Raw genomic sequence first — 69024 nt, forward strand, 5'->3', positions numbered from 1 at the left:
AAGCCCTCTGTGGCGTGCTGGGAATAAGAAACCGCTGAGGGTGGCTGAACAGCTCAGCCAGTTGTTTAAGGGTTAAATATGGAGAATGAATTGGACATTACCCAGGGGCAATGTGTGACTCTACATCAGGTACAACCAGAATGAGAAGTTAGACTCCAGTTATGTATGTGTCAAAATAACTAATTAGCACAAGTACAAAAAAAATTCAATGTGGGGCAGGGGCCTAGCTCAGTGGTAGAGCGCTTGCTTAGCATGCACAAGGCCCTAGGTTCCACCCCCAGGACTACAAAACAAAATGTATGTGCATGCAGTGTCCAGAGAGCAGCTTGTTTGAATGGACAGATGGCTGTAGGGCGGGTGATAGATATATCAGTATCTTGTGTCACAAACATCAAGTTCTCAAGAGGCCAGGAGAATGGCAACACACCCCCACTCTTCTAGGACAGCTGTGATGGAGGATGGCATTACAGTCCCTTAGAGATGTATTCTAGGCTTCCTCTCTCTATGCATGGACATACCACAGGCTTCAGAATCTTAGGATGAACACAGTGCCCCCAACCTAGGGATTATCAAGAACCTCTGTCCTCCAGAGCCTCCTTACTTTTCCCGGAAACTAAAGCAGACCCTAAGAATGTTTAAGGTCTAACACCAGAAATCATCCAATGGCTTTAGTGCTGTGCTAGTTTTGGGGTCCAGCTTAGCTCCAGGTGTCCCCAGGCCAAGCCCTGGCCCCTTCCCTGTCTCCAACCTGCTCCAATACCTCTGGGCTCTCAGAGCCTGAATGTTAGGGTCATGAATGGAGAAGGCAGTCCGACCAAACAGTCAAAAGGCTTAGCTGGCCAAATACTTAAAGAAATTAAAATAGTTTCTTTACTCCAAGATTCTCCAGAGCTTTCAGTATATACTAAGCGTTCTGGCCCCTCCAGGCAGACATGGATGCAGGACAAGTGGAACTTGCTCGGGATCTAGTGAAACAACAATTTGGACAACCTCCAAGGAACACCCCATTACTTGGCTCCCCCTCCAGCACAGTCCTTTTTGTCCATCACCACTGGCTCCCTCACATTCTCCCCATCACTCTAAGCAGGTTTCCAGCTCCAACACTCCATCAGGATGGCCTTCTCCAGGGACCAGGTGGCCACTCCCTTCAGTCACCACACTCCAACAGTGGTCTCCTTCCTGTTCCTCTGAGCCTTTCCAGCCTCAGCCCCTTCCTTCCCTCACCTACAACTCTCCTTCCGGCTTCCTCCCCTGTGGCCTCTTGTGACCTCTGGATCTGAAGCAGCCACTGGACCCTACATTTATCCCCTCCATTCATGCTTCTCTTCTGATCCTTACTGCTCACTGCTGTCTCTTCCAGAAGCAGCTCTACAACTTTCCAACTGCCAGTCAGTAAAATCTCTTCCCACTCAAGCCAATGGGGACAGGTTTTCTATCACCTGCAACTAAACAAATCCTTCCTGAGATGCTCAGCCCCTCACCAGCAGCCTAAGGCTAGCCTTCCCTGGGAACCCCTCCCTTCTAGACTGCGGAAGCCAAGCCCAGGCACGTGCAGACAGGAGACTCAAGGCCAAGGCCTGAAAAATGGCTGTAGAGTTTTTTATTTCTGCTATGCAGTGAAGAGTGCAGAGAAGAAAGAACGACGGGCTTCTTGGTAGCCAGGGCCGTGTACTCCCCCCGCCCCTCGACCTTCCCAGCTGAGGGTGCTTCTGTTTCAGACAGACACAAGGAGGTGGCTATGTTTATTGTTTTCTTTTTTTAATGAAACTAGATCACTGCTTACAAAAACCTGTGCGCTCCCTCAAGCCCATCCCCTTCACAGTGCCCTTGGCTCAGCCTCTCCCTGTCTCACAGGAACTGAGACAGTGGGGAGAACAGCCACCACCTCAAGGGGAGAGGCCCCGGGCTGCAACCCTGAGCCTTTACAGGGTGACAGCTCTTCCTCCTATGTCCATTCCTGTGGGGCTTAGAGGCACATGGATGAGGGTGGTCCATGCTGCCATGGCTCTCAGGCCACCACCCAGACCAGAGTGAAATGATGTGAATGTCCCACCCACAGATGCCCCACTCCCCCCCACCCTCCCACCCCAAATTCTACCCCACTACTGATATGAGGCCCAGCTTCTCAGAGAAGGCGTGGGGGCTACAGGCTGTAGAACTTGAGGCTCCTATCCATGCCAGTCGAAGCGATGAACTTGGCGTGGTGCCCAAAGGCCACCCCTGTGGTCAGGCCACTGTGTTCTGAGGAGAGAGACACAAGGCAGCTATGAAAAGGCTTTTCCTCCTTCAGGCCTCAACACCAGCCCCTAGTGACATTCTCCCAACATAAATTCATCAGGTCCTTATCACCCGGCTGGTACTACTGGTCTGCTTTTGGCAGCTGACGACAATCGGGGGCAGGCAGCTCTCATCTACTCACCACTTACTCCATCCTCAGTACCTAGCACGAAGCAGGCACTGAGGACCTGTTTTTTGTTGGGATGAATGAATAAAGGAAGGCCAGCCGCCTTCTCACCTAAGCTTTCTGGGCAACTCACTGTGTTCAGTTTGCCGGTGTGTGTCTGATTCTAACTCGGGTAACTCATGGCCATCCACCCTAAAACCCAGCAGGAATTCACCTTCATGGTAATGAGTGACTTGTCCCTAGATTTAGGATCATGCCTGGCGTCTACCCACTCTCCACTAAAACACCCGCCCTATGCTTCCAGCCTGCTTTCTTCCTAAGAGCTCCAAATGAAAACATGGGGCCCAGGCCTCAAGCCCTTTGCACAGACACTGAGCAGCTCAGGAGAAGGTGAGGTGTGGGCCAGTATCTTGAATTCTTGACCACTAGCTGCTAATGAGGACAAGAATTTCACCAAAAAGATAGTGGCAGCTACCATTCAATCGGCACTTAAGTGAGCACTAGGCACCCTGTTACCATGCATGCCACCTCCATGTCACCAGCTGGCACACTCTGTAAAGCAATGCCAATATCCCCATTCTTAAAAATGACTAAGTTCTGAAGGAAAGTCTCAGGCCAGGAGGTCGGAACTCCAGTGTGCACTGGCTGTGTACTTGCCACTAATGAGGACTTGTGAAATCACTCTAACCTACCTTCCTAACTGACTGCTCATTCCATTATTGCAAAGACCAGATCTCTCTTACTCACTGTTCAAATCCTACAAGGACTACGACACAACAGTGAACAACAGCAGCAAATCCTCACCATGTCCCAGTTGCTGTTCTAACATGTGTCTATGTATATTCTCATGTAAACCTCAACGATCCCACTTGAGTGTATGATTATCATTCCAATTTTTCCATGGCTCTAGGAAGTAACTTGCCCAAAGTCATGCAGCTGGGGAGTGGGAAAGTGAGTTTTAATGCTTACAGTCAAGTCCTTTCCCTGATAACAATGCTCTCCTGCCTCAGGGAGTGATTCAAAAGCTGCCTGGGCACATTCATGACAAACCCAGAAGTTCCCACCCCAGGGAGGCTTCCAACTTCCCTCTGGGCCTGGGCACCCAAAGGTCTCAGAACCCTAGGGCCAGCCTGTACCTGTAAAGTGAAGAATTTCTGTCCATTGTTTACAGATGTAGATCTGGACATCTGTGCCCCCGAGGGCCAGGTAGGTGCCACTCTGGTCAAAGATCAGAGACTTCACCTGCCAGAACCAGAAAAAATGATTATGCAAAGGGAACGTAAACTATAGAGCAACCAGGGACACACGGAAGCAGCTTAGTTTGATAATTAATCGATAAATGAGGATGAGAAGCAACCAAGAGCACTGTGGAGGGGGTGCACCTCAAAGTTGTTGTCAAGCTGCAACGTCTTGAAGTTCTTTAGTTTGCGCAGGTCCCACAACTTGACAGAGGAGTCATCGGCTGCTGTAGCCAGATAGTACCCATTCTCAGAGAAGGCGATGCTGGTGATGGGGCCCGAGTGGCCAGGGAAGTTGGCCACATTGGTGCGTTCCTACAGTTGGGGGTATATTAAAATATGTCACCCACTGGACACAAGAGGAAGAAAATGAGGCCACTGAACTCTTACCTCTCAAACATCTTCCTCTGTCCTTTAGGGAAGGACAGCCAGCAGGGGTATAGCAGGTGCAGAGGGTCCAGCCCAGGGCTTCCATACCATAGGCATCACACCTTAGCCCAAAGCCAGTTATTTTCCCACCCCTAGGACATTCCCAGGGCCGATGCCATATGCACCCATTCAGCTCCCCAAACCCATACCCCAGATGGAGGCCTGCCATGTCCTACCTTCAAGTCCCAGATCTTGATCTGAGAATCCATGGTTCCTGTTCCAAAAATGAGCCCATCAGGGTGGAACTGCGCACAGGTGAGAGCTATGAAGAAGGGGAGATGGACACATGGTCAGAGCACATGGGGAGAGACCAAGAGCAGCAAGTCAGGCGCCTGTTCTCCACATTTCTAAAGTGCCCAGCATAGTAAAGCCTGGCACTAGGCAGGTGTTAGTGGGAAGTGTTGTCTTTAAAAGAACAAATGAGCGAGTGACTAAATAAACCCTAAGAATAAATGTTAAACAGCAAATAAGAAAGCCTGCTGCCTCTGAGGCAACTTACAGCAGCCAGAGGTCTCATCTGTCACCTTGGTGAGCACACGCCCTGTCTGGATGTCAGAGAAGGCCCAGTACTGAAAAGAGACAGAGAAGCCAATGAGAGATGGGTTCCCCAGGGTTTGGTGGTCCTTCAGGAGGAGAGACCCTGGTGCAGCAAGTACTGGCAAAGCTAGCTCCTCCCAGCTGAGGAAGTATTCTTGGGGCTCTGGGTAACTGGCCGCAGTTAGCAAGATGCCCTCTCCGCCCAGGACATTCAAGCTCAGGGACCAGCATGCCTCTTCAGGGTGCTGGCTGAGACCGCACCTGGTCATCAGAGGAGCTCAGGAGATAGTCACCAGTGGCGTGGAGGCTGAGGCCTGTCACAGCGCTTTCATGGGCCCGGACAACCTGCACACAAGAGGTGTTTGGGACAGACCAAATCCTGATGGTGGCATCCGGGGAAGCAGAAAATACCAGGTCCTGAAATGAAAGCCAAGAGGCAGAATGTCAGAGAGAGAGAGAGAGAGAGAGATCTCATAATAATCGTGCCCGTGGACAAGACTGGCACAGCTACCAACAGTTGCTTCTCCTCTTGGCCCTGCCCTGCCTAAAACCATCTACCCAACAATGATGCTCCAGGGGGCCAACGGTTAACACTATGTAAAAGGCCGAACATCAGCCCTTTGGGAGGCCTCACCACCTAGTGGTAAGAAGGTTAACTGCAACAGAGAGTGATCCCCACTCCACTTTCCGGATCACAGTGTGGCTAGAGCCACTGAGGAACGGAATTTGTTTGATTTGCCCTTTTGCCCTGAGTGACCAATGGCTACTGGATCTGGAAAGGATTGCAAGGCCATGTTCCTGCGTAGCCCTCACTTTTGGATTGCAGGGCCAAGTTAATTCTCCAGCAGAAGGGGAGGATTTACACGATCTCTCTTAACAGATTAATTTGGTTTAGTTTAGGACTTTAGAAGCCATAAGATAAAAACAAGTGCCGGGCTGGGGCTGTAGCTCAGTGGCAGAGCGCTTGCCTAGAATGCGTGAGGCACTGGGTTTGATCCTCAGCACCACCTAAAAATAAACAAATAAAATAAAGGCATTCTGTCCATCTACAACCATTAAAAAAAAAGTGCCATCTTTTAACAACATACTTTCAAAAAAGATACACACCAAGTAAGCAGGAAAACGTGTTTTCAATTTGAATTGTTTAGTTTTATAAACAATTTGCCACTCATCCACTCTCATGAGCAACCTTTATCCTCTAATCCAAAGGTTCTCAACTGTTTGAACTCACACCAATTTTAACAGTCAACATGAAGCAACATGGACACTGATCTGTCTTCCTCTGATACCTCCGAGTCAAGACTGTCTTGAGCTTTATTTTCCATAGTTTGTATTATGAGCATGTCATAAAAGAATTTTTCTTTTCCTAGTATAAAATATTTCAGTGAACGTGCTTTGTAAAACTGCATTTTCTTGCTGCCCATGGCTTGAAGACCACTGCTTCAGCTAGTCCTACGCAGAGAACAATCTCCTACTCCCCAGGCCCTCAATGCCCATTCTAATTCAGAGCCCCTCCTCAGCCCCACTTCACCAAGGAGATAGTGTGGGTGAGGGGGCCCCAAACCACTGAAAATGGCTCAAGAAAGAGGGACCAAGAATGGCCACGAGAACCCCTTACCTGGGAAGGGTGAAACACCACACTGGTGACCTTCTTGGTATGGCCTTTGAGGGTGGCCAGGATTTGCTCTGAACTCTTATCAAAAACAACAACGTTCTTATCCGCCCCACCTGAAAAAGACCCAACGACCAAAATTGAGTAAGGTTTATTCAGATCCCTTGATCTAAGAAGGTATTTCTGTCCCCAGAGCCATGAACAGGACCAGGATCATGTATCTTCTCCTGCCGCTGCTCCCAGTTCCAGCCTGCTGGGCCAGGACCAGACTCACCAGTAAGGATCTTGTTGGTGTCAGAGGGGCAGAGGTCCAGGGCAAGAATCCCAGGAATGCTGGCACTATGCAATCCCTTTACAAAAAAAGCCACATCAAATCCAGTCATAGCCAAATGGAGGCAAGCCACAAAGCCACACAGCTCGCCTATCCCCATCTCCAGTCATCCTCCCCAGCCAGCGGATCAAGAGTGACTCCTATTCCTTATCTGTTCAGCTTGGCCTTCTGCCTAGATGCCGACCTCTTCAACTGTATGACTGGGAAACCCAGATCTGGGCAGGAGAAGCAGCCCTAGCAACTCAGCAGCCAAGCAAGATACAGGGCCAGAGGTCTGAACAGCTTTCTACTCACTGGTCCCCATGTGGGCCCACCCGAGAAACAGCAAATGGGGGGGCCATCTCCAAGTTAGAAAGGCCTCAGCCACTCACCACATGGGAAGCCACTCACCACATGGGAAGCCACCTGCCGGTATTTGCTGAGCTCTTCTGGTTTCACCAGCTCCTCAGGTACGGTTTTTCCTCTCTGAGAAAACGAAAAAGCCCAAGAAAAGCAGCTATAAGAGCAAGATTCAGGCACCCCCTTCCCTAAGGAGTCAAGGGCCTCATGTCAGGCCAACTCTCTCTCCTGGCTCCAGAAAAAGACTCACCTTCTTACGCTCCGTGGTTAGCACAGTGGCCTTGTCTTGCAGCTAGGGAAGACAAAGGGGAAGAGGCTCAATGTGAGATAAGTGACCTTGCCAGGACAAGGACATGCTGGATTTCAATCACAAGCATCACCAAGAAAGTGCCACCTGCCAGTTCTATGGGAAAGGCTAGCATGCTGATCTCTTTCACTTTCACTCCAACCTTATGAGGTGGGTGTCAATGACCTTATTTTACAGATGAGGAAACTGGGTCTCAGAGAAGTGATGTCAGTAGCCAAAGTCACAGAAGTGATAAATCATGGCAGAACAATGACATGTTACCAGGTCTGCACAGCTCCCAGATCAGGTCTGTGCCATGAAGATGAGAACTCAAGATGCATGTTGACAAGCTGACCTACTAGGAAAAACACTATCAAGCCCCACAAACAAGGACTGTGGGTGCAACAGAGCACTAGACTGGAATCAGGAACCCAGCTGTGCATCTTATGAGCTGTGTCTTTAAATCTGAATCTCAGGATCTTCAAGTATAAATAAAGATAACCTTGTTCTGTTTCCCTCACGGGGGGTGGGAGGAAACATGGCACAAAGTGGTTTAATATCTACAAAGAATTGCAATAACAACAAGAGCTAAAATTTACACTTAACAGAAATTAAATCTTTTCTACCATAAGTCCCGAAGTAGGTACTATTATTCTCAGGTGAGAAGCCAGGGAAATGAAACACAGAAAGAGCGGCTAAGTCAGCTAAGGTTATAAAGCTTGTAAGTGGCAGCATCAAAATATAAGCCCAGAGAAGTCAGGCGTGGTGGTGCACACCTGTATAAGTCCAGCAACCTGGGAAGCTGAGGCAAGAAGATCACATGTTCAAGGCTAGCCTCAGTAACTTAGAGAAATCCCATCTCAAAATAAAAATTATAAAGGACCAAGGATGTAGCTCAATGGTCAAGTGTCCCTGGGTTCAATTTCCAGCAAAAAAACCAAAAACAAGCCCAGGCGATCTGGGCTCAGAGTCCCTGCTCTGCACTACCACACACCACTCACACATGTGTGGGGTTTCATTCACACTGCACCCAAGGCAGATGATGAAAGTAAGGGCTCATCAACATTCCCACCAAGAGAAAGCACAACTTACCTTCTGGATAATCTCGGGGGTCATTCCCACCAGCTCGCCCAAATCCATGGGCTCACCTGAACCCTGTAGAGAGGAAAGGTGAAGGTGAGAGAGGCACAGAGCACCAGACACCTGCAGAAGGAGGCTAAGTGGGCTGCCACAACAAACGGGCAGCTGCTGAGGAAAAGGGGACACTCACCACAACACTTGGCTGTGAGCTTGGCACAGTCTGGGGCACAATGAGACCAGCCTGTGGTTTCAGGGTAGCCAGAGCTGGGAGAAAAGATAAAGTTAGAAATGGAATAGTACAAAGCAGGACCAGCCTAGAGTGGGGGGGGTGGCAAGGGAGAGGCTGCACCTTCTCGGGCAGCAGTGACTTCCTTGGTGAGACGGGCAATGACACGGCAGGCAGCATCATGCTGGTACAGAGCATGGGACAACTCCTGGCGGGTTGTCTGCAGCTGCTGGCGCAGAGTGAAGCTGTGCAGCATGACCGCATCCTGGGAGAGGGAAATGCCACTGTGAGGGGTGGGAGGGAACAGGAGCATGCAGCAGTCACCCAAGAAGAGAACCTCCTCCTATCCCACACAGACCAAAACAAGAGACCTAAGCAACATCCGGTGACCCTAAACATGCAGACAAACACAAGCTCCTGCTCCACACCAAACACTGGATAGAAGAAGGAGCCAGCTCTTTCCCATCCCCACCTTCTCTAATTTACCAGCAAATCATAGATGTAATGTTGTCACCTCTCTAAAAGGGATTAATACTGCTGCTGCCACTTTAATCACCATCCTTGTGTGAGACAATAAGCTAGACAGTCCCCCAAAGCTGCACTCATTCACTCGGCCACTCATTCATATTTCACAGCACCTACATACCAGGTGCTGTTCTTAGTGCTCTTAGTGTCGAAAGAAACAAGCCCCTGATGTTATAAGGCTTATACTTTAATAATTTTATTCTACTCCTCACAAAATCTAGGCCCATTACTGTGCTACCATCTTGCTCCTCAAGAAAGAAAGGCTGGGTGTAAAAAATGACAGAGCACCCGTCTAGCATGCCTAAAGCCCTGGGAGAGATACTGCCATTCTTCCAATCCCCAAGTCTCAGTCTAGTGATGCATACTTTCTAAGTTGGGAAGGCATTGATTCTCAACTAGAAACTCACCCACTCATCTTGTAAGGCTTTCAGAATGGCCGGGATGCTGGTGGCTGAGGGTGGCTTGGGACGGATTGGGTGAGCAACTGTCAAGAGAGGCAAAGCAGATATGAAGAACCATAAGTGGGGGACTCTTCCCTTCCTTTACCTCTTCTCCCTTTAGCCATGAACAATTACCATCTTTTCCTCCGCCAGGCTGGCTCCCCCACCCTACTCTCTCCAGCTAAGCTAAAATGGCCCTGCACTAAGATGAGTCAGCAGGCACCTTTGATGTCGATGAGCTGCTCCTCTGAGAGAGGCTGGTTGTTGATTGGATCTGTACCATTTTCTGCAATGTACTTCTCAATGAGCCGCCGCTCGTACACATGATTAGAGACAGGGGACACACATGGGTGTTCTGGCACTTCATTGGAGACTGTAGAGAGAGGCAGGCAGTGAGCTTGGAGTGAAAGGAATGTTGGGCCTATGGGATTCATCATGTGCTATGATTCCTCACATGCTGTTAGCCCCAATAAGACCCCTGCATCCACACCCTCAGCCAATGGGAAGCAATTTGCTAACCGTTCAGTTAGTTCCCTGACAGAGTCAACAAATAATTATTGTACAACTACTAAGAGCCAAGTACCTAGGAAGTAGTCAACAAGCTCTGCCCATCTCATTTTTCAACACAGATGGATAGGCACATGACATGAAGATACACACGAAGTCACTCAGATCTCTGCCACCCACCTCAGTTTAGAACCCTGACAGATTATCAAGGAAATCACAAAGTAATGCAATAAGAACTACAATAAGAGCAAGCATTTTCATGGTGTTTACTATATGCCAATCATGATTTTCAGCCCTTTCCATAGAATAGATTGTGACCCCCCTTAAGGACAGTGATTACAGCTGGTCTCTGGCTTCCAGCACAATGCAGATGCCCAGAAGACACTAAGTAAACATCTAAGCAGATGAGTGAATGAGTGCACAAGTGCTGGGGCTCAGAAAACAAGACCCCAAAGAACGGAGCTTTGGTACACTGGTATTTTAGATTCAAGAAGATTGGAAGGCCTCAGACGCAGGCTCAGAACTAACATTTTGCTGCCCTTCTCTGGCTCTCCAGTCTCCAGCCTTTTCCATTCCCTAGCAAATGCTGGGAGGGTCTTTCTCTGAACTTCCCTTAACCAGGGAAGACTGGATCACATGAGTAGAGGTGAACGAAGGCCTTCTCCATGCTCAATCACCTATTCTTTAGACAGCATTTATTACTTGAGTATTTTTACCTACATAGCAAGATAATCTTTATTCATATAGTTCTCCTTCCCATCCTATAACTTGTGTCACCATCCCAAAGCCCCAAGCTCCTCTTCTTTTCTTGTAGCTCAGGGTGCTATATAAGCTTCACTTCTTGGAGTCTCATATTTTGTGGGACTCCGGTGCATATGTAAATAAGTATGTAATTAAAAATGTTTTTTTTTTAATCCTGTTAATCTGCCTACTGTCCAAATATCTCATAGAGTCAGTCTATGAACCCTCCAGGGTAATGTTCCCTTATTTACAAAAGATGGTGCTGGGGAATATAAAAATGAGATTCCTCAAGACTGAAATAAAACAATGCATGTGAAAATACTTTGCAAACTGTAAATTCTTCAACACATGAGATTCCCTTTTCTGTTTATCATTTCCCTTCCCCTCTTTGGATTAATGGAGATATTCTGAGAATAGAGAAAGGGATGGGAAGCTAGCAAGGGAAAACAGCCGCATGCCACAATAAAACACCAGAGAGAAAAACAGCAAACAGCGTGAAAAAAGGCTTGGATTCACGATCAAAAAACCTACTCCAACACTCAGCTCCGCCACTTACTAGCTATGCATCCTTAGATAAAATCCCCTCTTCCTGTCCTCCTTTGTAAAAACCTGGATCGTTACTTCTCCCTTTGGGAATTCTTGTGAAGATAAAATGAGACCACAGACTTGGAAGTGTGTTGTAAACCAATACGCGTTTTAGAAACGTGCGCTGTTTTTATTAGTCATACTGCGTGAGGCTGGGAGCCAGACACCTGGCTCTGAGCCCTGTCTCTGTCTCTAGCTCGCTGTAGCGATCTTTGCAAACTGCAGAAGCCCGACTACCCGAGCGTGACCTCAGACAACACCCAGTGCAATGCCTTCAATTTTGCAGATGGGGAAACTGAGGTCCAGGGCCTTGATCCAGATCACAAAGCCAACCGTAGCCGGATTCTGGACAAGTCCTCGGGTTTCCTACACCGAGATCTGTTTCCCCTGCGACAGCTCCTTCTGTCCAGACTCTGTAAAACGAGGCGTTGGCCTCAAATAGTCCCTGCGACTACAAACCCGAGGAGCTACGTGAACTGCGCAGCATTGCGCAAATGCAGTCCGCAGTGAGTGGAGGACCACCCCGCTGACCGGCGGCCGCTCGGCCTCCAGGCTCCCATTCCCGCCTCGGCCGCGACAGCTGCGCCGCAGCGGCCTGTTCTCACCAGCTCTCCGGCCTTCGGCGACACACGACCCCGCCACCGCCAATACTCACTAGAGCAGATCAGGGACATGACGCCGCCGCAGCGCTCCCAGTCGCCTCACACTGGGTTCTGGGACTAGTTCCTCAGCTTCCGCGGGCCACTTCCGGTTCCCCGCTGCTTCCGGGACGCTCTGCCGCAAGCAGGGAGCTACCCCACGAAGCGAGGCTCGCGTAGCGCTTCACGTGGGAATGTGGCCGGTGGCGCGCCTCAGCCCTCTGCACCTAACGGAAACTGACCTTTCCCAGAATGCAGCCGGACAGGAAAAAGCCCGCCTCGGAACGCCCGGTTATTTCCGAACTGACTCGGCTCCTTTCGGAAAGCACTCCCAGGGCATGAAGGAGGCGGGAAGGAGAGTGGAAACTACATTTCCCATAATGCAGTGGGAACGTAAAGCCAAAGCGATTCGATAGTGCTTGTTTTAAGAGCCGTGCTGCCCTGGGCCAGAGCTCTTAGTCTTTCTAACTCCTAGTCTTTCAAACACCAGCCAGGAAATAGTTCTGGCCTTGCCTCTACTACCAGTTTGCTCCGCGAGCTCGGGCAAGTCATTGGCTTTACTGCCCGCGATGTTTGAAATATGATTTCTCATACATGCGTACACGCACAAACTCATGTAAGATTTTAAGCCCCAAAGTCCGATGTCAAGAAGGTGAGGCCTGGGCTGGGGATGTGGCTCAAGCGGTAGCGTGCTCGCCTGGCATGCGTGCGGCCGGGTTTGACCCTCAGCACCACATACAAACAAAGATGTTGTGTCCCCCGAAAGACTAAAAAAATAAATATTAAAAAATTCTCTCTCTCTCTCTCTCTCTCTCTCTCTCTCTCTCTTTATAAAAAAAAAAAAAAAAGAAAGAAAGAAAGAAAGTGAGGCCTTTGGAAAGTTGGTTAAAATAGATTAAATCATTAGGGTGGAGCCCCATAATTAAATCTGTTTTCTTTGTAAGGAGGAGAGATCAAAGGTGCAGACATATTTGCTGGCTCCCACCCATGAAGTGGTACCCAAGGAGGGAAGCCTTACCAGAGCCTGTGCCATGCTGTTTGGACCTTGCACCTCCAAAACAATGAGCCAAAATAAGCTATATATATATATATATATACACACACATACACACACATGTATAGTAGCTTGCCTTGGGTAGTTTGTTAAGTAGCTTGCCTTGGGTAGTTTGTTAAGGTAATGAAAAGCTGCCTAATTTGCTGCCTCTTTGTCTTCTAGATTTCTTCCTGCTCAGATAGTGTATGATTCTTCATGGGTATCTATAAGATGTTAACTGGGTGTGGTGGTGCACAGCTGTAATCCCAGGAACTTGGTCTGAGACAGGAGGATTGCAGGGGATGTAACCCTGGGAGGATATGAAATACACACACACATACACACACACACACATGAAAGGAAAGTGACCACAACACTCGGAGCAACTAAGAGATCTTTATTGCAGCAGTGCAACAAAGGAGAAAAGAGAGAAAGAGAAGAAGAGAGAGAGAGAGAGCGCGCAAGAGAGACAGAGCAAGAGAGAGAGCAAGAGAGAGGGGGGCCTGGCAGGAGGGAGTTTTTATAGCCCAAATCTAATGGGGTCTCTGGGTTTGCAAGCTGCCTTGTTGGCACACAAGGGGGTTAAGTGCTCAGCCTTGAGCAGCGGGTTGAGTGTTCAGCCTTGAGCAGGGGGGCAAAGTGCTCAGACTTGAGCGGAGGCTTGGGCCTTTGGGCTTGAAGCAAACAGGTGATAAAGAACCAGACAGAGGGTTTGAGTGGCCAGGTCATCCTGCAGCTAACTTTGTTTGGCATGCCCTGCAGACAGCTTATTCAGCCTGTCCTGCACCTAACATTCCTTCCTTTTTGTTTTTCTAAGTGACATGGGGGACGGGGTAAAGTCCTCTAGCTACTTCCTGCTTAATGGTGGGTGGCGTGGAACCTAGAAGGGAAAATGGAGGAATGTTCAGAGGACAGGTCTGAGGACATCAGAGCAGCCAAAAATAACATCCAGTGGCTATAGACAGTTATCTCGGAAGGGGCAAAGTCCATAAAGGTTCCTTGAAGCCATAGGTTGTTAAAGGCATCAAACCATTTCTGAGCGGAGGAGATCTTTGGTATCAGCCATTGATCCTGTCGTAGGGGCTCTAGGAAGTATCAGAGGTGGCTTGAATTCAGTAATGGTAAGGGTGACAGCCCAATTGCAGCCAGTGAAAAGACAATCACCTTGACTCATAAACTGAGAGTGGGTGGTGTCATCCTGGTGCCATGTTTCTTGAATGTAAAAGCAGCATCTGTGATTTGAGATAAAAACTTGAGAGAGAATAATGATTAGTAAAAGAGAAGAGGATTGGCGAGAAATTTTGAGTTTGGTGGGTGTGGTGGAAGTCCAGGACTGGATATTTGGAACGTGTGCCTTTTTAAGGTGGGAGACATGGTACCAGGGAGAGTGTCTAGAAGCTTGGTCACCATTGGGGTAATAAGTATGACTGTATGTTGTCCCTCCATCGAGGTTCCAATGATTGAGAATGCAGTTCCTGAATTAAGACTGAGTCACTCAGTTAAAGAGGGTCCAATTCAGTTCCTGGTTGTGCTGGGATTGAGGCAATGAATGGCGCAGGAAGGCACTGGTCTGCATGTTCCCTTAGGAGTTTGCATAGAAGTGTGAGATTAGGCAGTTAGGACACAAGTGGAGGAGGAGTGATTGGAAAGTTTTGGGTGATTAAGAAAGGGCACCCATAGAGTTGCTCAAAGGGGCTAAGCCCTGAGGGGGCCCTTGGGGCTTCCTGAATTCAGGTGAGGGCCAACGGCAGGAGATTTGACCAGAAGAGCCTGAGTTCAATAGAAAGTTTAGTGAGATGATCCTTGAGAATGCCGTTAGGCCTCTCAACCTTACCCAAGGATTGGGGTTGGTGGGGGATGTGGAGTCTCCAAGTGATGTTGAGGCCTTTGGAGACTAGTTGAAAAACCTGAGAAGTGAAGGCTGGACTGTTGTCTGACTGGATGGAGGCAGGAAATTCAAACCTGGGAATGATCCCCTCAATGAGGATGGAGGCAATGGTTTCAGCAATTTCCCTGGATGTAGGGAAGGCTTCTATCCAACAACCTGAAAAAGTATCAACCAAAGTAAGTAGGTAGTGAAGCCTTTTGTGCCTAGGCACATGAGTGAAGTTGATCTACCAGTCTTCGCCTGGGGCTGGTGGCTCCTCATCTGATGTGTGGGGAGTTTAGGTTTGATGCTTCCTTGTAGGGATACTGTAGAGCAGACAGAACAAGCAGTGTGGACCTGCTGGAGAGTAGTTCTCATTCCTAGGAAGTGAAAGAGGGGTTGTAAAATCTGGAAAAGGGGTTAGGGAGGGTTTTAGGTGGGGGCAGTCTCTGGAGTTAGAGTAGTTGGTCATGAGTCCTAGGTCTCCGTCTTGGGCATCAGGGGCTGGTAGTCTTAAAGAAGTAGTTGATTGACTGACTGGTTGGTGAATTTGTGTATATGATCTTGCAGGAACTTCTGTAGGCAATTTAATAGACATGGTCCTATTAGGAGAAACATAAAAAGGACTAATAGGGGTCTTGCGAGGGGGAGGAGCCAAGGCCATAGGAAAACAGTTTAATTTGGTTGCAGCCAGATTCAGAGGGCACAGCTTCTGCTGTAATCAATTAATTCCCTGAACCCCAAGTTTAGGTAGTTTCAGAATTTTGCACCCAGCATGTCAAGGGGAGGGGCTCAGAAGTTCACAATCTGCAGAAGTTCACAAAAAGCAGGATTTTTTTTTTCCCTGTTCTGGGCAAGTTAACCCTTCAAGGATACCTGGGAAGGGGAGAGCTTTTTCTTCCCTATCTTTCCTTCCCCTGCCAGCTGTTCCTATGGAGCCCAGTTGGTAGCACCCTTATCTTAGAAATGTAGTCATCACTGTGAAGCCCAGCTCAAGGCCAGAGGCCTTGTTTACATATTTTTGTGAAAAACTAGTAAGGGGGTGTCCAGCACCTGGAGTGCTGATTTTTGCCAGACAGTGGCCACGTAAAACAGGGCAACATGAAAAGAGGAAGTTTATCTACACTGAACTCTTTTGTAGAGATTCTTTTGCTGAAAGTCCTAAAATCAGCCATGGTGAAGATTCTGGAGAAGGTCAGAAAAAGTTAAGACTTTTCTGTGGGCCTGGGTAGGGAGGGGGGAGACGGGAAGGCAGGGCTGAGAGCAGCTCTGGTGGATCTGAGAATGAGGAAGGAGATGTGAAAGAATAATGGGAAAGGGGTTTCGGATTTTCCCTAGCAAGGAAAACTTGAGCAGCAGAACAGGTAGAGCAGAGGGGAAGACGGGAATGAATATGGGACTGGGTGTGGGCACGGACAGGAGAAGAGAGGAGTGAGAGGGTGGAGGGATACCTTCAGTATCTGCTACCTCATGCAAAGGGGCAACAGTCTGAGGAAGGGTGGTGGTGTAGGTTTTTGATCTAATAATTGGAAGGGAGAAATCAGGTTGCTGAGGTGGGAGTGAGGACGGAGTCTGGGGCAGAGGCTGAGGGTGAGGATCTGTTGGAGCCGGGCGATAGGGTGGAGGTTCATCAGCAGGGTCAAAAGTAGTGGATGAGTCCAGAGGAGAAGAAAGTTGGGGATCGGTGGTTGGGGGAGTTGGTTTGCAAGCTAGAAGAATTTGTAGAGGTTTGCAAGAGGTGCAGAGAGCAGGATTGGAACGGAGCAAGAAGAAAGCCTGGACATAAGCGATCTCTACCCATTTTTTCAAATGCTCACAGTAATTGTAGAGATCCCTTAGAATGGAGGGATCCAGGGACCCAAAAGAGGGCCATCTGTTTGGTTGTCTAAAGGATAAGTGGGCCAGGCCTGGGTGCTATAATTGAACAATTTTGGGGGTTTGATGCTGGTGTCAAGGAGAGGGTTTTGAGGTTATCCAAGAGGCATTGTAGGGGAGAGTCGACCGGCAGAGAGGACACATTACCCATGTCGCAAACATAGTATAAGGAGGAGGGAAGAGGACGCAAATGTAGTATAAGGGACAAGGAGACGCAAACGTAGTATAAGGGAGAGGGAAGGAGACGCAAAGATAGTATAAGAGAGAAGGAGGAAACTGATTTATTGGCAAAAGGGGCATCCCCGCTAGAGCCAAAAATCAGGAGTGCCTAAGTGGCTGGTTCAACCTGCAGAGATTGGTCGTCACCGAATCCTGACAGTCGAAGCTCTCGTCCCGGAGCCATGGGAGACCTTGGCCAAGGCTTTTCAGGACCCCTCCTGGAGAGGCCGGAGACTCCCAGGGCAGGAAAGAGGGGAAAGAGAGAGGCAGGGGAAGAGAGAGGAAGGGGAGGGTAAGCGTCTCTCTGGTGGCCGAGTCTTGAAGGTGTGAGGACTAGGACTTAATGAGAGCCACCGAGACCGTGAAGCTCTGGTGCGGTGACGTTCAGTTCTCTGTTGTGTGTCCCTGGAGGTTACAGAGTCCTTCGAGGAAGACCTACAAAGCCTATGCTGGGAAACTACCAGCTGGGAAGGGAAGGGAATAATTTTGAACCCAAGAGTCTATTCTGCCCTAGGAAGGAGTCCCTGAGGACCACCGTGGCCCCTGAAGGCTGTGGTGGGTGCTTTCCTCCCTGCAGGTGGGCAAAGAGGTTTGCCGGACAATCAAAGGTCAATCCTCCTGACACCACCATTGGGTTTAGGACTCCAGGAAGGGGAAACTCACCAATCGAAGGCCCGTGGTGGATGGAGTTCTGGCGGTCGGTCGAGAAAATGGGTTCAGGCCGTTGGTGAGTGGCACTTCCAAAGGAAGAGGGACCCAGAAGTGGATTTTAACCCTCTTCCTGGGTTTCGGCACTAATGAAAGGAAAGTGACCACAACACTCGGAGCGACCAAGAGATCTTTATTGCAGCAGTGCAACAGAGGAGAAAAGAGAAAAAGAGAGAGAGAGAGCGAGCGCAAGAGAGACAGAGAGGGCAAGAGAGAGCAAGAGAGAGGGGGGCCTGGCAGGAGGGAGTTTTTATAGCCCAAATCTAATGGGGTCTTTGGGTTTGCAAGCTGCCTTATTGGCACACAAGGGGGTTAAGTGTTCGGCTTTGAGCAGTGGGTTGAGTGTTCAGCCTTGAGCAGGGGCTTGGGCGTTTGGGCTTGAAGCAAACAGGAGATAAAGAACCAGACAGAGGGTTTGAGAGGCCAGGTCATCCTGCAGCTAACTTTGTTTGGCATGTCCTGCAGACAGCTTACTCAGCCTGTCCTGCACCTAACAACTCTCTCTCTCTCTCTCTCTCTCTCTCTCTCTCTCTCTCACACACACACACACACACACACACACACATACACACACACATATTTTTTTTTCATTCATTCATGTTTTTTATTCATTCTCAGGAATCACATGGAGAGCATTGTTGTGGCCTATAAGATATCCAAACAAAATAGCAGGATGGAGAGGTGTGGTCAGTGAAGTGTTCTTCACTGAAGATATGTGAATGGGCCAAAATTCAACAGGTGGGTTATATTCAGATAAAAAAAGAGGATAATAAAGAGAATTCCAGGAGGAGGAATAGCATAAACAAAGACTGGAAGAGAAGAACAGATGTTCCAGGTATGAAGGGCAGTGTGGCACAGGGGCCAAGACCAGGGACTCTGAAGTCAGGAAGTGTGCCAAAACCCCGGCTCCACACAGATAATTAGCTGTATGAACTTCTCTATGCCTTGCTTTTCTCACCTGCAAAATAGGGGAATTGACACAAGGGTATGTTAAATAAAATCACAGGAGGCCATTGCTTTGGATTAACTCCTATGTCCCAGCACACCAGAATAAAATTCAAAATGGAGTCACTCATGCTGAGATTCCGTGTCACCAAACCAAAGCTAAATTATTATCTGATCTTCCAAGAAATTCAAAGAGAAAATAGCTAAGTTTCCTAAACAGAACAGTTTCATCCTACAGGATAATGGAGTTCAGTCTGCTTTAATCCTTACAAAAAGTGACCTGAAGCAATCTGATGTTAACCAATCAGTTATCATTATTGTTCTGTATCTCTGTCCCAGCCTGAAAGAAAAGCAGATGATCCATCCACATTTTGGTTTGCTTTTGCTTTCTTCAGTCCTTTTCTGTGTATAAAACTTGCCTCCTGTGCTCAGCCCAACAGAGCACTTATTCTGTTTTATGGAATGAAGTGTCACCTGATTCTAGAAGAGCAAAAGTCAACTAACACCTTTAAACTGAATTGCTGTGGTTTTGTCATTTGATTTGTAGAACTATTATGAAGAGTTAATATGCACAAAAGTGCATCTCTCCCCTGCACCCATAAAATAGCATCCTAATGGATCCTATTTCCAGCCTGGCCTGGCTCTGGTCCACTATCCATAGAAGAGTCAGGGATCTGCTTTCAATGAAAAATCTATTCACACTCTTCCCCAGGCTTGTCATGCATTCATTCAATATTGATTGGGTGCTTCCTGTATACCAGTCTCTGTTCTGATAACTAGAGATACAAAAGATGTATGAGCTGGGTGTGGCGGTGCACACCTGTAACCCCAGCAACTCAGGAGTCTGAGGCAGGAGGATCACAAGTTCTGGGCCAGCCTCAGCAACTTAGCAAGGCCTTAGGCAACTTAGCCAGACCCTATCTCAAAATAAAAAATAAAAAGGGCTGGGAATGTGGTGGTTAAGTACCCCTGGGTTCAATTCCCAGTACCACCCCTCCAAAAAAAAAATTCCAGACGGTGGTAAGTGCTATGAATATAAGAGAAATCAGAGTAGGGTAGGTAGGAGGTACTGAGGGTTAGAGGGATGGCTACTGTAGGCATCATATTCAGGGGGTCTGTCTCTGAGGAGGTGACATTTTGATGATATCTAAATGAGGGGAAAGAGTCTTGAGACCACAAATAAGGGGAAGTGCTTCTGACAGAGGAAATTTGCCCAAGGTCTTGTACTACCAGGCTCATGCCAGCCCTTCAGCCTCACCTCACCTTCTCTTCAGCCCCAGTATTGGGACTGAACCCAAGGGTGCTCTACTCCTGAGCTACATTCCCAGCCATATTTATTTTTCCTTTTTATTTCAAGACAGGGTCCCACTAAGTTGCCCAAGCTGGCCTTGAACTTGCAAGCCTCCTGCCTCAGGATTCCAAGCTGCTGAGATTACAAGCATTTGCCACCATGCCCGGCTCACTCTGGCTTTTCAATTCCTTGAGCACGCCTGCTCTCGCAGGTACACCTTCATCACCCTCCCCGGCCAACCCCTCTAATGTTAACTTCAGTTCCACCTTAGGTGTCACTTCTCCTGCAGTCCCTTTCTTGAATGAGCTGAGGTTTTAGTCTCAGACTCTTCTTGACTGAGGTTTAATCTCCACAGCGCCCTGTCATTCTTCTCCAAGCCACTATAAATAGCTGTTGTTGTTTAATTATTTACTTACAAGTAACTGTTTGGTATCTGAGTTCTCTGCTAGATTGTGAATTTCATGATTCAGAAACCACAGTTGTTCTGTTACTCTTGCTCTCAGAGTCCAGTAGTATCACACAGAACCTGGCACAGAGCAGGAACTTCTAACTCTTGTGGGTTGAGTGACAGGCTGCCTGACAGGCCAGACACCTCAAGTATTTGATGTGTGGTGGAAAATAAAATGAATCTGTTCAGACGGGACCTTGAACCTGAGGTGGTTACACTTGAATGACCTGGCAACAGAATAGCATTTGAGCTAGGGGATGATAAACACATTTCTACATTTCTAGAAATTTCCTCAGTGTGTTGCAAACTTGGTCCTCAGTGCAACAGTGGTGAGGGGTGGGACCACTGGGAGGTGATAGGGTCATGAGAACACTGTCCTCAGGATCAGTGGGTTAGTGGGTTAATGGGTTATGAAGGGAATTATTTTGTTATAAAAGCTCCCTTTCTCTGGCACATTTGTTCTCTCTTGTCATATGATGCCTTCTGCTATGTTATGAGGTTGCCCTTGCCAGACACCAAAGCCATGTTCTTGGACTTCCCAATCTCCAGAACTGTGAGCTAAGTAAACTTCTTCTCTATAAATTACCCTGTATTCAGCAATAGAAGACAAAGGAAGAAATTGGGCATGATAGCCCATACCTGTTATCACAGCCTCTGTGGAGGCTGAGGGGGGAGGATTGCAAGTTCAAGGCCAGGCTGGGCAATTTAGTGATACTCTGTCTCAGAATAAAACAAAAAGGGCTGGGAATTTAACTTAATGGAAGAGTACTTGAGTAGCATTTGCAAAGCCCTAGGTTCAATCAATTGTCCAGGACATGGGAGGAAAGGAAGGAAGGAAAGATGGGTGGAAGGAAGAAGGAAGATAAAATAGATTAAGATACTCAGTAATTAATTATTTGCACTGTGTGCCAGGCAGACCCTGTACTTGAGCAAAACCAGAGGTGTCCCTAGTCTGGGAAACTTATGGCTGTGACAGTGAATAGGGTAAAGGGAGCCCCTTTCAAGGCCTTTCAGTTTCAAAGGCCAGTCAGTCTTCGAATAGAAAGGATTTGGGTATAAAAAAGAGAGGGAAAAAAAAACCTTTCTCTATTCCTCCGAAGTCTGATAATTGAATTACAAAATAAACTGATAGTAGACAAAATTGTAGAAGAAAAGCCTTTTTAATTAGATACATATGCACTGGAGTCCCACAAAATACAAGACTCTCATTCCAAAAGGGCCAGATGGCTGAAGCTTTTATAGCATCCTGAGCTAAAGGGATAGGGGCTTAGGACTGAGGGGGAAGGTGGTCATGAGAGGTGAGAGGGTTGGGGAGGAATCACATGGTAGAGTGTTGTTTTGGCTGTCTCAGGGCAGTCCTCAGAAGAACAAGTAATAGTCTAAAACAAAGTCTGCCTCCTTCCCTATGAGTTGATCTTCCATGGTTGATGTGATGCCCAGCAGGAGACTCATGACAACTTAGTTCCTTTTGGAGGGTCTATCTTTAGACAGAAAAGGGAACTTCGGAGAAAGCCCCTTCCTGCTTTTGGTGGTGGCGGCAGGGAGAAGGGGCGAGAGACGTGAGGGCCTGGAGAAGGTCAGTGAGACCTGGGCTCTGAGGCTGCCTTGAGGTCTTCTAATCATCTTTAATTTAGAGCACCCAGCTTGCCAAAGTCCATCCTTGGGGGTGTTTTTCTTTCCTTATGTTAGAAATATCAGAGTGCTGCAAGAAATCAGGCATGGGCTCAAAAGTTACTTGGCAAGGCAAACTTTACCTCTTTAGAAGGGTGTGCTACCAAAGTCTGGCAAGCAAACATACTGAGGTGGGCCGTTCACCTGTTTTGATCCCTAACTCAGCACTACCCCTTGCTCTGACAGGAGGAGCTTGGGGTTACAATCTATGCAATTGGTTAATTTTAAAACTGGGGAGGGCAAAGGAAAGGGCTGTACTTTAAATGGCTATGATTGGATCTTACACCCCGATTATAGCTACATTCTGAAGGATATGGAATAACAAACCCTAGGGAGAAAGAAGGCAAACAATGGGCTCTTGGCTCTGGACTTCCATCCCAGTAACAATGGGTTTCAAATTTTTGCAACTCTTTTCCTGATTTAGACTTTGAACCTATACAACTAGTTCCCTGACTGCCCAAGTCTCTAATGATTAAGTCACAGTAAACAATCTGCTATGATTATCTCTTATTCAAACCTATAGAAAACAGACCCCTCTTGCAACCAGTTGCCATTTTCTCCCCTGAAAATGTGCCATTCTCCACTGCTTAATAAAGACAGCTTGATGATCTTTTGAGGTCTGCTCGTTTCTTGGTTATTAATTTTTTTAGTACCAGGGATTGAACTCAGGGGCACTTGACCACTGAGCCACATCCCCAGCCCTATTTTTTTGTATTTTATTTAGAGACAGGGTCTCACTGAGTTGTTTAGTGCCCCGTTTTTTGCTGAGTCTGGCTTTGAACTCACGATCCTCCTATCTCAGCCTCCTGAGCCGCTGCGATTACAGGTGTGCACCACCGTGCCTGGCCCTTTGGTTATTTTTGCTTACAAATTCTATATTCTGAAAATGGATCTTTGGACTTTCTATTTCCTGCCTCTCTCTCTCTCTCTCTCTCTCTGTACCAGGAATTGAATCTAGGATCTCTTTCATGCTAGGCAAGCATTCTATAACTAAGCTACATCCCCAGCCTGAGATGGCATTTTTCTGAGTCCCAACACGGGTAGCTGACTGTGGAGTCCACAAGGAGCTTTGAGAGGAGAGATACATGTGCGTAGGTATTAGCGGGTCCCTGAGAAAGGAGCTCTATGCTTTCCTCCTCCAGGCCAAGGCTGTGGTTGCTGCTTCAGAAATATGGGGACACACTGGCCAAAAACCCAGAAGAGGCTCTATTGCCCAGGAAAATTCAGTGGGCACCTATATGGATGAGTGACAAAGGATTAGACAGGATAGTGAGATTCTCAAAAGTTGCCAACTTGGGCTGGGGTTGTAGCTCAGTAGTAGAGCATTTGCCTAGCATGTGTGAAGCACTGGGTTCGATCCTCAGCAACACTTAAAAACAAATAAAAAAGGTATTGGGTCCATCTACAATTAAAAAAGTATTTCAAAAAATGTTGCCAACTAAAATACAGACATTGAAAAATAAAATAAAATACAGAAACTGAGGATTAGATGAACTTCTCTCTATCTGTTAAAGGCTCAGTGGTAAAGCACCCAAAGTATCAAAAATAAATAAATAAAAAGATTTAGCAGCCCAAAAGGTGTATAAAACCTCAAGATCAAGGGTGGAGAGAACCTTGAAATGCTGGATATATTTTCTACCACTCGGATGCAACCAGAAATTGGAATCAAAACCCATCTCGCAAGCAACTATGAAGTCTAGACTGTTAGGAAGTTGAAGGGTGAGGTTCAGAATTCTAGCAGAGCGTTTGGGGAAGATTCTTAGCTGAGAGGCAGGAAGTAATCAGGGCTCAGACGAAGATGGATGAGTTTGCGAAACATCTGAAGGAAAGAAATGACTGGTGCCAGGTTAGGAGCCACTGAGTGTGTAGTCTGGGGAGAAAACAGAATTGGGAGGTGATTCAAGGGCTCGGAGGAAGGAAGAGTTAGAGAAAGGGGTTTTAACATCAAAGAGGAGCTATTCTAGGGCAGCCGGTGATGGTTCTAGGAAACATTCTGACAATCTGGGAAATGCTCATTGTGTTAACTTCACTGAAACTGTATACCTTACTTTGGTGTTTTTTTAAGACCTTAAAGTTCTTTAAAGTCAACCAACGGAGGCCCAGAGAAACGAAGCGACCTGACCAGTATCTCAAAGCAAGCAAGGGGTCACCTGTCTCCATCTCTGGGTCATCCCCCTCAAAAGCTGCCTCTGTGGTAGAAATGGGGTGTGGGGCTTGGATTCTCTTCTCTAAAATTCTAAGCAAACATTTGGGAGCCATCTGCACATCTGCGGTGTAGATCTGCTCTCTTGGTAGAGCGGATGCGACTCCCCAGCGTTTGTGCCTCTAACCTGTCCTCGAACACCTTCCCTTTGTGTCTTTTTAGCGCGGAAAGTTTCTCAAAAGACCAGGCTCCCGCGTTCGGACTACATTTCCCACAAAGGCCCAGGAGGGGGCATTTGCAGCCCAAGCTAAGGCCGAGCAGCTGCCGAGGAGGATCAGCTTGCACTCCACTTCCAAAACCTACTCCGCAGCCCACGTAGAGTCACTTATTTCCCCTTTCCTGCCTGAGACTTTCCCACATCCAACATCCGATCCCATTCTTCTCTAGGTGGGAATGCTTGGCGGGCGGGTGCGGGGGGAGGTGGGATAAGAACGCTGCAGGTAGGGCGCATGCGCTCAAGGCGCCCGCTCCAGCAGCGAGCGCGGCGGGCCTGGTCTCCGGACGCCTCCCGCCCTGCGCATGCGCAGACGATAAACCACCGCCTGGGAGTTGAGGCGCGGTTTTGGTGGCGCGTTTTAGCAAAGTCGCACGTGAAGGATAGCGGTGGCCGGAGCCCGGTGAGTGCGAGCCGAGAGATCAGGGCTGAGGGGTAGCACGCAGGACCGGGAAGCGGCGGCCATGCAGGCGGGATCCGGGCGGAACCGCGAGGCCTGCCAGTCCGAGTGGGGAGGGGTCGGACGTCCTGCGGCGGACGAAGCTTACTGGGGACCCGGATCCTCGTTGCTATGCAACCGGGGGCGTCGTTACTAGGTAACCTCGGAGGCGTGCATTTCCCCGGAGCAGAGAGTTCGAGCACTGCTCTGAGGTCCGGTGGCGGCAGTGCGGCTACCGGACTGGGCAGTGCAGCCAGTGCTGAGCTCGACACCCCGACCCTCACTCCATGGCCCGGCCTTCCGCGGCCTTGGTTCGGGCCCCTAAGGGTGCCCCGAGCTCCTGGGCCACGTCACAAAACTTGCCCCCACGCCACCGTGAAGCACTTGGCAAGGGGACGCGATGTTCGAAATAGCACATGCTACCGACACCCTGTCTCCCTGAGGCTGGGCCCTGGGGAGCGCGCGGCGCGGCCGGGAAGCTGCCCCTTTGTCGTTGCCCTGCCTCCAAACAGTTGCTGGGTGGCAGCTGTCAGGGATTTAGCGGGGGGGGGGGGCTGCCCCCAATCTGCCTGGGCGCTGACTTCCTTCTCCTCCTCCGTGCTGTCTTCGCCGCTTTTAGCATCTTTCTTTCAACTCAGCTGTGCTTTTCCGATGACCACTATATTTGGATCAACTGTTGAAATAGCCTCCCTCTCCCTACCTCTTCATGTCTTACCCTCCCCACTTCTTGGCTGGCCCCTGATATTCACTTAACAAGCCTTTCTTAGTCATCGTTCTGTGCTAAGCACTGGGGATTCCAAGAAAAGTTAGATGTCAAGCCTGACTGGGAGGTGCTTGGAGGCTGGTGGCTACATACTGCGCGATGCTACAACATAGTGGGTGTTATATTGGCAGTTGGTGCCCTGCAACATTGTATAGCTTTGACAAAGTGCTTGCAGAAACGTCTTAACTCCTTGCAACAACTCTTAACCTGGTTTTACCCTGCTTTACATTTGAGGAGACTGAAACCTGATAGGTTAAGTAACAGGCATAAAGGTAGTGGCTTCTTGTTTGTGGCAGAATTGAGCCTGGGATAGAAATCTCAGGTCCTTTGTACACTGTTACACTTTGGGGGCTTTGCCTGGAGTAGGTTTTTTTTGTTTCCCCCCTCAGCTGCTGATCATTTGTGGCAACTATCTGGTTGTGCATCAGGAATCCCTGGGGAGCTTTAAAAGCAAAAGGCTGGGCTCTTCTTTGGGAGAGTCTGGGTGAGTAGCTTTGGGTGGGGCAGACATCTTCACTTAACTGGCTTCCCAGGCAGTTCTGATGGGCAATGAGAGGTGAGAACAGCTGCACCAGAGGGGCAGCTATGAGCAGTGATGGGCCAGTAGCTGCCGTCAGAGGGCAGTACAGTACATCTTCCTGCCCTGCAGTGACTAACAGCATGAAAGGAATAGACGAAGAGGAAGGAGCTCGTTGGCAGGGGTTGTGTGAACAGCCCCACCCTACCCCTGTAGCAAGCCACAGCTAAAGATGTAGTGCTCTCTCACTGCCATGATAAGTAAAGCAGTTTCCTCAGCCCAGCTGGGTTCTCCTGGCCCTGCCTGAGCCATATTGCAGGTGCCTGTCTTGAACTGTCTTCTCACAATAACTCCTGGCGTAAGATGATCCACAGGTGGGTCATCTCCTGGGGTGTGATCTCCTCGAGGAATTCTGTATGTCGTCTCACTTTGAGTTTGTTGATACTTGGCAGAACCTCAAGTTCCTTGTGGGCAGGGATGGTGTCTTACCCAGAAGTGTGGAGGCATGGGACAAGTGAAAGGGAAAGGCTGACGTTCTGATTTCTGGAATAAAGTCCCTGTTCTGTTGTGTGATCTTGGATAGTCACTTGACATCTCAGATAAGCCATACTTATCTGAGTAAAATGACTTAGAAGATTGTTGTAAAAGATAAATAAGGTAGTAAAGTCACAGCACTTTATAAATTAAAAGTATTGCACAAAATTTGTGTGTGTGTGTGTGTGTGTGTGTGTGAGAGAGAGAGAGAGAGAGAAATATTATCTATTGCCGAGTGCCTTTGTTTGTCTGAAGTAAGACAAGCTTCCACCTGTCAGAGCAGTCTGGACTGCTCCAGGTCTTGATTACCAAACCTTCTTTCTTTATTAAAAGTATTTGATTGGGCCACATTGAGGAAGCATAATGGTAGTGGATAGGTTTAATCTGGAAGAATTGAGAAGGAATCCTGTTAGAGAAAACAGTTTTAAGAAATGGAGCATCCAGTCATCTGCACCCATTGTCTCCAAATGGTATACTCCAGAATCCTGCTCCTAGATTTGGCTCCTGGTATACTTCAAAAGGTCGCCCAGCAGGGCAATGCTGGCCTCATTTTGGAGAGTTTATTTCAAGGTCCCCCCAGACTGGGGCAGACGGCCACTTGGAAGTTGAGGCCAGCACACAACCGCAGCAGGCTGCTACGAGAGGAAGTGCTGATATCACCCTGACCTTCTAGGGAGAAGGAGATGACATCTGACTCCTCTTGGTGGAGGTCCTTGGATATAGGATCCAACCCAAGATAGCAACGTTGCTCTTTTAGTCCCCAACATGGTTATGACCCAGATAGCTCAGGAACTGGCCCATGCCTTCCTCATCCCGACCACTGGCTGGCAGGAACCATCTGGTTCTTGATTTGTGCCAAAAAAGAGTAGAGGAAGGCTTTCCCAGCCCAAGGCCTTTTGTTATGAACTGCATGTTTTGCAGCCCTGCTTGACCCTACAGGCCTCAGGAGGGAGTTGGGGCAGCTGTTTCTGAGCCAGAAGCTTACCCAGAATGTAATATTTTTAGATGGCTTTTTTGGAGCCTTCTCCTTCCCACTAAGCAAGAGTGGGAAGGACACCTTTCTCTTCCCTCTCCATCTGATGGCTCCAGATTTTTGGCCAACTCCCTTGGTAACTGCAAATACTTCCAAACCTGGCTGCTGCTGCCCTCCCGGCTTGTCTAAGCCTCTGATCATCAGGTCTGAATCACGGAAACTCCCTGGAGCTACAGGTTCGTTTGTGACCTTGGAGGAGAACCAGGGGGTTGACTGTGCTGTTTGACATTTCTCAAACACGGTGGCAAATAGAGGTTGGACCTATAAACGTTTTCCTTGGCTGATCCTCACCTGTTTCAATAAGTCAGCACTTGTTGAGTCCTCATTTGTCTATGCATAGCAATATCCTACAGACAGAGCACAAAGCACAGAGTCCTTAATTGAAATTTCACTGAGATAATTGGCGGATGCGAAGTTTATTTTAGCTCATGTCTTTCTAAATCACTTCTGAGATTCAAGTTGGAGATAGTAAATCAGAGTGGTCATGTGAGGGGTCCAGAGTCAGAGGCACTGGGATTCACATCCTGGCTTGACCACTTATCTTCACTGGGGGATAATAATAATACCTACTGATAGGCAGTTGTGAGATTAAATAAGATGAAGTGGCGCATGGCAAGACCAGCTAAATTCGAGCTTCTTAATAATAATAATATCTCCCCTTAAAGGTTGCTCTTTAAGCCTCTGCCTGTTTGGGGTGCAAGGAGTTGAGATCATTCTGTGTCAGCAGTTGTGATATTTTATACCTATATCTATCCTCCCCACATACACACATACACACACACACACTATATATATATATAAAATTTTGGTTCTCATCTACATTTCCCAGCTCAGAGTTCCTGTAGCAATTATAATTTCCTAAGTAACACGAGCAATAACAGTATCTTTTGTTAAAATAGTTGGCCTTTTGGCCTTGCTTCCTGCAACATCTGCAGAAGATGAAAGTGAAAGACAGTTTTTTTGTTATATAACAAACCCTTTTGAACACATCTGAGTTTCTGCTAATGAGACAATTTGGGGCAAATTCCCTAGATAGCCAGAGGATAGGGGTCTAATTGCTGTGGGAATCAGCCATGTACTCTGAGAATTGGAACTTACAGCCCCCAACCTTTGCGGGGAAGAATGCTAAGGACTGAGTTGATGGTCATTTGTCAATGACATCATTGGCATGGCCGATCATGTCTACGTAATGACAATTCTATGGAAGCCCATAAAGGACAGGGTTTGGAGAGCTTCCTGCTAGTCACACATGGAGGCTGCTGGAGGGTGGTGCACCCTTGGAGAGGACATGGAAGAGCCGTGCTCCTTCTCCCACACCCGGCCCTGTCCATCTTTTCATCTGCTGTTCATCAGTATCCTTTGTAATATTCCTATGGTAAACCAGCAAATCTAAGCATCACCTGAATGCTGGGGAGTTACTCCAGCAAATTGTTTAAACCTGAGGAGGGGGTTTTGGGAAACCTGATTTACCTGAAGCACAGGTAAAGCAACCTGGGGCTTGAGATTGGTATCTGGAGTTGTTAACTGGACCAAGTCTGGCTGCACACCACTCGAGAAAGCCACTACTTGGGAAACAAGAGCTGGTGGGGAGGAAATCAGGTTTGTTGAAGGGCCAGCCCTGAGAACATGCAGGGGCTGTGGTCCTCAATTCCATCTTGGGGAACTCGGGTATGCGAGAGGGCTTTCATTGAAAGGGCAGGAGGTGTGGGGCAATAGGCAGAAAGGCTGTGTGCTGAGTGGTGTCTCCCTGATGTGCCCCCACCTGTGCTAAAACGTCCTCATGGACCCCGACCTCCGGGGCTAGTTCCTGTAGCCAGTCTCATTAGTTTTCCACAAGTTCAGCACCATAGCAGTTTACATTCTTTGTGTTAGTTGATGCACAGAATTAAAGAGTAAGGAGGGGAGTTACACAATCTGATGTAATCTGAGGATCACCAGATGTTCTGGGTTCTGAAAATCTAAAGAAAGATTATTTAGCAGGCAACATCTAAATCCTGTAGGTGTAGCTTCTCTTTAGAATGGGCAAAGGACAACACACGAAGGGGTGGCCAGTGTTCCAGAGTGAGGAGGCCGTCTTGGGACTGAGCCCTCGGCCTGTGGGATGTGATGCTACTGTCTCCAGATGGACAGCCAGAAATGACTTGATTTAGAGGACATCTACTTGGTGTCCACTGCAGGATTGGTTGCTTGCTTGGTGTTTGGGTAAAAATCACCCACATGGGTAATCATAAAATTCTTCTACATTGATTTTGAGTGAGAATATGGTAGGAACCGTTTTGTTTTCCCATATCCTCAGGGTGGCTCTCAGCTGTGTAGATGCAGACAATGACATATTCAGACAATGACATCAGTACTTTGTGACATTCCCAGGTGATTCCATCGAGCAGCCTTGGTTGGAATCACCATAGCTCCCAGTGAATGTGGAGTTTGGAAGCAGAAACCTGAGTTCAAATTCTGGCCTTTCTGCTTCTTAGCCCAGTGATCTTCGACAAGGGCTTAGCTTTGTTCTCAGTCTTAGTCTCACCTTCTCTGTACTAAGAGGGGCCATGAGGATGATGGCCACCTTCATGAAGGACCTGCAGAGCCAGTGGCCCATGTGGACTTACTCTTGTTTGAGTCCATACTTGAGCACTTTTCTGTACGTCATCATAAGGTGGCAAATCCTACTATTTGCTGTTTTAAAGTTGTTTTTGTATCAGCTTTTGTAGATATGAGCTTTGGGGGACAAAGCCTTGAAGTCTTACAATTCTTTTATGCCTATAGCACCTAAGACCCAGAGACAGGCCTCTGGATTTTTAGAACTGGAATAAGCCTTAAAGAGAGCCTTCGGGCGGGCATTGAAAGCTTGCCGACTTGTTGGTATACAGGTGGTAAAGAATGCACAGGAGAACCCATGACTCTTCAGTTGTGCCCAGCTTAAGTTGCAAATCCCTATTCTTCCCTTCTCAACGAACAACTCCTTCTGGCTTTAGTAGGGGTGCTTGCAGGGGTGGGGAGGATGTTGGGGCAGATCAGAGCTGGGACAGTGGGTGCGTCTACCAGGTCTGACCCTCATCTCACCCTGTGCTCTCTCCTGGCAGGCCCGACAATGGCAGGTTCAGGCAGCAGTCCCCTCTGGGGCAGATATCTGTTTAAAGCCATGTCACTGGTCCTAGTGGTCCTGCTCCTTCTCTACTCGGCATCCTCCCAGTCCCACCGAGACTTCCCACCACCAGGTCAGCAGAAGAAGGAGCCCTCAGCTGACCTCTTGACCCAGATAGGCCGATCTCTTCGGGGGACACTGGATTCCTGGGTGGGGCCAGAGACAATGCATGTGGTTTCAGAGGTAAGGAGGGTAGTCCCTGTTGTGGCTCTGAAGAGAAAAGACATTCTTCATGGCCACATCCTCTTGGTGCCAGATCCTCTCTGCGTCATGATCCCTGGGGCAGAGCCCCAAATTCCACACAAAGCACCAGACCTTTTGCTTCTTCATTGATTTCTACACTAGGGCCTTTTAGCCCCATCCCTACCTTTTCCTGGTTCCTGCCCTTTCTTTTCCAGAAAAGCTGGAAAATGTGGTTAACTAGAGTCTGACTTTGGTCTAAATGTGACCTAGAGTCTTGGACTGGCAAAATATCCAGATCTGAGTCCATTCCTCACTCGCAGAAGTGCAGGGTGGCTGGTTCGAGGCAGAAGCCAGGCCTGTTTTTTCCTACCCATTGGTGTCCCACAAATGGCATCGCACGCTTCTGATAGGTCACACTGAGGGACTGAGACAGTTATTTATAAAATTTGTAATACAGTATAGCTAAGAGGCTCTTTCATTAAAACATCCTTGCCTTTTACACATTTTTTTTTTTTTAATCTTTATTTTTTGGTACCAAGGATTGAACCCAAGGGTACTTAACCATTGAGCCACATCCCCAGCCCTTTTTATGTTTTATTTAGAGACAGGATCTCACTGGATTGCTTAGGACCTCATTAAGTTGCTGAGGCTGGCTTTGAACTTAGGATCCTCCTGCCTCAGTCTTCCAAGTTGCTGGGGTTACAGGTGTGCACCCCCACGCCCAGCCTACAAGTGTTTTTCCATATACCTTCATGACTCCTAGGAGGCTCGGAGAACTCCAGTTTTATAAAGTAACTACTAGAGGGATTCAGTGCTCCCCCAACCATTCACACACATGTCTCCTCCTCCTCCTACCTCCAAAGCATCCAGCAAATCAGTTGAATTAGGTTCCAGAGGTCCTGGTTTCCAGGTCAGGAAGGAAGAATGGTCCATTGTCCATTCCCATACACTGGGAGGTGGGTGTGGAAAGGCCCCTCTGCAGGCCCATTGCCACTGGCTGAGAAACAGGGCAGAAACCCTCCTGCAGGCCTTGCCTGGGCCCTGGTGAGCAGGCTTGGAGGAGAGGAGCCCCATTCATTGTGACTCATCTCTCCTCGTGCTCTTCCCACAGACTCTGACACAGACGGTGTGGGCCTTCTCATCAGCCATCTCCGTGGCCTTCTTTGCCCTGTCTGGGATCGCTGCGCAGCTGCTGAATGCCTTGGGGATGGATGGTGAGTGGCGGAGAACTGGTTAGTCTGCTAGAGCTTCTCAGGGACCTTCCTGCTGGTGAGAGTTTGTCTCCTCAGGGTCTAGACATTTCCCCAGCTGCTTGACACTTCCCAGCATAAGAGCAGACCAGTGACTACCACTACCACCACATGCCAGGTGTACCTGGATCAGGCAGCTGCTCAAATGTTGCTTCCCACTTACAGTTAACAGCCCAGTGAGGCAGGCAGAATTGTCCCAAACAAACAAAACTGAGACCTTGGTGTGGTGTCAGTTGCCTATAATCCCAACAACTCGGGAGGCTGAGGCAGGAGGATCACAAGTTCAAGGCCAGCCTGAACAACTTAGTGAGACTCTGTCTCAAAATAAAATAAAAATGGGGCCAGGGTGTAGCTCAGTGGTAGAGGGCTTCTGGATTCATTTTCCAGTACTGAAAAATGGATGGATGGATAAATAGATAGAGAATAAATAAATAAATATAAAATTTAAAAAACAGAGTAAATGAAATTGAGGCTTAAAAAGGGAAGTGGTCTACTTAGGGTCCCACAGCCAGTAAGAAATAGCTGAGATTCAAACCCATGTCTCTTTTGAGCCTGTGAGAATGGATTACTCCTGAGCCAGGTATGAAAGCGTATACTTGTGATCCCAGCAATTGGGGGATGCTGAGTCAGGAGGATTGCAAGTTCAAGGCCAGTCTGGGCAACTTAGTGATACCCTGTCTCAAAATAAAAAAATAAAAAGGGGTAGGGATGTAGCTTAGTGATAGAGTGCTTGCCTAACATGTGTGAGGCCCTGGGTTCAACTCCCAGTACTGGAAAAAAAAAAAAAAAAAAAAACCAGAAAAGAGAGAATAGATTATTTATTTGCATGAATAATCCGTCACTCACGGCCTATCCCCAAGGCATTCGTGAATAGATTATTCATTTGAGGAAGAGGGAGGGGAACTGAGGTCCTCAGAGGCCTGGCCTCCTGTCCTTATCCCTTATTGCCCTTACCACTTCATCAGGTTGCTGATTCTGTGACTCTTCCTTGCAGGTGACCGCCTTACCCAGGTCCTGAAGCTCAGCCCTAGCCAGGTCCAGACCTTCCTGCTGTGGGGAGCAGGAGCCCTGGTCACCTACTGGCTGCTGTCTCTGCTCCTCGGTTTGCTCCTGGCCTTGCTGGGGCGCATCCTGGGGGGCCTGAAGGTTGTGATCTTCCTGGCTGGCTTTGTGGCCCTGGTGAGATCGGTGCCTGACCCCTCCACCCGGGCCCTGCTACTCCTGGCCCTGCTGACTCTCTACGCCTTGCTGAGCCGGCTCACTGGCACCCGGGCTTCGGGGGCCCAACTGGAAGCCAAGGTGCGCGGGCTGGAGCGCCAGGTGGAAGAGCTGCGTTGGCGACAGAGGCGAGCAGCCAAGGGGCCCCGGAGTGTGGAAGAAGAGTGACAAGGATGTCCCATGGAGCCACCTTTCCCATACCAAAGAGCTGAGCTGCTTCTGGGTTGCAGGCCCTCTTCGCAGCCCCTGCCCTTTCCTGCCCCGTCCGAACCTTCAGAATCTTCATCCCTGCCCTGGCCAAGCTGAGAGAGGAGGACCGTCCCCACTGTCCTCTGTCCACTGAGGCTCTCTATCCAGGCTTGGCTCTGAATCCTCTCTCTGCTCCCAGTCTGTCTCAGGCCGATGGAGGGTTGGAGGCCTCCCTCTGGCTTGGCATCTGCTCTCCGCCTACACTGCTGCTGCTGGTCCCCTGTGACTTACCTCGCTCCTCTCTGCTTTTGCCTGGCTTCCCCAAAAAGCTCTGGCTTTTGGACCTACGCAGCTCCTCCTTGGCCAAGCACCCAGCTCCCTTCCTTTTCCTCTTCCTCCAGCCCTGTGCTCACTAAACCGCGGTCCCTGGAGGCTCATTCCTGTCCTCATTGCCCAGCAGTGGGAAGAGGGAGGGGAAGCAGGGTCCTCAGAGGCCTGTGTGGCTGGGGAAATGATGGACCCTAAGTCTGTTACAAGTGCCTTAATCCTAGCCAGCAGGGCCCTCTGCTCACCCGCTGCTATACTGGGTAGGAGTGTGCTGTGACTGCTTTGTGTCCAGAAGAGAGCAGTCCCTCAGAATCTTGATTCCTCCTCAGCCAAGCAAGAGATGCTTGCTTCTTCACAGACTTGTGTCCACCCGTGGGGCCCTGTCAGATGCTCTGTAGAGATTTCAGAAGCCCTGAGGAGGCAGGAGGACCCACTTCCTTGTCTGCACAGTGGCAGGAAGTTCTGTACTGTTGTCCCTCCGCTCCTGCCACCAGGAGCAGTTGCTGGTCAGTGTCTGCCCTTCCCCATGCTCTGCAGAGACAGGGTGGGCCCGCTGCTGACCCCTCTCCACCAGTGCACTCGCTCTTGGTAGTGAGGGGTCACTTCTTCCTTTGAGGCCCTGGTGGAGTAGGTGTCCTCTGCTAGGCCTGGCCCATGATGTGAAGAGTCCGTGCCCAGTTCTCACTATCGAGGTTTGATGTGGAATCACGGCTGCAGTGATATATATTTTTATCAGCGCTTGGTTGGTTTTAAATAAACTGCACGCTATTTTATTATCTTGTTCTGAATAAAATGTATTTACTCAAAGTCTGGATTGCTTTGATGTTTCCTTCTGCTGCCAAACCCCTTTCTGTGGTGCCTGTCAGCTTTCTTGACTTCTCCCTCTAGGGGCAGTGAGAAGCTCTTGGAAGGGAGGAAAATTTCAAAACAAAAACAGCAGGTTGGTACCAGGTACCTTTCCCTCCAGGGGTGTGAGGCAAGAGGAGAGCTTGCCCCCTTGCAAAGCCCCCAGGAGCTGGCCAGCAGGGCTGGAATGGTGGCCTGTGGCTGGGGGGAAGTACAGCTTCCTCATGGTGTGCTGGGAAGTCTGGAGGACACTTGGGTGGCCCCCTTCTTCCTTACCAGACTGAGGAGTTCCTAGAGCAAGGTTCTCACTGGGTCCCTAGGTGAATCTGTTTGGAGGACCCAGCTATGTTTTTTGGTCTGGTTTTGCTTGTTTTTATTCTGCCCAGGGGATGCTAATGAGCAGCCAGACCTCCTGGTCTGGACTTATTCCAAGACCACCTGGTAGGCAAGGCTGGGCAGGACCCCTCAGGCAGACCTCCCCCTTGGGGACTTTCCCCGGGGTGAGGCAGGGCATGAATCTGGAGCAGCCTGTGCCTGGATTCCTCCCTCGGTGGTGGCCCAGGGCTCTGTCAGGGCGGGCCCAGGTAGTTGTCATTTGGCCCCCTCTCCTTTTCTGCCCCTGCAGCTCTGTTCCCATATGTCTCTGAATTCCGGTTCTGATTGAGACCGGTTGGTGCCTTTACAGGTGAGGTGCCTACGGGGTGGGCGGAGGTAGAGGAAGCCCCTCAGGAGCTCCCGAGGGGGCCTAAGAGAACACACCTTGTGCCTCCTGGCAGAGGCGATCGGTCTCCTGGGAAGTGGCCTTCACGACTTCGGACGCGGGGGCGCTCTGGGGTTCGGGATCCGCGGGGCACTAGGACCCGGCGGGGCGGCGGGGGCAGCCCATGTGCTGCGCTGGGCTCCCTCCCTCCGCGCGGCTCCCGCTCCATTGTCTGGGAACTGCAGCCGCGGGCGGGCGGGCGGGCGGGCGGCAGCCGGGACCCAGCCGGCCAGCGAGGCCGGCGCCGAGCGGGCGCAGGAGATGCCGGGCCGGACCGCGGCCACCTGAGCCGGCCGCCTTGTCCCCGCCTTCGGTGGGCAGGAGGTGCGCCCCGATGGCTGGGCGCACGGCAGCGGCCCCCCGGGGGCCCTACGGTCCCTGGCTCTGCCTCCTGGTGGCCCTCGCCCTGGACGTCGTGAGAGGTCAGCGGGAGGGGAGGGGCGGGGCGGGGCGAGGGGCGGCCGAGCCGAGGCCGGGCGCGGGAGATGCCCGCGAGCAGGGGACCCTCGGGTCCTCGGACGAGCCCCAGAGCGCGGTCGCCGCGCAGCGTGCCCTGGGCTGGAGAGGTCCTGCCCCAGGAACCCGCCCCTGTGGCTTTCTTCACCTTACACCACCCGGCAACTCCTTCCTGACCCGCGACCTGCCTGGTCCTCACCCCACTGGTCCCCGCGCCGTCTGGGAGCGTTCCCTCCAGCCCCGGCATCTAATCCGGTGCCCCTTCCCGGGAAGCATCGGGGTCTCCAGCACTCACCAGTCTGCAATCCTAGGAGCTCCACTTGTGGTTCCCAGTCTCCTGCCTCCACCATGAACCTCCCCGACCCCCGACCCTGAATGGAAATCAGCCCCTTTGCCAGAGACCTAACCCTGCGAAATATGTCGCGCCCCGTCCCTGCCCCAAGGAGCTCTCTGACCTTGGAGTTGCCAGGGATGGCCCCATCCTTGCCTTCCTGAGCCTTCTTGGGTGTACCCACCATTGGGGGAAGGGACAGCAGCTCTCCTGTGCCTGGGCTGGGGGTCGGACTGTTCTTGGCATGGGCTGGGCAGAGAAGCCGTAACTGCGAAGCGAAGGGTACCATAGGGGAGTGGGGGACAGTGAGCGTGCTCTACCCGCCTTCCCCCACCGAGAGCGCCAGTCCGTGGGAGTCCGGCCGCAGAGCATCTTATAATTATGGAGGCAGTGGAGTGGGAGGTGGGCCAGAGTCCGAGAGCCACCCCCAGGGAGCAATAAATAGTCACCTGTTATTCTTAGGGGGCAGGGGTGGGGACTCCAGAGAGCCAGGAGGAGCATCTCTTGCAGGGAAGGGCCAGGAAGAAGGTTCCAATGAAGCTGTCCCCCACCCCCAGTCCAGCTATGGGTCTCAGAGGGAGCTGGCTCTGGGGCTGCTCTCAACCACCTGCTTCCCTCCCTGAGGGACCCAGTGGGAGCCCTAATAACCCCTCGCACAGGGAGAGGAGGAAAGCTTTGTCACATCCATTATTCACCAGTAGTAATCCCACTTCCAAACAGCACTCTGCAATTGACAAAGCACTCTCCTGTCCCCAGGGTCGCTAAATGTTCTTACCCATTCTATAGGTCAGGAAACTGAGGCTCCAGGCTGTAAATGATTGGCCCAAGTCATGGAAGCAGAGTGAGGGCTTAAAGTCAGGGCTCCAGGCTCCCAGGAAGGGGGAATTCCAGAATGATAAGTCAATGCCCACAAGTGACGACAGGAAGATAACTAATTCAGAAGAGGCCATCAGGCCTGCAGCAGAGACTGGCTGGAAGGCAGATATCCAAGGAGGGCTTTTTGGCTCTGAAGGAGGGAGGCGCCACTAGTAGAGGAGTAGTGAAGCCCTCAGGACAGGCTGCTGCTGTCTGAGAGTGCAGAGGTGGCAGAGATGCCACCACCGTAGCCTAGCCTGGGCTCAGTTTCCAGCTGTGAGACCATAGGCGGGGATCTTAGCCTCTCTGCCTCATTTTCTAAATCCACAAAATCAGCTTCAGAGTAATAGAACCTGATTCACAGAGTTATTATGGAAACTGAAAGAGCTCATTCATGTAAATTGCTCAAAAAAAGTACCTGTGTATGGTTAGTGTTCAAGAAATGTTCATCATCTTTAGCAGTACAGACAAATATGGGCTTAGTGGTCCTTTGTCTTCTGATGATTGAATATTCCATCTCCCTGGGTTCAAACTTTCCACCCTGCCCCTAGGGCACACAAGTGGCTTCACTGACCTCTGTGGCACTTCCCTGTCCCCAATCCTACTCTTACACTCTCAGACCCAGATGGGACAGAGAAGAAGGCGCAAGCTTGGAAAGATGTGTGGGTTGCCATGGTAACAATGTAGGGCAGGATTGCTGAGTCCAGCCAAGGACCCAGGGACAGAGAAAATAGAGAAAGTGTCTCTATTTTTACCAAGCTCACCTGGGCCCCATCGTCCACCACCTGGGCCCCATGTGGGGAGGGTCATACCCCAGAAATGCCCTGGCGGAAGACGCAGGTAGGTAGGGGCAAGAACAAGGAGGAGGAGACTGAGAAGGGGAAATGGAGAAAGGACGTCCAGGTCTGTGGAAAGTAGAGGAAGGAATGACCAGGAAGCTCCATCCAGTCGGGAATCTTGACCCCGGTTTTGTTACTGGCTGTCTGTGTGAGGGTCTTGGAGCTCCAGTTACCTCATCTGAGAAATGCAAAGATTCCCCCACATCCTGGGGCCATGCAACATTTGACCCATTTCTTCCTCTGCCACTCACCGCCACGGTGTCCCCGAAGAGTTCAGTTCAGCCCCTGCCAGTTCTGGAGCGGTCTCCATCTCTACCCCTCATTCCTCCTTAGTGGACTGTGACCAGGACTCTCTGGACCCCACCTACCTGCCAGCAGCCCTGGAGCTCCTCGATGCCCCTGAGCACTTTCGCGTGCAGCGGGTTGGCCACTATCCACCTGCCAACTCCTCTCTGGGCTCCCGTTCTGAGACCTTTCTGCTCCTGCAGCCCTGGCCCAGGGCTCAGCCGCTTCTCCGGGCCTCCTACCCGCCTTTTGCCACTCAACAGGTAAGGAGGGGCCAGGAACTTCCAGGCTCACAGGGCTCAGAGTCTGAGGTCTGCTGTGTGGCTCAGGGGCTCTCCCCGGCCTCACCTGTGCTCCAGATGAAGAACCTGAGCCCCGTAGCGGTTCTCTCCTGCCAGGCTGGGATTAGAAGCCTGACATCTCAGCATCCCGGATCTCGCCCACCTCCGCCTCCTGCTTTGTTGAACCTTCCCATTCTTCCTCCAGGTAGTCCCTCCTCGGGTCACTGAGCCCTACCATCGGCCAGTCCCGTGGGACGTACGGGCTGTATCAGTGGAAATGGCTGTGACTCCAGCAGAGCCCCATGCGCGCGTCCTCTTCCACCTAAAGGGACAAGATTGGCCACCAGGGCCCAGCAGCCTGCCCTGTGCCAGGCTGCATGCCACTCACCCTGCGGGCACTGCCCACCGGGCATGCCGCTTCCAGGTGAGTAGGCTGGCCCTGCTGCTTGCTGTGCCAGCCTGCAGGTGGCCCCCAGGGTGGAACGGAAAAGGCTGAGCACATCTGGGCAGGTCGTGGGCCACCTGACTCCATTCCTTTTCTACTAGCTCTCAGTCCTGTGAAGGGGTTATTTGGGGCTCCTTAAGGAGTTCAGGTCATGTGTGTGATTTTGAGCAAGTCTCTTAATCTCTCTGAGACTTAGTTTCTGCATCTGTAAAATGAGGTAACAATTCCCACTTCCTATGGAGATGGAGCAAGGAATAAAGGAGACAATGTAGGAGTCACTTGTGGCGATTTCATAAGGCGCTACACTGAAACCCTCAGCATGTGTTTGCATTATTGTTTTTGTGATTTTTATTTCTGCTATTTTGGAGCCTGGAGCAGGAACCCAGTGGAGAGAGGTCCTTCTCAGGCTTTCGGATTCTGAGAAGAGACCTGAGTTGTCTCTAGTGAGGGTGGTCGCGGTGGGTGGTCCTAGGGCACTGGGATTGGCTCACTTTGGAATGAGACTGTTCCCAAAAGCAGAGAAGTCTGACCTGCACGTGGGTGTGTTCTGAGACGTAGACCTGGTGTCCAGCTCCAGCAGGTTCCTAGTTTGCTGTCACCTGGGATGTGTCCCTGGCCCTGCCTTACATGTTATCCTCCAGTTCTGTTTTTTTCCTGCTGCGGGTGATAGGATTCTTCCCTCCACCCTGCCCTGGGCCAACCATAGCTACTTTGCCTTCGCAGCCATTGCTGGGCGCCTGCGTGGTGGAGCTGGAGTTCCCCTCTCACTGGTTCTCCCAGGGCTCCACCACCCGGGCACAGCTGGCCTACACGCTGGAGCCTGCAGCTGAGGGCCCTGGGGGCTGTGGCCCCGGCGGGGAGGAGGACCCTGGGGAGCAGGCCCTCCCAGTGGGTGATGTGGAGCTGCGCCCCGCGGACCCTCCACAGTACCAGGAGGTGCCTCTGGATGAGGCAGTGACTCTGAGGGTGCCTGATGTGCCAGTGCGGACCGGCCAGCTCTTCAGTGCCACCCTCCTGCTTCGGCACAACTTCACAGCCAGCCTCCTGACTCTGCGGTGAGCAGGGGGCCCCTGGGGATGGTGGTGGGTGGGAACCTCTTCGGGAACACTGAGTGGCTACCTACCGTTCTTGGAGCCTTTGATGGAAACCTTGGCCTCTGCAAGACATGGGACCCCCAAATCCTCTTCAGGCAAAGAGCTACAGTCTCCTGTGATGGGCACAACCCTAATTTTGGAATTAGAAGTAGGAAGCATCTCCATTCCCTGGCACCTCCCTGAGACCCCCTGGTCCAGTGAGGCCAGCGTTGCCTGTGTTCTGGGGCAGCTCCAGGGTTCATGGAGGGAAGACAGGAAAGGCTTTGGACCTGGAAGCACACCTAGGGCTGCTCTGTGGCTCTGATGCTGCCCTGGGAGTATCTGCCCAGTTCTGTTCATCTGTAGGGCCTCCCTGCCGGCCAGGCTTGCTCAGGGCCCTGGCCTTTGGACAGAGCCTGCCCTTTCTTATAGAAGTTTCCATTCTTATGTCCTTTTCTGCAGGGAGATTCCCCCAGTGAAGCCCCCCCCACACACACACCCCAATGCAGCTGACATGGACTTGGAGTGTGACTTGCCAACTCCCCATGCATCTGCCCCCCTGTCTCTCACACCCTTCTGTGCTCACTCACACCCTTCTGTGCTCACTCACAACTCACTGAACAGATCTTTCTCCAACAATTACACTATGCCCAGTCCTGTGTCTCCACTCTGGAGGTACAAAGAGGTACAAGGCCCAGCCCCCATTTGGCCCAAAGGAGCCCCAGCGGTAGGGAAGGGAGCTGGATGGGTGTGAACTAGATGGGAAGGCACCAGGTGTGTCATTCATGCACGGATGGAGGATGAAGTGTTGTGGGTGGAGTAAGGGAAATTCATCCACCACTGGAAGAGCTTTCCAAACGAAATGGTATTTGAATTGCCGGAGGCTTTAAAGACGGAGCAGATGAGGCCAGAAGGGGTGGTGCAGGCTGAAGTACGGCCTGAGCCAAGGCCTGCAGTCATTCATATGCACTGTGTACCTGGGGGTGAAGAAGTTTGGGGGTAACTAAAGCAGAGAGTGAAGGGGGAATGTCACAGCCCCAGGGAGGCTGGACCAGAGCCCGGAGGGGCTCGAATGCCAGGCTGAGATTGAGCCCATAGGCAATGGCAGTCATAAGTGATCTCAGAGTGGGGAGAATGTTCTGGTTTCCCACGTTCAGCGGAAGTCCTCTGGGAAGGATGGCCAAGAGAAGATGAAGTCTGGAGCCAGGAGACCAGGCAGGAGGCTGATGTCCTTAGCTTCTTGTCTTCCCCGCTGTATCCAGTTGTCAGTTCAGCCCTCACATTGACAAACCAGACCTCTAACCTCTCACCAGGATCAAGGTGAAGAAGGGGCTACATGTGACAGCTGCCCGCCCAGCCCAGCCCACCCTCTGGACTGCCAAGCTGGACCGCTTCAAGGGCTCTAAGCACCACACCACGCTGATCACCTGTCACCGCACTGGGACCACAGGACCAGACTTCAGGTGGGCAGTTCCCCTCCCCCAGGGGCAGAGAGGGAGAGCTAGCCGTAGAGTGCTAGTGGGCAGACTTGGGAACCCAAGGGAGGAGGGCTGCATGCCCCCTCCGTACCCTCACGTGAGCAGGCACAAGAACAAAGTGATAAGGACGCAGCACAAGCAGCAGTGTAGTGTCGTTCATTCATGCATTTGGCAGGATTCATGCAGACCCAGCCACAGGCCAGGTCTAACTGCTCTCTGCGAGTCTTATTCCAGTAGTGCCAACCTATCCTGCCATCCAGGGTCAGCCTTCTCAGCCACTATCCACCCTCCAACCTCACCACATGGGCCCCTTTCTCTGGGCCATTAACATTCCCAAGAAAAGCCTAGATGGAATTCTTAACATCTTATCCATGCCCTGACCCTAGCTGGGTCAAGGCCATGGGCTTTGTAGCCCCTGTTGGAATCCTGCTTCTGACACCTTTTGGGAAAATAACCTTGGATAAGCCAGTTCACATCCTCCGATCCTAGCCTCTGTTTCTTTGCTTGTAAAATAAGGGTAATAATCATCGCTTAGGTTTTGTGAAAATAAAAGACGGCATAACATAGCAAGCACCCAGGACAGCTCCTGGCACACGGGTGTTTGATTCAGAAGGGCCGTGAGGGTTATGATGCAAAGGATTTAGTGTTTACTGTCTGGTCCTGGGACTTGGAAGTGCAGTCCCTCCTTGGTGGAACTCATCGGGTACTTTATACCACCCCCAATGGCTATGGGAAGCTGAGGTCCAAGTGGAGGGGACAGGAAGGCAGGGGAGGCAGCAGGCATTCTGGGAGCTGGTTAAACAGCTGTATGGATCCTGAGAGGCCTAGAGTGGACAAGAACTCGGGCTCTGGAGCAAGGATGCTTGGCTTTGATCCCAGCCCCACCACTTTTTGCTATGTGATCTTAGGTGAGTTACATAACTTCTCCACCTCAGTTTCCTCATCTGTCAAAGAGGGATACTCATCGTGCCCGCCTCATGAGTACAGGAAGTGCCTGGCAGCTAGCAAGCACTCTGTTCCTCTCTTCTGGCTAGTAGCCCCCTTGAACTGTCCGAATTCCTGTGGGTGGACTTTATGGTGGAGAACGGCACTGGTGGAGGTGTGGCGGTCACTCGCCCCGTCACATGGCAGCTGGAGTACCCAGGCCAGGCCCCTGAAGCTGAGAAGGACAAAATGGTTTGGGAAATCCTGGTGTCAGAGCGGGACATAAGAGCCCTCGTCCCACTGGCCAAGGTAAGGTGGCCTCTGTCTGTACCCAGCAAAGCTAGGAGCCAATCCTGGGAGCCCTGGAAACTGAGGGGCCTGGGGCTGAGCAATTTCTGCATCCCCAGACTGAGGAGCTGGTGAATACGGCACCACTGACTGGAGCGCCCCAACGTGTCCCTGTGCGCCTAGTCACTGTGGATAGCGGAGGAGCCCTGGTGGAGGTGACAGAGCACATCGGCTGTGAGTCGGCCAACACACAGGTCCTGCAGGTGAGTGGCAGGTGCCCACCTGTTTGAGTATACATTTTTGCGGGCACCAACATGCACACATTACTTACCTCTTTCCCCACTGGGACCCCAAGAGAACAGCTCTTCCAGAAACCTCATGCGTGGAACCACAGCTTCAAGATTTTTCTCCCAATCACCTTTCTCTAGAGTGAAGTGGGAGCTATGTGACCTCAACCTTAGTCACTTTTATGTCCATCAAGACACTAGTAACGGGCTGCACTGATAGAGCTGAGAACATGTCCTTTGGGATCAGGAAGTTTTCGTTTTAGACCCATTTTTTGTTATCAACTGTCTGTGTGATCATAGGCAGATCTCTTAACCTCTCTTGGGTGGGACTGCTTCACCCTTCCACCTCTGCCCACCTAACTGAAGCTGGTTGCCTGGTAGCTCCAGCATCAAGGTCAGAGGCCAGCACTAATCAAGGGCCAAAGCTGTGAATTCAAACCCCTCTCTGCCAGGAGCAGGTCTCTGTTGTATCCAAATAGCCAATTTCTCCAGTTGAGCCCCCAGAGAGCTCAAGGAATGGCCCAGTTCCTCTCAAGAGGAATGGATCTTGGATGCAGAGCAAAATCTTCATAAACTAAGCACAGTGGCTCAACCAACAAGCCCATAGGAACATGCATTTGGGTGAAATACAGAATTGCCTTTCGTTTTCATGGTCTGGGGTCAGGGATGCGCTGTCTGGCCCACACTTGTTATTTATTCTTCTTAGCCTACCTTCCTGCCTCTGCCCTTCCCCAGGTATCTGAGGCCTGTGATGCTGTCTTGGTGGCTGGCAAAGAGAGCCGGGGTGCCAGGGGCGTGCGCGTGGACTTCTGGTGGCGTCGGCTGCGGGCCTCCCTGCGGCTGACAGTGTGGGCCCCCTTGCTGCCCCTGCGCATTGAGCTGACTGACACCACCCTAGAGCAGATCCGCGGCTGGCGAGTCCCTGGCCCGACCGAAGGGTGAGTGTGGGCCTGCAGAAGCCGACTGGCCTTGGTGAAATCCTGCTGAGACTGAGTGTGCAGGGACCTAAGCTGGGTTCCGAAATACTGCTCATTGCTAGCATCTCCTTCCGCCCATCCTGCCCTAGACTGGACCTCTGACCACTTTATTTGAAATCAGACCACCCTCCACACTCCTCGCTGCCTCGCTTCCCCCTGTAGCGCCCATCACTTCCTAATCTGCTCTCGGACATACTGATTCGCCACTCCTTCCACACTCTGCCCCCGGGGTTCATTGCTGTATCCTGGAAGCCTAAGATGGCTAATATGGAATAGCCTGTGGAGGAGGTGTCACCAGAACCCTCTGGAACCTAGCTCCCAGGTCTTGCAGAGTGAACGCCCCTGAGTTCCACACGCATATTAGCCTCCATCGGAGCCTTTTTTTCTTTTTTTTTTTTTTTTTTCTGCTGGGGACCGAACTCAGGGCCTTGGGCATCATCCACACCCTCTTTATGCTCAGAGGCCTGCTCTGGGTTAGGTGTCAGGAGCTGGGAGCTTGGGAGGCAGGGAGGCGGGTCTTCGGTGGGCGGGGCCTCGCCCACCACTGGGGCGGGGTCCACCCTGACGCCCCGCCCCCAGGGCGCCTGAGTCGGAGACTGCAGTGGCGGAGGAGGCCGAGCGGCGAGCTCGCGGCTGCCGCCTGCAGTACCAGCGCGCAGGCGTGCGCTTCCTGGTGCCTTTCGTTGCCCATCCGCTGGACGGTGGCCGCCGCCTTACTCACCTGCTCGGCCCCGACTGGCTGCTGGACGTGACTCACCTCGTGGCGCCACACGCCCGCGTGCAGGACCCGCGTGTAGCCTCGCTGGAGGGCGGCCGCATCCTAGTGGGCCGGGAGCCCGGTGTCACCTCCATCGAGGTGAGCAGGCAAGGGATGCTGCAGAGCGGACCCCCTCAGAAAGGTGTGGGTGTTCACACGAGGCACACAGCAGGTGTGAAGAGTGTGGGAGGCGCCCGGCTGTGCCTGGGGAGAGCTGGTGGGCAGTCGATGCAAGAGCGCAGTGGGATGGAGTGAGAATGGGGTGACCATGCCATGGAAGTTCTTTAGGTATAAGAACCTTGGGGGCCAGGTCTCCACTGTCCCCTCGGTGTGGGATTGGGGTCTGGATACTTATACGGCCTAGAAGTTGGGGTGCTGAGCAGAGCAATCTGAGGATTCTGGAAGCGGAAATCAGATCCCTTTGGCTGGGGGCTGTGTAGGAGCCCCCCTTCTCCAGCTCCTTCCCACCCACAGGTGCGATCCCCGCTGTCTGACTCGATCCTGGGGGAGCAGGCACTGGCTGTGACGGAGGACAAGGTCTCGGTGCTGGAGCTGCAGGTGCAGCCAGTGATGGGCATCTCCCTGGCCCTGAGCCGTGGCACTGCCCACCCTGGAGAGGTCACTGCCACATGCTGGGCACAGTCAGCACTTCCTGCCCCAAAGCAGGTGATGGCTGGGAGTCAGGGGGATGAGGTGAAAACCTACAGGCAGGGACTCATGGCCGAGGAGGATGGGAGGGAGAGAGCCCTGGTACCTCGACCCCCTTACCTTAGGGATTTCAGAACAAGGACTGACTTCCCCATGAGGTACTGAGCTCTCTGCAGCTGGAAGCGATCAAGCTGTGGCTGGCTGGAGTGTAGCAGTGGGAGGTTGATTAGATGGCTCTGAGGACCCTCCCAAGGACAGAGACTCTGGGGCTGAGTGGCCGACAGGTGATTGACACACGTCCCCTCTCTCCCTGTGTTTTGTCTATCTGCCTGTGTCTCTGTTCTCTCTGATCTCTCCGTGTGGCCTGTCTCTGTGGGAGTGGTCTCTGTGTGCATGCGTGCCTGCCCTCGCGTGTCTCTGCCTGTGTCTGTGTGCCCTACAGGAGGTGGCCCTCTCCCTATGGCTGTCCTTTTCTGACCACACATTGGCCCCCGCTGAGCTCTATGACCGCCATGACCTGGGCCTGTCCGTCTCAACTGAGGAGCCTGGTGCAGTTGTGCCAGCCGAGGAGCAGAGTGCCCAGCTCGGGGTGGTGGTGAGTGGGGCAAGTGCAGAGGGGCTACCCCTGCATGTGGCTCTGCATCCACCGGAGCCCTGCCGCCGCGGCCGCCACCGTGTGCCCCTGGCCTCTGGCACTGCCTGGCTGGGGCTGCCCCCTGCGCCCACACCAGCCCCTNCTGCCCGAAGCCCACCTGCCACAGAGGCCAGCATGGGGGGTGAACGGCAGGCAGCAGGCAGTGGCGGGGGCAGCGTCGTTGTGAGGGGCAAGTTTGAGCGGGTGGAGGAAGAGGCTGGAAAGGAGGACACCAAGGCTAGGGAGGAGGAGGAGGAGGAGGAAGAGATGGTCCCTGCCCCTCAGCGGGTCACCGACCTAGAGCTGGGCATGTACGCCCTGCTGGGAATCTTCTGTCTGGCCATCCTCATCTTCCTAGTCAATGGCGTGGTCTTCGTGCTGCGATACCAGCGCAAAGAGCCCCCAGACAGTGCCACTGATCCCGCCTCCCCCCAGCCTCACAACTGGGTCTGGCTGGGCACTGACCAGGAGGAACTGAGCCGCCAGCTGGACCTGCGGTCCCCTGGCCCACCCAAGGGGGAGGGGGGCTGCCCCTGTGAAAGTGGGGCCGGAGGGGAGGCCCCGACCCTGACCCCTGGCCCTCCGGGGGGCACCACCAGCTCCTCAAGCACCCTGACCCGCAAGGAAGCTGGGGGACGGCGGAAGCGAGTAGAGTTTGTGACGTTTGCGCCAGTGCCCCCTGCCCCGCTGCCTGAGGAGCCTATAGGGGCCCCAGCTGTGCAGTCCATCCTGGTGGCAGGCGAGGAGGACATCCGCTGGGTGTGTGAGGACATGGGGCTCAAGGACCCCGAGGAGCTTCGTAACTACATGGAGAGAATCCGGGGCAGCTCCTGACCCTTCTCTGTCCTGCCAGGCCCAGCGTCATCAGCCACCAGCTCAGGCAGCAGGGGTGGGTGGGGGTCCAACCAAGTCGCTTGCCTGTCCCTCCTGCTCCTTCTCTGGTGCTTGTTGATCCAAGTCCCCTGCCTGGTCCCCTGCGAGGACTCCCACCCTTGTCCCTGCCCCTTGTCATGGACCATGGTTGTGAGGAAGGGCTTATGCCCCTTATTTATGGGAACCATTTCATTCTAATGTTGGGTACAGAATAAACTGAGAAGGAAACCGCCACGCGGGGACTGCTGTACCGCCGTCTGTCCTTGGGGAGAAGTGTGGGCTTGGTGGGCCGTGCTCAGCCCCTGTCCCTGCTAGAACAGTTCTGGACGGATAGGCCCTGTCGTGCTCTCTCGTAGCGACGAGCGATCCAGATGAACAGGGTGGCCGTGACAGCCTGAATGCCAGCCAGCAGGAAGAAGTAGCGATCCATCTGGCAGTTGTTGATGTTCCCTGAGGGAAGGAGGGGTTGGCATTTGTCAGGAAGGGCTCCTTGTCTTGCATCTGCTCCCTGCCATGTCCCCGCCCCCCGGCTGGCAGCTAAGGTAAAGCGGGCAGTGGGTGCGATCCAGGGACCCTGGTAGAGAGCCCTCCAGGTCTGGCTCTCTCAGTGTCCCCTAGGGAGTCTCTAATTTCCCTCTGAGAAAAGTAACTGGCCGGAACGAGAGAGTTCCAGAAGCCCAGAGGAGCCTCGCAGGGCCACTGAGTTCAATGCTTCCTTCTGAACAGCTGGAGAAACCGAGGCCCACAGTAAGGCCACGTTGTGGGGGACTGGTCATGTTTGGGCTACAGCCCATTTCCCCCAACGCCAGCCCCCTGGTCCATTCTGCCTCAAAGCCCACAGCAGTCGCCGCTTCCTTCCCGCCCCTCCGTCCACCCGCTGCCGGGGAGACCTCCATACTCACCAAAGTCCTCAGGGCAATACATCCAGCCCCCTGGCAAGGACAGTAGTGCCACTAGGCTGGAGCCCAACAGGGAGCCCACCCCGGACAGGCAGAAGAAGATGCCCATGATGGCGCCCTGCATGGAGCGCGGGGCCTCCGAGTAGGCAAACTCCAGGCCTGTGGGGAGGAGAGGGAGGGGCTGAGGAGGAGCTCAGGTGCACCTGCTGGGCCACCTGCCCCCTCCCACCGGCCTCTGCGGTGTGATGGTGCTGGAGCCCCGGGGCCACCCTCCCATCTGCTCTGCTCATCACCATCTGGCTGATCACCTCCTTGCTGACCCCCTGCCCTGGACGCTGCACACACTGCCCCAAGAGCTCTGGCACCTGTCCTGCCCCTCCTATTTTAGGGATGGCACCCCAAGATAGCGCCATCTGCACCCTCTACTCCCTACCTTCGTCATTCCCTCTGCCTGTGAGGTCCTTTCTCCCACCTGCTGCATGCTGCCCGCCCCTCCCCCACACTACAGCACAGTCAGGGTTTATGATTCTCATGAATGTCCCCCACCCCAGCCTGAGTGAGCTCACAGGGTTGGCTTTATCTCTATGTCCCACCCCACACTTAGCAGAGGAGCCCACCCCAGGCTTGTGGCTCCAGCTCCCCGCCCAGTGCTTGTGAGAGAGACATGCGCGCATAATAGGGCAGGGTACTGTGGGCAGGGAAGACCCTTCTGCTCAGGAGCTTTGACATTGAGGTTCAGAATTGAAAGGGAAAAGGGAGACTGCCCAAGGCAGAGGGGATAACAACTGCAGACCTAGAAGGTGGGGGACATGGCCCTGGGGGACATGTGGAAAGTGGGTGTGGGAAGTGCTTTTTCACCTCCAAATTCCCAGGACCTATCACAGTGGCTGGCTCCAAGCCACTGCCTTCCTCAGTTCGGAAGTCCTGGGGCTATGCCCAAGGGCCCCGGCGTGGAAGCATCAAAGGGCAGAGCCCAGCACAGGTGCAGGGCAGGAGAGGGGACTCAGGTACCTGGGATGCTGGCAAAAATCTCACTGATCCCAATGAGCAGGTACTGAGGGATCTGCCACCAGATGGACAGTGGGGCTGCGTAGTACAGGTCCTTTCCAATCAGCTGGGACACCGTCTCATTGTGGGAGATGTACTGTAAGCGCTCCATCTCAAGGACTCCTGGTGGGGGAGCAGAAGGAGAGTCCAGCCAGGCCCACCCCAAGCCCACCCACAGCAGGCTTCAGTGTGTGATGGGTGCTATTACATAACCAGTGATTGGTTGACTGGCCTGGAGGATGAGGAAGATGTGAGTTCGGACTCCTCGTTTTGCCTTGGCTGACGGGAAGCTCAGAGCTAGATTTGTACTTGGCAGCAATTACTCTCGCTTTTCAAGAGCCTGGGATGGCATTCTTGCAAATGAAGAAAGTGAAACTTGGGTTGAGCAACCAGCCTGGAATCACACAGCTGATAAGTAATCAGGGTTGGATCTGAGCTCCAGTATATCTGGTTTCAAAGCTGGCCTACTTTTCACAGTGTCACATGACTTCTGGATTGCAATGTTAAGTATTATGGGAGTGTTTCTAACCTGGCTTTTAAGTTTGTGTAATCTCTTTCCCTTCCTTGCCTGGAGGACAGCTGTGCTCTAGTGGAACAAACACTGAACAAGGAGTTAGGGGACATGGGTTCCAATCCTGGCCCTGCCACTGACTTGCTATATGACCTTGGACAAGTCACTTAACCTCTCTGAGACTCAGTTCCCTTGTGCAAGAAGCAGGAGTAAAATTCCCAGGATCATTAGGAGGATGGAATAGGAGAGAAAGCATTAAAGCACATAGCCAAAAATGAATCTAGCTTGATTTTCATATTTCAACATAATACTGTTTATTGAGCTTCAATTTCTTTAGCTTCAACTTGGGATCCAGTCACGTTATAGGTGCTACGCAGACTCCATCGCCTCTAATCCTCACCACACCCGACTATGAAGGCAGAGCCTGGCCCCCCTCCAGGTCTCAATGCATTCCTATCCCTGCTTAGAAGGTGCAGCTTGGAGATGTGATGTAACTTCAGGATCACAGAACCCCTAGGTGAAAGGCTTCGGGTTGAGAAACAGCATGAAGCCTTCCTTACCTGAGCCCCTTTAGGTTTATTTTTACATTTTACTGATTGGTTGGTTGATTTTTGTGGTGTTGGGGATCAAACCCAGGATCTCACATGTCTGGTAGGCAAGTGCTGTCCCAGCCTAGCGTTTTACACACACACACACACACACACACACACACACACATACACACACACACGCAGAGGCTTCAAATGCTTTTGAAATAGAAGAAGGAAGAGGATTTCTTTTTTTTTTCTAAGTCCTGATTTGTCGCCAAGAGGCAGTGAGTGCATCTTTGAAAAATCTACTCCAACCCCCTCTCCACCCCACCCTTTTATTTTTTGCAGCACTGGGGATTGAACACAGGAGCACTGTCAGTACACAATAAGCTATATCCACAGCCCTTTTGATTTTGATTTTGAGACAGTCTTGCTAAGTTGACAAGGCTGGTCTCCTTGAACTTGTGATCCTTTGCCTCAGCGTCCTAAGTCGCTGGGGTTGCAGGTATGCACCACCACACACTGTGCATTATTCAGAGAAGTGGAAAAAAGGAGGAGGAGGAGGAGAGGGAGGGGGAGCAGGAGGAGAAGAGGGGGAGGAAGAAAAGGAGGAGGGGGGAGGAGGAGGAGCATCATCATCATCATCATCATCCCTGCCTTTGAGGAGCCTATATCCCACTGGGGAAACAGTTGCTCTTCTCTCTGCCTGAGTTTACTCATCTGTCAGAATGAGAGAGGCGGATCAATGAGCAGGGTCTCTTTTAGCTTGACCTCCTGGGAGGCCACGGCTGACACCTGTGTGTGGGTGTGTTGGGGGGCACGTGGCCTGGGCCACAGCTTTAGCATGGTGGGGCAGCCCCTCCACCCACACCTCAGACAGACAAAGGCTGGATCTCAGCCCCGTGCCCCTCCACATACCTGCTACAATGACGGAGGTGAAACCAAAGAACATCCCCAGAGCCATCTTCTGCAGAGCCGAGGGAAGCAGCCCCCGCCGCAGCAGGAAAGGGTCAATCAAGTGATCCTTCAGAGGGACGAGGATCAGCACCACCACCACGTTGGCCAGCAGGAGCCAGGCTTCTGGAAACTGGGCAGGAGGCAGCCATGAAGGGCAGGCTAGCAGCACTGAAGGACTCCGGGCTGGACTCTCAGACCTCAGCTTCAAAAGGTCTCTGAGTAACCCAGGACCAGCCCCCTGCTCCCTCCAGAGCTCAAACTCCTCAGCTGTGTAACTAGGGGGCAGATTAGATCAGGCAGCCACAGCATGGAGCAGTGAAGCTGACCGGAGCAGGATGCCTGGGCTGTGGCACAGGGTCACCCACCCTCCAGGTGCTTCTCCTGCTGCCTGAACCGGGGACTGAACACGCGCTTTGCCTCACCCTGTAGCCGCCACCGCTGCTGCTCAGAGCCGGGGAGCTGTTGGCAGGGTTGGCTGGGAATATGTTGGGGATGTGGAGGTGGAGGCCTTGCAGGACGTAGGTGGACTGCATCTGTCAAGAGAGGCCGAGGGGAGGCTGGTGTGGAGCTCCTGGCTCCAGCCCCATGGGCTCCCAGGTGCTCCCAGGGAGGCCATTCCTCTGCAGCAGCACAGGGCCGATGAGCAGCTGTCCGCTCCTCCAGCATCGGGGAGAAGGTCACCCCGGTCCCTTCCTTCTTGAGAGCCAGGTTCTCTGGCCAGTCCAGTACTTGCAGCCTTATCCCCAAGCCAGGGAACAACTGGTCCTGCTCAGAGTTGTGTCTCCAGGGAGCAGCCCAGAGTGGGGCTGGATAAATGTTTGTTGAAATGGGGAGGATAATGACATGGATGACCCCACAGTAGGCTCTCCTCTGGCACTGAAGGCAAGCAGAGTCCTGCAGGTTGACGTGCACAGGAACTGCATAGGCACTGCCAACCCCAGAATGGCGCTGGACATAGCTGCAGGAGAGGCCCAGCACCCCGCCTCCTGCCACACCAGGCATTGTCTCTAGCTGCTACGAACCAAGAGGTCCAGGGGACTCCCCAAGAAGGGCGGGTGCAGGGGAGGGCTCAGGGTGCTCAGGGTAGCAGCTGATTACTAACCAATAGGACAACTGGTATGACCGAAAATAGCCATGGACACCCTCCCCGTGTCCCTGGTCTCATCATGGACACTCTCTGTGCCTCCCCTAAGTAGCAGGCTGGACTTGCATGACCCTGTCTTATGGGTTCCAATGAAGAGGCTATGAGGGCAACGACCCTATGGTCTGGGGATCAGGGGCTGGCTAGGCTGCTGTCCATACACACACACACACACACACACACACACACACACACCCTTGGAAGCGGCATGATGGTTGGGAGGCAGCAGCTTTCAAATCTGATCCCCACACCATCAGAGAAGCTTATTAAACAAGGTACTCCCCCCATACACAATTCTGTAGTCTGGGGTGGGGCTTGGGAATCTGTGCTTTTTAAAAAGCTCTACAGGAGATTCTAGGGTGCAACTAGGTAAGGAACCACAGTGGGTGTGCTTGACTCCTGAGCCTACCCCCAACCTGCAGTGGGGCCTTGGCAACCAACACACCCTCCCTGCCACCCACGCCCAGTTGGAGATCTGAATGCACAGAGCTAAAGAGCTGCTGGTCTGAGCCGCCCAGGGCACATGTCGGGCACTGGAGCCCAGAAGGGTGGGGCATCCGAGTCAAGGAGCTGGGCCTCCTGCAATCACCTGGGGTGGGGCTTTAATCACTGGGATGGTACCATATCCGGTCCACAGCAGCTGGTGCATAGCAGCAACTCATTTTGCTCTGGCCCTTCCTGCAGGCCCTGGGCTTCTAAGATGACCAATGAGGACCTGGGGAGTCAGGGCCCCAGATCAAAAGGCAGGGGTGCCCACCTGGAAGTACACCATCCAGTAGGGCACCAGGGTCACCATTACAGGTAAGATCTTCATCAGCACCTGAAAGTTGGCAATGTCCTCTTCATGAGAAGGACCAGGCTGGGGATATCTGTGGTCAGGCAGCAGGTGGGCACCTTGAGCATCTCTGTGGGCCACAAGGACAGAAGATAAAATGGCAGCCATCATCATTCTCATTACCACGGCCACTGCTTTCACCTCCTCCACTATTCCCTAACAACCTAATCACCACTCACCACAGCCGTCACCTCAGCAGTCACCCCTTCGCCCCTCCACTCCCCTGTGGACATCGTCTTCACCACCAGCACAAGACCAGTGTCCTTACCATCATCACGGCCACTGAAACCATCTCTCCACCCAGGTTTCATTTCTGTCACTGTCACTTGTTTTCAGTGTTGGCACCACCACTGTTAATATTACTATTGTCTCTTTAGTAGCGAAGGTGGCCAATCATGTTACTCTCCATCTGTGGCCCCTTTGGGGCCAGAGGCGTGGCAAGCAGACTCTTAAGGGACTTTCTGGCTCACAGCATTGATTTGTCACGGGAACCAGGGAAGTCCCAAGACTCAGTGGCTGTCATGGATTTGACACCCAAATTCCCCTGTTACCGTCCCCCAGGTCCATCCTCAAGAATGGGCTCAAGGGGGACTTAATATCCCATCCTACGTGACAAGGGTGAGAGTAGAGAAGCAGGAGTGAGGGAGCATGAGAAGCCTGGATAGATCCACACCCTGTACCCTTTGCCCTTTCCTCTTTGTCCTGAGAATTTCTGATTTCTTCTTGCCCCAAAGTCTTACAGCATCCTTTGAGATTCCCAAGGGGACACTACCAGTATGATTGTCTCCAAAAGTAGAAGCGCACACCAGTAATGCAATGCCACTCCTCCAACAGCTGGTTCTGTCCCCTGCCACTGATTCCAGGCCAGCCTGTGACACTTTGACCAACAGAGCAAGGCAGAGTGATGCTCTGGGACAGCCAAACCCTCCAGGGCCTTAGGAAGACCCCAGAGCATCCACTTCCTGCCCTCTGGAGCATTCATTCTTGGAATACTCCCTCTTGCAACCTGGACCCCATGCTCTGAGGAGCTCAAACCACAAGACGGGGACACATGAAGGGGAACTGAAGCTCAGTCCCAGTTGAGTTCCCAGCCCACGGTCATCATCAACTGCCAGCCACATAAATGAGTCATCTTGGATGAGCCCTTTCAAGTCCCCAAATGACTGTGACCCTGGTGACGTCAAACTTCCCTGTGGAGCTCGGTCACCCACAGAATTATGAGAGGGGGTGAAAAGGTTGTTGTTTAGGCCAGTGAGCTGTGAGGTGGTTTGTTAGGCAACGACAGATAACCAAACAACCAGACTCTTGGCACCTGGTGACTACAGTCACAGAACCTCTAGCAGTACAACAGGCTGCGGGGGACAAGCTCTTGACTTTTCCGTCTCGTTCTCACTGACAGGGGCTGTAACGGGCTCTGAGGTCTGCACACCCATGTGCTTAGCATAAGCAGTCAATTAAGGTAGGAAGGAGAGGGCAAAAGGAAGCCACTGGGCATGTGCAAAGCCCTGCAGAACCTCCCTCCCTTGGATGTCAGCCAATGGGGAGGTCGGGTGCGAGGTTGGCTGATTTAAGACAGTTAGACTTAATAACCGGGCAGCGTTGCCAATGCTGTCTTCGCCGCAGGGACCAACACCCTTGTCCCCACCTGCATCACCAACATCACTGTCAAGACCATGACCATCCTCACAGGTTCCCCAGTCAGAAGGTCACCGATCATACCACTGTCACCACCACCACCTTGACCTTCACTGCCAGCCTCAGTCATGGTGGGTAGCTCTGGCCCCCTGCAGGGCAGGTCATCATAAAAGGCCATTTGCTGAACCTGAACCAGAATGTCTGTCAGTTAGGCCACGCCTCCCCAGAAGGGGACCTCCTTTCCCAGACGTCCCTTCTTACCTGGCAGCATGTCGGTGCCACAGCCAGGGGCAGCAGTTCTGGAGGGCAAGCTTAAGCATGGAGGACACTTGGCTGCCCGTGGGGGGCTTGGAGATAAAGACAGGGGAGGCAAAGAGGAAGATGAAGAAGGCCAGGCCCACACAGCCCACAGGGATGCTGTAGCCCACCAGGAAGCTGATGTTCTGCTGGATGAAGGACCCCACCAGCAGCGAGAACACGGCCCCCAGGTTGATGCTCCAATAAAGCCAGTTGAAGAAGCGGCGGGTGGCATCGCGGCCAAGATCCATCACCTGCTAGCCAGCCAGGGGTAAGAGTGGGGTCAGGGAGGTCCAGGGGCACCGTCTGTCCCTGTGCCTCTCTCTCCCCCAAGGGCACTTCCTGGGTCAGTGGGTGGGCACTTCCTAATCTCTGATCACTATACACATGCTCAATTAAATATTTGTTGAAACAGTGAGCAAATCTTTCTTTGGGGAGCCACTTGTTTGATCAGAACATTTTGGCACAGCTGTTTTTACATGCCCATGACACACATTGCTTTTTTTATTGTCACTAAGTAGTACACCCAACAGATGTCACTTCATTCACTTCTGGTTGATTTATCCCTTTGCCTTTGACTGAGAAACCTATGCTATGCGTTACTTTTATAATCAGAAAAAAGCCAATAAAGATCTCAGTTGTGTTCCACACGATTAAATATGATGTATGCATAATACTAAAAGAATAGTTCAAAAAAAATGAGAATTTCCTCATCACTTTGGAGGTGCAGAGACTGTTTTGTGGCCCATCCCTGTGCCCAACTAGCCTCTGTTTTATACCCAATCAAACAAGATTGGTATAATCAGGGAAGGTGGAGGGGGTCTTTGGACATGGCCCCAAGAGCAGGTTCTGACCCGGTAAAAATAATTTTTTTCAGGCCCACAAGCAAGGGTGGGTGGGCAGGAAATCCAAATCTATGCAGATTTAGATCAGTCTGCAACAGTTAGGCACAGGCCTGCTTCCGGTCTGCTGGCTTGGATCAGTGACACTGGCTGTCCTGTCCTACCTGCTAGAACCTGGTGCCAGATTCTGATTCAGCGGGTCTGGGACATGGCCTAGCAACTGCATTTCTCAAAAACAGTGAAGACTGGGGTCATTTCTCAGGATAAATGATTCTCCACTTTGTTAAACCACCCACCCATTCAAACACCACCACCCTAGTCTCAGAATCCTGTACTGTCCTTCTACCCAGGGGACACATATTTCTACTAGCTAAGAAGATTGTGTCAAGCTATACTTTCTGTACTTCCAGTGGGGAAAAGATAAATATTTTGCACCCTGTCTAAATGCAGAATCATAATCCATACAAATGTGCTTAAAATTGCATTTCCCTGGAGATTCCAAGGGGACTTCCTAGTGATGGGGAGGGAGGGACATGCTAACTCATTAGAATCTTTGCTCTGGACTTTCAAGTGGAAAACTGAGTAAGTCCCATTATGAGCAGCCACTTCCATTTATTAATTGGAAATAAATGAATATGACAATGGTAACTCTAAGAGGAAGACCAGGCAGCCCATTCAGGATATAAATGAGTTCTTCCAGAAGGAGCAGACACTTTGTCGAGAATGATGGATGGCCCTTTCTGAAATCAGCAAGTGTGTTAAATGCAACTCCTGGGTATAGCTGTCTGCCAGATGGTGCCAGCCCTTCCCACCCCAGGTCTCCTGACTGACTGTTCCCCTGAATCCTGAAGCTGCCTCCTCAGTGCTCCGTTGCACCCACTCCTGTCAGCCCATCCATCTCTACATTGAGGCAGAACCATTTGTAATCCAGTGATGTCCATCCTTCCTCACCAGTGTTTCTGCCCTGTCTTGGGTTCGGGTCTTAGTTCTATGCCAGCCTTCCAGTCCAGCCTCCTTCTGCTCAAAGTTCATGCTCAGTAAGTATGGGGATGCACAGGAACCACTGTCCCTGTGGATGCCATGGGAGGCTCTATTCAGTGGCCTGGCCCCTGGGGGACCAATTCTGCCACTAGGATAAAGGAGATGATGGGCACTGGATGTCTGAGGTCTTTGGAGGTCAAGTGGCCAGGGAATGGGTTAAGGTAGCTGGGGGTAGGTGGGTAGTGGGATGTCAACAAAAGAGCAGAATTAGGGAAGATGGGAAGTTCTTATTCACAAGTGTTGGGGCTTTGAGTCTGAAGAAGGGGGAGAGGGACAGGGATACCCAGAGGGCACCAAGTGTCCCATCATCAAAGGAATCTAAATGGGTTGTACAAGTGACTCCTTTGCAAGGACACCAGACACGGTGCTGGGCGCTGGATTGTGGATACCAGCTGGATAAAATGATTCATTTTTAAAATGTCCCCTTTGTAAATGCAATTAAAGAATACTTGAAAAACTAGAGTCAAGGTGGGTGGGGAGCACAATTAGCCCAGTGGCCTGATCACACTGCTGTTGAAATCTGTTTCCAGGTCCCCCCTATGGCTGACACCTGGTGTTTTCACGTGGCTGTTCGCAGTCTGTCTCTGTGGCTCTGCGTGCTGCCCCTGTTCGTTCACACTGTACATGTTGTTTTAATAATACCCCACATTAGTTCAAATTATTGTCTCAGGTCCTACAGAGCAGAGCTGCCAAAATATGGCCATGTTTTAAAGCACTTACTCATTTAGCAAATAGTTATCGAATTTCTTTTACACACCACACTCTGTCCAAGGAAGAATGAAGAAAGGCTCAGAGGTTGAGATACATGCCCAACTGTCCCCTGCTGCTGAGGGGCAGAGCCAGGATCTGAACAAGTCAGCCTGACAGTCTCTGGCACTGTTGACAGGAAAAGCCTGGCTGGTCCCTGCCCCAGTGCCCAGATCCCTAGAACACAGAGATGGGGCTCACAGTGGGGCCTGAGGTCCAGCTGCCCATGTCCTGCTTCTTGACTGCTCTTTATGTCATCTTTCATAAGCTGATTAAACCCTAAGGTCTCAGAGTCCTTATCTGTAAAATGGGCATGATAATACTACCTACCTCCTGGGTAGTTAAGAGGGTTGAAAGAGGGTTAAAACATTGAAAGTGTTTAGCTTGGGGCCTGGGACATGGCTCAAAGAAGGCCAACTGTGGTCACTCCTATTGTTGTCATAGATCTTCCAGGGCCAGCATCCCCTCTTCTTTCAAATAAGGAAGCTGGCCCAGAAAGGAGAAATGGTGCGTCTGAGGTCACACTAGCCTCCTGGCTACGATCTCAGCCCCCACGGAGTTGCTTTTCTTCAATCCCCTGGGCTTCCCGTTGGTGGGCCTTCCTGCCACTCACCTGGTCGCCCCCGAAAGAGGTGAGGCTGCTTCTCACGGAGCTGGCAGCCAGGGCGAGCAGCAGCAGTGTGGCGTAGAGGGTGGGCGCGCAGTAGGGGCTGGGCAGGGCGTGCTGGCAGTCAGAAGAGGGGCAGGAGGGTCCCAGCGGCCACTCGGGCATCTCTCCGCAGAAGGAGCTGCGGCCATCTGGGATGGAGGTGGCGAGCAGCAGGCACGAGGCGGCCAGGTAGAGCAGCAGGCTGATGGTGACGACGCGGTGGCGGCCCAGGTACACTGTCCGCCAGCCAGCCTCCCACGGGCGCCAGCAGGTAGGAGGCGCCCAGGAAGACGAGCGCGGCGAGCGACGCCTGCTCGCCCGCCCAGTTGAAGTTCCCGCTGTTGAGGTACAGCACGAGGTTGGCGGCGACGCCGAAGAAAGCGGCGCGCTCCAGCATCGCCACCAGCAGCACCGCTGTCGCCGCCGCCCGCCGCCACCGTCGGGGACCCCGCGCGCCGCGCGCCAGCAGCGGCCGGCGCTCCCCAGGATTGCGGGACTGCTCCGCGGCGCGCGGCCCGGGCATCCTGGGCGCCCGCCTGGGCCCCGGGCCTCGCCCTCCTTTCTAGCCCTCTAACCCCACTTCCCCGGTCCTGTCTTCCTCTCTACCCCTCCGTTCACTCCTCCACCTCCTCCTCCCTTCTCCCCTTCCCACTCCCAGCTCCTCCGCGCTCTGCTCTCCTCCCCAGAGGTCTCCCCGGGCCCTGTCCTCTCCTTCCTGCACCCTGACCCTGTCTCCCCTTCCTTTCAACCCTTCCTCTCCACCTCGCTGCCCCTCCCCCTCTTTCCTGCTGGTCTCCCCGGTTGGCTGGTCTTTCTTAACTGTGGTCCCCTCCCCCTGTGACACCTGGGCCTCACTACCCTCCCACCGGCCCAGCCGCCCCTGTGGGCTCCTCCACGCCCTTGTCCCCAGACTGCCTCCCCTCCTCTCCCAATCCCTTCTGACTCTCCCTCCAGCTCAGCCTCTGTCCCCCTCTCTGCTTCTTAAGAAATTCTGGGCTTCCCTCCTTCCCCTTTCTCTCGGCAGCTAGCTGCGTTTGTCACATGGTATTTAGGAGAAATGAAAGCTTGGGTCACAAGGCCCCTGCCCACCCAGCTTTCTAAAAATCTCCTCTGCCTATGACCCTCACCCCACCTCCGCTAGCCTCCCCAGAGTCTGGAGGGCTACTTTCTGTCTTTCACTTTCGTTTCTCAACAGGATTTCACTTCTGCTGCATCCCCTTCCAATCAGAATCCAAGGCTGGACTGATGGACCTGGACAGGCCATCCCGCAGCGTTTGGTCCACCCACCCACTTCAGAGACGCAGAGACTGAGCCCCAGGAGGAGATGGGGAAAGGAGTGAGCCATGACCAGGTTCCTGGCAACAGAAGGCAGGGTAAACCTCTGCCCCTGGGTCCTGGGTGACAGGGGAAGCTCTGGTCGTGCAATTCAGATTGTGCAAATGCTCTTCTGAGGAAGGAAGTGGGGACACCTTCCAGAAGCCAAAGACTCCATACAGTACCCACAAGTGAGTCGAGATTGAAAAGGGCACTGAGCTCAGACTCAATCACAGTGAGTCCCCTACTTTAAAGCCCTCCTCCCTATTTCTGAGAGCAAGAACCTGTCCCCATCCTGACCTACAAACCCAGCAGGATCTGACACCTCCTCTGACTTCATCTCTGCTTCAAGTTCAGGGAATCCAGCCTACTGACCTTTCGGATTCTTCCCCAAACCGGGTTCCTTCCTACCTCTGACTACACCTTTGCTTCCTCTCTGCCAGAAAGACTCTTCCTCTAGATTTCTGCATGGCTGCCTTTTTCTCTTTATTTGAATTTCAACCCTTATTAAATGATCGCTCTCAATAGGCACCTCTCCTGATCATCTTAGTGAGCAACTGGCTTCTCAGCATCCTCTCTGTCACCTTGTCCTGTTATAACGTCTTCAGAGCACATATAACTTGTTCAGTCACTGGCGTAGTCTCTTCTCCAGTAGAATGTCCTCTCCACTGGGTCAAGGACCTTTAGCTGTCTCATTCCCAGTGACTTCCCAGAGTCTGCTTGGCAAAATAGCAGATGCTCAACAAGTACTGGATGAATAAATGAATGGGAATGAAGAATGTCCCAAGGCAAGATTTGTAAGAATAAAATCAGGAAATCTAAACGTTAACGTGAACCTTGCCAAAGCTGAAAAATCATATATATATATATATATATATATATATATATATATACACACAATATATATATATGTATATATATATACACAACATATATATATGTATATATATATACACAATATATATATGTATATATATATATACACTATATATATATGTATATATATATATATAAATACATATGCATCTATATGTATTTTATATGATACATATGTATGTATCTATAATATAATATTTTTTTGGTGATCCTTATGTATCATATAATATATGATCATATATATCATTTTTGGTGATCTATATATGTGTATATATTATATCTGATAAGAAGCCAAGCGTGGTGGATGATACAAACCCTTGGAGGTATAAGACTGAGGAGTGGTGGCAAGAAAGCAGGGCTGTCTTCTAAATTCTGCTTGTCACTGCAGTCAGGAACAGTGCGCTTTGGACCAGGCAGGGGAGAGAAGAGGGTGCCTCTGTGAGCCGTCTCCACCTCTCCATGGAGGAAGCTCAGGATCCCCAGCCACGGGGTGTGGGGACAAAGTGCAGGTCATATCAGACCCAGCTCCTACCTGTCTTGGCAAGGTCCCTAGACTGGCAGAGGTGACAAGGACCATCTCGGAGTGCTGAGCCTTACAAGGGAGAGTCCTGGCTTGCTCTCGGTGATCTTCGGAGGGTGGTGGAGGAGGGAAAGGCTTCTAACCACAGTGTGGTCTGCAGACAAGAAAGCAGCAGAAAAAAGCTCGGAGCAGTTTCTTCCTTTGCACCTGGACTCCATGCACAGACAGGGAGGAGCGAGTAGCCTCTGACAGATAGGGGAAGTAGTGTCTGCGGGTAACTGATTGTCACTTGGGGCATGAGTGACATTATTAACAGCTAGGGCAGGGACTCCTAGTACAGAGGAGCTGGAGAGCTCATGGCCGCAGGCATGACCCACAGACCCGTGTGGTTCGGTCCAGGTAGGGTTCAGCCCCAGACTGTCAAGTTTTCATTGTTGCATTTGTCATTATTTAAGGATGCTGATCCATAATATGCTGTGTGTGAGTGGGGGGGGGGAATGGGAGGATTCAATGAACTCTAGATAGAGCAAAGGGGAAAGGGGAGAGAGGGGATGGAAGTGGGCACAGGGGTAGGAAAGACGGTGGCATGCTATGGTCATCATTACCCTAAGTACGTGTATGAAGACATGAAGGATGTGACTCTACTTGTGTACAACCAGAGATATGAAAAATTGTGCTCTATATGTGTAATATGAATTGGAATGCATCCTGTTGTCATCTGTAACAATTTAAAATTCAAAAAAATAAAGAATTTACAAAGTTATTAATTCAGCATCTCCTTCAGATGTCAGAATGAAAATTCAGGCGTTCAGCCACTTGAAGCTGCGGAGGGCCTGCAGAGCCAGGCCCGCTACAGGCAGCCAACAGGCAGCCGCCCCCGAGCGTTGGCAAGGTGAGGTGGGGTGCAGGGGGCTCGGCTGGAGGCTGCTGGCCCTGGGCTGCTTCACCTGCGCTTCTCTCACAGCTGCCCTTGAGTGTGAGAAAGGCGTAGGCTGCACTGAGGAGGGATGGCCTGGGGCTAGAGGTAGAAGTGGCCTCTCCAGTCTCCCACTTCCTACTGATGACACTCTGCCAGGTCAGGGAAAGAGTTGTCAGATTTAGGGAAGTTCAAAAGTGGGATTTACATAACCTCTCGGGCTCTAGCCCCACCTTCTAGAACCCAGCGCGATTACTTTATGTGGTTGAAAAGAATGGAATGATGAAGCCCAGATCTAACTTGCAGTCTCTAGGTGCAGCTTTTGAGAAATGCCCCAGTACTGCTGAGCTCCACTGCCTGCAGCTCATATAGCCACAGGAAGCGTCGAATTGCATAGCCTCATTGGGACTCTGTAGGATGACCGTGATGTGGCCCTTGCAGTGGGCTGGGCTGTCTGCCAAGGCCTGCCACACATGCAGAACAATCAGAATTTCTTTTAGACCTGGACAACCTACTCCCTGTTCCTATAGGGGGGATGCTGGGCTGGAGAACAGGTGGAAAGCAAATACCTGAGCCACCTGGATACAGTCTAATATCCATGGAGGAAGGACTGGCAGGACAGAGGGAAGGAGACGGACAGTCCCAGGGACTTCCTGGATTGCTGAGTAGGCATCCCCCTGGAGCAGTGTGGCCCAGTCCAACACCCTGTTTAGGCCACAGATGGTCAGTGCCAACATGTCCCACAGTGCAGCGGGTGAACCGGGAACTGTACTTTACCTGCAGCTCGCTGTCCAGTAGCACTCTCATTCTCGTGGGAAGCAGGTGGCTGCACAGGAATGCCACCATCTGGTTGCACTGTGGCAGGACCAGGTGGAGGTAAGGCTGCTCTCTTCCATTCCCATGACCACCAGGACAGGCAGGTGCTTTTAAAGGAACAGAAGCCGGAGTAAATGAGCAGCATGTTCCCAGGGCCACAGCTGAGGATGGGACATTGACTGTGGCCTGCACTGTGGAAGACAGCAGTAGAGGAGGCCTCCTCAGATTGTCCTCCTTGTCCCCTTGGCACCCAGGAGTGAGGCTAGCCAGGAACTGAGAGTAAGTGGGTGGCGACATTTCATCAGTTGTATTAGCTTTCCATCACGATGACAAAGTACCTGAGAAAATGAACTTTGTGTGCGTCTGTGGTAGTGCGGGTTGAACTTGGGGCCTTGTGCAAACTAGGCAAGTGATCTATCGCTGAGCTACAGCCCAGCCCTTTCTATTTTTTGTGTTGAGATAGGGTGTAGCTAAGTTGCTGAGGCTGACCTTGAACTTGTGATCCTCCTCTCTCAGTCTTCCCAGGAGCTGGGATTACAGGCCTGCACCACTGTGTGCCTGGCTTAATAAATCAACTTTTAAGGGGGAAAGGCTTAAACAGTTTCAGAGGTGTCGGTTCGTGGTCACTTAGACCCATTGCTTTGGGGCCTGTGGCAAGGTCACACCTCATGGTCAGGAGCACTGGGGGAGCAAGATGCCCACTTCACAGCAGCCAGGATGAAAGGAGAGACCCAGGAAGGGGCAGGAGTGCCAATATCCCCTTCAAGGGCATGTCCCCAATTACTCAACTGCCACCAGGGCCCACTTCTTAAAGGTTTCATCACCTTCCTGTAGCCCCACGGACTAGGGACCAAGCCTTCCACATATGGGGGACATACAACATCCAGAATATAACACCAATGACAGTTGTTTCTTATTATATCCTTTTAGTAAATTTTCACTCTCACCAGCCTTTTACAAAACTGATGGGCTGTGATGTCTGTCCTCTATTTCAGGTATCCCCAAGGGGCCTGTCCCCAAGTTCCCCTGATGTTGCTTGGCAACTGTGTCCCCCGCCCCCCGCCCCCCACCTGTTCTTCTCTCTCACCCTGCAGTGCCCACCATGTTCAGGCAGCCTGGACCTCACTGTAGTAGCACCTTCCAGTTCATGTTCAGCACTGAGGCCAGAAAGCTTGAAAACCACAGGGCCCCTTCCTGTTTTCTGGATGGGTCCATATTCCTTTGTCCAATCTAGAGGGTCTGCCAGGATTTACCCCTTCTGTTCCAACTCCCAAGCTGCATCTGTGCTCTCTCTCCTGCCTGCCACCCCCACTCTGCCCTCTGCTCAGCTTCCAGCTCTCTTGCACCTGGAACTTGGCACATGCTGCTCTTCCACTACTCATCAATACTGACCCCTGAGAGCTTGACTCAGATGCTGTCTCTTCTGAGAAGTCTCCTTTGATTTCCAGGGTTGGATGCAGGTCCCCTGCATGACTCATAACTGCCTGCTGACTTCCCTGTTTCTTCCAGGGCACTCTTATTTATTTATTTTTGGTACCAGTGATTGAACTCAGCAGCACTTAACCACTGAGCTTCATCCCAGCCCCTCCTTTATAAAATTGTTAATTTTGAGACAGGGTCTCGCTGAGTTGCTTAGGGCCTTGCTAAGTGGCTGAGGCTGGCTTTGAATTGTGCTCCTCCTGCCTCAGCCTGCAGAGCTGCTGGGAGTACAGGTGTGCACCACTGCACCTGGTGCATTAGAGACTTTCTGAGGACAGGGGTTGTATTTTCTTCGTCTCTGTGCTCCATTGCCTGGCACCAGACCTGGCTCACAGGAGATACATCCTCTTCCAGAGAACAAGCTCTAAGAGTTGGATCACCTGAGAAAGGGTCCAGTTTTGACATCTTAAGAGTAACTTAGCCTCTTCAGTTTCTTTACCTGTAAAATGGAAAGAGAATCATAATTCTTACCTTAGAGATTTGACTTGTGATTATCAGAATGAGATAAGCCAGACCTGGGGGTGCAGCTCAGTGGAACATGCTTTCCTACTGTGTGTGAGACGTTGTGTTCCATCCCTAGCATGAGAGACAGAACCAGTACTATGTCTGGCATAGGGCCAGAACTCCTGAAGTTTGTGCACATAAGTAAATAAATAAACAAATAAAATATATAGAGATCTCCTACTATGTGCCAGGCACTGTCCAAGGTGCTGAGGTGACTGAACAAAACAGGCAAAAATCTGTCCTCATTGAGCTAACACTCTAGTGATTGGAGGAAATAGACAACAAGCAAATAGAGAGAGCCTGGAACAGAACAGAATAGGGTGTATTTAAGGTCATAGGTAACAAAGGTAATAATAAAAAATAAAGTTGCATATAGAGAAGAGGATGACAGTTGGTACTTTTTAGACACAATATAATACAATAACTTGTTGTTATAAATCAGGATTTCTTGACCCTGAGACTACTGGTGCACTGGTCTGGGTAGTGTCTGCTGTGGGGCTGCCTTGGTTATTATGGGTGTTTATTTGCAACACACTGTTCTCTGTTCACAAGATGCTAGCTATACCCTGTGCTAGTCAGCTCTCTGTCACTATAACAAAATGCCCAAGCCAATCAATTTATAAAGAGAAAATGTTTATTTTGGCTCACAAGTTTGGACGTTTCTGTCCACCACTGATCAGCCCTGTTGCACTGGGTTTGTGGCAAGGCAGCACATTAGAGTGAGGAGCATATGGTGGAACAGACAGCTTACCTCATGGCAGGGAAGCGAAAAGAGAGAAAGAGGGGGCGATTTCCCCTTTACATCCCCAATGACCAGATGACTTGGCCCCACCTCTTAAAGTTTCTACTACTTCTCAAGAGCACCTTGGACTGGGGACCAAGCCTTAGCACAAGGGCCTTCGGACACACTTAAGATCCAAACTAGCTGAGTGTGATGGTGCAGGCTTATAATCCCAGCGACTCAGGAGGCGGAGGCAGGAGGATCACATATTCAAGACCAGCCTCAGCAGCTTAGCAAGACCCTGCCTTAAAATAAAAAATAGAAAGGGATGGGGATGTAGCTCAGTGGTCAAGTACCCCTGAGTTCAAGGTTCAATCACCAGTATCCCCCCAACACAACACACAAGTCCAAACTGTACCCCCCCACACACACATACACATACAGCCTCAATTATGACAACTGAAAAAGTCACATTATCAAATGTCCCCTAGTGGCAAAATCTCCCTGGAGGGTATAAACAAAGGAGGAGGCTGGTATAAACAAATATGTCTGGTGAAGCCCCCACGCCCATCCCACCCCACCCCACATAGACATCCACACCCTAGCCCTGGAGCCTGCGAAGGCTACCTTATACTGAAAAGATCCTACTACAGTGAAGGATCCTGGAAGGAGGAGCTTGTCCTGGGCCATCTGGGTGGCACACCCCTGCCATCACAAGGGTCCTTGTAAGAGAAAGTCAGAGGGAGATTCGACAGACCCAGGCGGGAGAGGAGTCACGGGGGCCACAGGTGGGGGATGCCAAAAATCTGCGGCCACAAGAAGGTGGAAGAAACGGGGGACATTCTCCTCTAGAGACTGGGTCTGGATTTCAGGCTCTGGCCTCCAGCACTGAAACAGAATAAACTTCGGTTGTTTTAGGTCATTAAGTTTGAGGCAATTTGTTACAGTCACGTACAAACAAGTCCAGAGGGGAAGAACACACCATCCAGGGATGTGGTGTCACCACCGAAAGTCCTAATCCAACACGGGATTCCCATGGGGGGACTTAGGGAAATGCCTTTGACGGGGATGAGGGTGGCCCCGTGGGCAGATCACACGAAGCTGGAAGGGTGAATACAAACTTTGGCCAATAGGCCCTGGCGCCCAGAAATGACAGGGCAGCTGGACATGGACGCAGTAGACGGATCTGAACATAGTCCTCCTCTCAGGGCCCTTGGACTCAACCGAAAAGGGCCAGAATGATGTGGTTTAGCTTGGGATTTTTTTTTTCCAGTATGTTTCAGGGTGCACCAATGTTATTTGGGGCCACCCGAGGCCACAGGGAGACAATGGCTATCAAGGTGTGCAATCACTGGTGATGCTTTTCCCTTTCCTAATTTTCCAGAGTTGCTCTACTGGGGTTCGGAGGACTTGGTTATTACCGAAAGGTCAAATCTAGCACAGGGGCCATCCCTCTGCTGCACCCCAGGCTGCTGGGGTCCTACACGGATTGTCAGATTCAGCAGGCACCCACTTAAAGATTCAGTGGGGAGTGGTTGGGAGAGAGAGGGCCTCGGAGGCCAACACCTGGGAGGGCACTGACCCTGGGTTGCCCCTCAAACAGGACCTGTGTGTCTCAGGACAGGAACTAGTAGATTCCAGGTGCCCACTTTCATCTCTGACCACCGGGGCTCTTCCCTGGGAACCAGCAGTTCTCAAAGAGGGTCCTGAAGAGACCTGAGTCCCTTTCAAGGGTCCATGAGGTCAAAATTATTTTCATAATGGTACTAAGACATCATTGGCCCTTTTCACTGATATAATTTGCCTGGCTCAAAAGCAATGGCAGGCAAAGCTGCTGGTATGAATCAGAGCTGTACTCGTAGCCGTTGGATTCTTCACCCCTGTGCACTCAGAATAAAAATGGGGTGGGGGATTGCTGCTCTTACTTGAGAATGTCCTCAATTAAGCAGTGAAATATGTTACCGTTATTAAATCCACAACGCTTGGGTACGCATCTTTTTAATATTCTGTGCCACCAGATGCAGAGCGGGCATAAAGCATTTCAGAATATCGCAGCTTGACGGCTGCCTCTGGGAAAAGCACTTTATTTGCTGTTCTTTGATTTCCCAGCTGCACTGGCTGCACTGCTCTCACGGAACACCATATTTACTTGAAATTGTGGTTATTCAGACTTAAGGATTTGGCAGACTTTTTTTTTTTTTTTAAATGAATAAAGTGAGCTCATCCCTTCAAGGAAAACAACTGACAGCGTTTGTTGCCAATGATGAAATTGGAGCTTTTAAATGAATTCAAGTTTTAGGAGACTCTGCCACCATGGTATTGACAGCTTCCCCAATGCTTCAAGTCTTTTTTGATGGTTTCAGACATGATATCAGTGAATGGGTTTCTTAATATTTCGTAGTGAAATCTGTCAACATTTGGAAGATCTGCGTGCCTCTGTGAACCAGTGTGTTCCAAAATGATCAATGCACCTTCTTACAAAATCCATTCAAAGTGCAAGATAGGCCAATAGATTTTAATTTAATGGTACATAAAAGGCTACGGAAGCCTGGCACGGTGGCGCATGCCTGTCATCTCAGCGACTGGGGAGGTGGAGGCAACAGGATCACAAGTTCGAGGCCAGTCTGGCAACATGGCCAGACCCTGTCTCAAAATAAAATAGAAAGCACTGGGGATGTGGCTCCGTGGTAGAGCAGTTATCTAGCATGGGTGAGGTCCTTGGTTCCAACCCAGTAGTGGAAAAAATAAAGGTCATTGACCTGATGTCAGATTTCCCATTGCAACTACCCTTTAGGAAGGATCACTTGTCGAGTTTGGTTGTAGCCAGGGAAGAATATCTACAATCAGCTTTTGAAAGCCATTAAGAGATTCCTCTTTTTACTCGCTGCATATGGTGAGCGCAGATTTTTTCCCAAACACTTTAACTAAAACAACATATTTCAACAGATTGAATAAAGAAGCAGATACGAGAAACCAGATGCTTTCTATAAAGCCAGACACTCAAGAGAGCTGTAAAAATGTAAAAGAATGCCACTAGTCCTAATAAATTTTGGCAGGGGTTGTTTCTTTCTTCTTTCTTTCTTTTTTGTGGTGCTGGAGATTGAACCCAGGGCCTTGAGCATGCTAGGCAAGCACTCTGCCACTGAGCTACCTCCCCAGATATTTTTAAAATAATTAAGTAAACATTTTGCATTTCTCAGTTTTAATTTCTTTTTTCTTTTTTTTTTTTAAAGATAGAGTGAGAGAGGGAGGGAGAGAGAGAGAGAGAATTTTTTTTTTAATATTTATTTTTTATTTCTCGGCGGAAACAACATCCTTGTTTGTATGTGGTGCTGAGGATCGAACCCGGGCCGCACGCATGCCAGGCGAGCGCGCTACCGCTTCAGCCACATCCCCAGCCCCATCAGTTTTAATTTCTAATATGATAAACATCACATTTATCATATTAGATTTATCATATTAGTGGATAAATGATACACTAATTGCCAGTTCTTTGGAGTCCTTGATGATCTTTGAGAATATAAAGGGTCTTGTGATTAAAAAGTCTGGGGATTACTACCCCCTATATGCCAAAAAGTGAAAGATAAACCCCACGATGATGTACACTGCTTTATTGGGGGAATTTTAGGGGACACATGACCTGGAGCATGCTGGGACGTTGCCTTAGGGTGAAGAATAAGCTCCTGCACCTCAAATCCCTTACCTCTAATCACAAGTCACAGC

The 69024-nt window shown here is 51.3% G+C and overlaps 4 protein-coding genes and 1 long non-coding RNA gene across 8 annotated transcripts; 2 read left to right on the plus strand and 3 right to left on the minus strand.

The window, feature by feature from the left end:
- Positions 1-1737: 1737 nt before the first annotated feature.
- Prpf19 (pre-mRNA processing factor 19) lies at positions 1738-12179 on the minus strand. The gene is made up of 16 exons (XM_015478024.2): positions 11936-12179; positions 9671-9820; positions 9415-9491; positions 8606-8747; positions 8447-8520; positions 8269-8331; positions 7141-7182; positions 6942-7016; positions 6495-6570; positions 6227-6336; positions 4870-5025; positions 4571-4640; positions 4248-4333; positions 3787-3957; positions 3541-3646; positions 1738-2241 (listed from the first exon to the last, which is right to left on the minus strand). The coding sequence occupies exons 1-16, from the start codon at positions 11952-11954 to the stop codon at positions 2144-2146; spliced, it is 1515 nt and encodes a 504-aa protein (XP_015333510.1). The 5' UTR covers positions 11955-12179; the 3' UTR covers positions 1738-2143.
- Positions 12180-18779: 6600 nt separating this feature from the next.
- On the minus strand, positions 18780-38966 carry LOC125612126. Its single transcript, XR_007342448.1, has 3 exons — positions 38827-38966; positions 30739-30746; positions 18780-18819 (listed from the first exon to the last, which is right to left on the minus strand). It is a non-coding gene; the product is annotated as an uncharacterized LOC125612126 (long non-coding RNA).
- Positions 24642-34794, plus strand: Tmem109 (transmembrane protein 109). 3 transcript variants are annotated; one of them, XM_048788926.1, is made up of 5 exons: positions 24696-24795; positions 26564-26710; positions 30759-31003; positions 32115-32217; positions 33248-34794. In XM_048788926.1, the coding sequence occupies exons 3-5, from the start codon at positions 30767-30769 to the stop codon at positions 33637-33639; spliced, it is 732 nt and encodes a 243-aa protein (XP_048644883.1). In that variant the 5' UTR covers positions 24696-24795; positions 26564-26710; positions 30759-30766; the 3' UTR covers positions 33640-34794. The 3 variants fall into 3 exon arrangements, with proteins under 3 accessions (XP_015333511.1, XP_048644883.1, XP_048644881.1); XM_015478025.2 differs by lacking the exon at positions 26564-26710 and having other exon boundaries at positions 24642-24795; XM_048788924.1 differs by lacking the exons at positions 24696-24795; positions 26564-26710 and adding an exon at positions 24949-24988.
- On the plus strand, positions 35774-47258 carry Tmem132a (transmembrane protein 132A). Of its 2 annotated transcripts, none has more exons than XM_015478026.2 (11): positions 35774-36015; positions 38408-38622; positions 38846-39064; positions 39809-40140; positions 41472-41621; positions 42671-42869; positions 42968-43111; positions 43871-44073; positions 44692-44968; positions 45344-45535; positions 45960-47258. In XM_015478026.2, the coding sequence occupies exons 1-11, from the start codon at positions 35928-35930 to the stop codon at positions 46983-46985; spliced, it is 3045 nt and encodes a 1014-aa protein (XP_015333512.1). In that variant the 5' UTR covers positions 35774-35927; the 3' UTR covers positions 46986-47258. The 2 variants fall into 2 exon arrangements, with proteins under 2 accessions (XP_015333512.1, XP_015333513.1); XM_015478027.2 differs by having other exon boundaries at positions 42674-42869.
- Positions 47173-59330, minus strand: Slc15a3 (solute carrier family 15 member 3). Its single transcript, XM_015478028.2, is given in 9 exon segments — positions 47173-47474; positions 47927-48082; positions 48935-49093; positions 50930-51098; positions 51391-51501; positions 52867-53014; positions 54841-55130; positions 58120-58392; positions 58394-59330. Coding segments are annotated over 9 exon segments (1746 nt in total). The 5' UTR covers positions 58679-59330; the 3' UTR covers positions 47173-47319.
- Between the last annotated feature and the right edge of the window lie 9694 nt (positions 59331-69024).

Source organism: Marmota marmota, unplaced genomic scaffold (genome assembly GCF_001458135.2).
Source record: "Marmota marmota marmota unplaced genomic scaffold, marMar, whole genome shotgun sequence".
Classification (NCBI taxonomy): Eukaryota; Metazoa; Chordata; class Mammalia; order Rodentia; family Sciuridae; genus Marmota; species Marmota marmota.

What these genes read in the sequence shown, in the direction of transcription:
- Prpf19 (XM_015478024.2), bottom strand. An exon ending in AGTCACTGCTGCCCGAGAAG is followed by an intron (nt 8,521 to 8,605) that starts GTGCAGCCTCTC and finishes CTTTTCTCCCAG; the next exon opens with CTCTGGCTACCCTGAAACCA. An exon ending in TAACCACGGAGCGTAAGAAG is followed by an intron (nt 7,017 to 7,140) that starts GTGAGTCTTTTT and finishes TCGTTTTCTCAG; the next exon opens with AGAGGAAAAACCGTACCTGA.
- Tmem109 (XM_048788924.1), top strand. Translation starts at nt 24,964, where the DNA reads ATGCAACCGGGGGCGTCGTTACTAG. An exon ending in ACCGGGGGCGTCGTTACTAG is followed by an intron (nt 24,989 to 30,758) that starts GTAACCTCGGAG and finishes CTCTCCTGGCAG; the next exon opens with GCCCGACAATGGCAGGTTCA. An exon ending in CAATGCATGTGGTTTCAGAG is followed by an intron (nt 31,004 to 32,114) that starts GTAAGGAGGGTA and finishes CTCTTCCCACAG; the next exon opens with ACTCTGACACAGACGGTGTG.